The sequence below is a fragment of the Varroa jacobsoni genome, unplaced genomic scaffold, assembly GCF_002532875.2.
Source record: "Varroa jacobsoni isolate VJ856 unplaced genomic scaffold, vjacob_1.0 scaffold_1092, whole genome shotgun sequence".
Taxonomy (NCBI): Eukaryota; Metazoa; Arthropoda; class Arachnida; order Mesostigmata; family Varroidae; genus Varroa; species Varroa jacobsoni.
This window is the reverse complement of record NW_019213994.1, coordinates 523,806-595,894: the sequence shown is the minus strand read 5'-3', so window position 1 is coordinate 595,894 and position 72,089 is coordinate 523,806. Positions and strand designations below refer to the sequence as shown.

General features: G+C 45.4%; 2 long non-coding RNA genes across 3 annotated transcripts; both read left to right on the top strand.

Annotated features, from left to right (window-relative positions):
• Positions 1-25,028: 25,028 nt before the first annotated feature.
• LOC111266507 (uncharacterized) lies at positions 25,029-28,253 on the top strand. 2 transcript variants are annotated; one of them, XR_015313485.1, is made up of 4 exons: positions 25,029-26,045; positions 27,484-27,695; positions 27,806-27,937; positions 28,166-28,253. It is a non-coding gene; the product is annotated as an uncharacterized LOC111266507 (long non-coding RNA). The 2 variants fall into 2 exon arrangements; XR_002684128.1 differs by lacking the exon at positions 25,029-26,045 and having other exon boundaries at positions 26,143-27,695.
• A 34,689-nt stretch (positions 28,254-62,942) lies between these two features.
• On the top strand, positions 62,943-64,879 carry LOC147752673 (uncharacterized). Its single transcript, XR_015313487.1, has 3 exons — positions 62,943-63,269; positions 63,923-64,191; positions 64,595-64,879. It is a non-coding gene; the product is annotated as an uncharacterized LOC147752673 (long non-coding RNA).
• Positions 64,880-72,089: the final 7,210 nt, after the last annotated feature.

The window sequence follows — 72,089 nt, the reverse complement described above, 5'->3', positions numbered from 1 at the left end:
GCTACTCTGTAGCGGTTCATTCTTTCTTCACGTTAGTTACGTTAACACGAAGTCTTCAGTAATTGAATAAGAGAGAAAGCTGTATTATGATAGACAAATGACAACACCTGTAATCTAGAAACTGCAAGAAGTAAGGCACCTCTGCCGCTGAAGCCTCTATTGACGGAAGGACAGTTTTAAATTACAGGTGAGCTATGCGAGTCTGTGGTACTAATTTTTGTCGGTGAAGCTGTCGAACCGCAGTTATGGTCGCCGCCCGACTGGCATCGCCACGTATACGAGGACACGTACATACAGCTTCTTTGCGGGGTTGCATCAGCTGGTACGCATTTGCTCGAATTCTATACATTATGCCGTTGCTGGTCTAGGGGTGGGCTGACCATGCAATCGATGGTAGAGGAGCGGAAATTGGAAAAGCAGCCACTGCCGCTGCAGTACAGGTAGACAGCAAACCGGGCAGCACCGGCAAGGAACCAATAAAGTCGAATAGGGGGGAACGCACAGCAGATTGAAGCACCGACACTTCGATATGGCGTGAAGCCGCCGAAGCGAAAAAAATAAACCACCGAGTTATTCTGCACAACGGCCAGCAATGGACACGAGCAGACAACACAGATCACAGTCACTGGACCTTAGCAGGTAGATTTTTGTCTAGCTGAAATCGAGGGCGGTAGCGGAGGACCGGAAAATAGGCGAAAAGGCGTGTATCTATAGCTTTTATCACGTTAGTGCAATGTCAGCTGATAGAGGCCAGTATAAACCAGCATATGTAGAGTGTCAGACGCTGTAGTAAACTATTGCAAGGTATTTTTCCGTCATAAAAGAAAAAAAACAGGCACGAATGCTGCTGGCTGTACGATCGCGAATGAGGTGGCCGGTAACCTTGTTACGGTAGTGATACACCATGGGGCGATGCGATGAGCAACGACCATCGATAAAACTGGCTATTGCGGCTAGTGCGGAACAGCAGACTGCGAATGGGCTTTATATGGTTGAGCTTATCACAGTCATCTAGCTCGTCCTAAGCCGCCATGCCCATTCTTTCGCCAGCCTCCTTCGTTCAGCTCCTCCCTTCGTTATACTTGACACGATATTGGCATGGCGTACAAACAATCGCTCCTACCCCGGCCCGTTGGTGACACTTTGATCCATTTCAACGTTGACTGTTGCGCACACTGCGTTATCCGACGCCGGCTGGCGCTTCGTATCGATCGGTTGATGTAACATGCTGTCGAGCCATGCAAGTAGACTAAAAAGTCTTCGTTTCAATTTGGTCTTCCTGTCTGTTCGGTGCAGATTTTCCAATCAGTCCGATCACACTCGATTCTTTCCCCGAGGTCAAGCGACCACTACAGAACAAACAAGTAACCGACCGATCACCAGCTTCGATCGAGCAGCCAGTCAAAGGTCTGCCACACTGTGCCGACGAGTTTCCAATGTCAACTCACGGGCCTTATCGGACGTTGTTCCTCTCTGTTTGGGCGCAGAGATTTTTTTGCTCAGCGTCATCTTCACCCAAGGCAACGAAAGCGCCAATATGACTGTCCTTTCGGTTGGTTTGCGTCGGTGAAAATTGTTGTCATCATGTCTGGTCTTGTCTTGTCTGCCACTACTGTTGCCTAAGCGCGAATGTGTTCACGCATCGTTCTATGTACTAGCGACGGAGTATCCGATAACGGCTGCAACAGCGTCGGCAGTGAACAGAGTCCCTCCATAGATGATCTAAGAGCCGTATAGGGTTTTTGGTCTTCGAACTGGATGTAGTCATACGAGCACTGACTGGAATCGTTGGTTTTGAGAAAAAGCAGAAGATGATGACTTTACGACCATCAAATATTTGTTTTTCAGATTGGCTTTACTATAATACAATGGGGGTTTCTTCTCTTGTAAGTATTATTTGCTTGGCGAGGAAACTGTTCGCAGTTATATTGCAACGGTGCCTTCTTAAACATGATACGAGGACACTAATAGCTTCAGTATGCTGAGATGCACTACAATTTATTAACTTCCGTCCGTTGGATTCCATAGGTGTCGCGCACAGCAATAAACCGCATAGGCTGTGATAGAGAAGATCTACCGTAAAAATATCAGTCTTTGTTGGTTTTCAGGTAGGCAGTAACGTCCGACTCGGGACTGAAAACCTACTCGAATAATATGCATTGGTGCCGAGCGATTCCATTATCTAGGCCGCCAACTAATATGGTCGATGTCGACCTTCGAACGATGGGCTGAGCTTGTTTGCTCTCTAATCCCGCTTAACGATATGTTTATATGGATTCAAGCTGCGACGGCAGGCGGTTGATGAGAGCAGGCCAAGCTGGGCCCTTATATAGGTACGCATGAGGTTAGTAGGCCGAGAGAGCCTTCCAGAATTGCATGGCCCGCTCCCTAGAATACCGGTTTAATAATAGGCTGATGATGAGGATCGCTCTCTCGATGTGCAACAGCTCGAAGGGCTCTCTACTAGTCGGCTAAACCAGGTAAAACTTGGCTGTCTTGTCCTACAGTCGTAGTTATTAAACGCACATTTTTATGTACACAGTTTTTTTACACACATTGATTTTTATCACATGATCACTTCTGTGTGGACGAGTGCACGGTTCGACAACATTAGGATCTGTGTATATAAGCACATTATTTCACCAGAAGAACACTCTTGCTACAGACTGTAAATAAAATGCGCTGTAACAATGGAGAATCATTTATGTGTACGTCGCACGGTTCGTGGAGCTCACTCGCCCCTGTCTGGATGAAGGAACGCCTTCCTTGTAACCTTAATGGATAAGGCAAAGGCACTGTACGCCGTTCCACGCAATGTTTGTTCAAAAATAGTTCTCCACTATTTTTCTTCTGTTGCTTGCAATCGAACTAACTTAATAAGTTATTATCTGACCAACCGCCTCCTAGCGGTACGTATGCGTAATGCAGTCTCAAGTAACCACTCACAGCTAAGTTCCCAACGAATATACTGTTTTTCCATATGGAGTCCCATAAAAACAGATTTGCACGTCGTTTTTTCGCCGATAACCTCACTCCTGTGAAACAGACTCGTCTTTTTAATCTAGAATTGTGTTTTGACACAGACAGTTGGGGATTTTTTGGGAATGATTTTGTTAACATTAACATCTGTGGCCTTTCGTAGTAGGAAATGTTACCAAAACGGAATGTGTCCTCTTCTTTTCAATGCTCCGTCAATATACCAAGCAACTAAAGAAACCTTGATAGGATGAGTTTATTACGCATTGCAATAAATAGGTGTAGGTTCTTGTTGTTTTATGTTAGTCACGTTATATAAGACTGTCGTCTGATTTTTGGTTGATCTCGGTTTCTTCATAGGCGGCCTGAAAGCCTCTATGTTCAAGGTTCATTTGAATTCTAAAGGGGACTGGGTAGAGGTACTGCTCAAACAGTTGGCGAAGGTGGCTATTATCGCCAAACATAATGTTGCTCCATGCGATTACTGAGATGTTTGAGGTTTTAGACCAGCTGACCGTGTATGCGCCCAGTTTTCGTTCTCCATTCACATTTGCCGTACGTCTACTCGATGGCCACTACGGCAGCTTGCGCACGTGCACAAACGCTCTATTATCTCTTCCTGTCCTACGCGTTTTCCATTACAGGTGCACCTCGGCGTATCACTCTTGCGTCTATTGTGCCTTTATCTACCTTTGCTTTTCGTTTTTTCTTTGCGACATGTTAACATTTAGGTTGGTAGAGAGTGGCAGAGACTGCTTTTGCCTCACAGGCGACCGCGTCGCCGGGCCCTACATTCTATCAACTACACGAGAGCAGACAGGCATTTGATAGAGTCAAGGCTGGAAACCCTCTTGGATTTTGAGTGCTGGTACAATATTTGTATACGTACCATGTTGTATCGTATATCTGTGCAGATGCAAATGTATATAAGTGTTGCTGCGATTCCCAATCGATTACAATGACACAGAGGGTCTGTTTCGACGGTGGATTCCCGTTTTAAATCATACTCAACTAACACGGCAACATATCGGTGTCCGCGACGCCCTATGCGTAGACTCAAAAAAAGGGTAAGTTATTAATTACGGGCGCGGTCTTGTTTGAACGACAATGCAATGGAGAAATACTTCATCGGTGAACGGTGCTTAATGCAAGCACTCGATGCTTGAATTTGGAGATCAAGAGAGTCAGTAATGAAAATTGGAAATGGTTTGGGCGGCGAAAAAGATATGTCCATGAGGGAAATCGAATAAAGGTTCGAGAAACGGAACTACAAACGATCATAGATGGCTGGACGGAAGCACAAACCCATTTTTGGGATCAGCTGGGCTAAAAGAGGTGACATATACGGTACTTAGGGTGTTATAATAAACTCATCCCAGTAAACCTCAACTGAAGCATTCACGAAATGATAAATGTCAGGTAGTGAAGTACAGGAATCTATGGGGAAATATAATTATTTTCGCTGATCGTCATTCGTTGAAAGAGTCATTCTCCATTGGTCTGATCACTGACAGACAATTTTATTATATCCTGCTTGAAAATTTTTTTCATTTATTTATCCTTCCGCATATTCTGTTTTCCCTCTCACAGGCTCCATGTCACTGACATTATCAGCTCATAGAAACAGATGCACAGAAGCCAGCAAGCGATTTGTGTGGTACGTGTGAATGTTTCTTTTTAAGTGCACCGAAGGTTCTTGGTCTCAGCTTCGCTTTTTCCTTTTGCACATTTTGCCTCTTAGTCATAACTGTTTCTTTGAGAAGCTGTGAGCTACTTGTTTTATCACGCACCGGTAGAGTAGCAGCGGAAAGCTTAATCGAAATTAATCATGTCGAGGGAATAAGGTAGCCTCTACGTGAGCTCGCTGGCTCTCAATTGAGCTGTTTCATCTCCTTCACCTAATTCCGCCTTCTTCCGGCTGTTGCTTACACACGTTTCTTGGTTGTTTCTGCCTGTCTTAGTCCTATCGTGGACACAGGATGGTGCAACGGCCCTGATTGCGTTCGTATTTGTTAATGACCACTCCTCACAGTCCGACGGTCGCTAGTCGAATCGGCAGCCGGCTAGCTGATCCAGCCAGAGCATACACGCTTGCACGAAAGAAAAGAAGAACAAGGAGAAACTAAAACAGGAGCAACTTGTAAAAGGAGGATAACGGGAGCGGCAGCAGATGGACAACAACAGGAAGCTGTTCTCGCATTGCTGTTGTTGGCGTATTGACGATCTACATTTATCATTATCACCATCGCCTCTTCTGAAGAATGAACGCATCACGATTTAAAACTCCGACTTCGGCTTCACAGTTGTAGTACCAACAGTCGCGGCAATCACAACGAAAGTTCGAGTCGCTGTCGCATAATAGCAGCGACGAGCACGCACAAAGAAGAGAAGGCCTGGAGCCGAAAATTGGCACAGTCTCAATCAAGACACTCCCCGTTGCAGCGTCGTTCCTCACCACTGTAGCTGTTTCCATCCTTGGATTTCTCGCTATCTCGATCTACTTGATGCCGCATGTTGTGTCGCTTTCGTCCAGCCAAGTATCAACAGTAGAAATGGTTGGATATACGTCGACGTGCAGGGGCGACAATACAGCGATACCAAGGCGACGGGGTTGGGCTGTTTGCTTGTCAGCTTACGCGGTTCCGACATCGCCGATTCGCTCTTTTTTCCACTTTTTCGTTACCCACCTCTTTTTTGTTCTGGATAACGATGGCAGAATGAAAGATGGCGCCAACGAAGTCCACAACTACTGGCACTATTAACTACTATTGCTTGAGCCTTGCCAGTCTTCTCTGGCCAATGGCCATTCGATTGCGAGTGCATTGGTCTATCGCCACAGGAGCTGTTCCCTCGACGGCGCTAGTGCTGATCTTAAATTCTGCCGATTTTTGCCGCTGATCTCGTTGTCGTTAACAGCGAAGTGGTGGTGTACACACGAAGGCGACCGGTCCAGATCGACCGAGAAGACGCAGGGCAGAACATCGATGACGCTGCTGCTAGTGTCTTCTGATGATGATGATGTTAGTTATAGCGTAGAGGCGAATAACGGCTGTAGACGGTAACGACGACGCGACAGAATTCTGTTCGCCTTCTTACTACCGCCGCCGCTGCTGCTTCTCCCGCTAACTCTTGCAGTTGTCGGCATTTAGGCCGAAGTAGACCCGACACTGTGTTAATAAGTGAACAGAAGCAGGCAATGGCGGGTTAGACGTAAGGAAGAGGAAGGGAGGAGGGAAACAACAGTAAGCGTCGCCGTCCGGACGAACAGCAACCGACAACCGAACTTCATACAATATTCATGTCGCCATCATCACCACCCGACTATTTTCGTATTCCGACAGAAAGAAGTATAATAGTATATGACAATAATGATAATAATTATTATATTGATGTTTGACATAATTCTAAGAAATGATAATGGTTGTTTCGTGTATACGGAATAAGAGAGAGGGAGACTCAGAGAGAAAAATCGAGAGTCCACTACAGGGACAATCTCCTGTAAGTGACTAATGGAATAGAGAAAGCTGCAAGCGATTTTGACTCGTTGTAATGTCTCCATCCAGGCAGCTCAGTTGAACAGCAATATCAGTCTGATTGACATAAAGTGGTAGAACAGGAAAATCCTCTCCCAACGTATCGGCCTCTTGGATCACGATGTTACCCTCGATACCTCCGCGATCGCTTCGATCGATATGTCTTGGCCGTGGCTGTGTTTACGAGAGTCAAAGATGTATCGCGTCTGACTCTCGTACGGCTGTGATTGCATGCAAATGCTTTTGTACGTATGTGAGGGAAAAGAGTTAAGAAATGTGATTAATTATTACGGCACAGCCACAGGCGTGGCAGGAGCAGAGTAAAAAAAGCAAACATGCAGGGTAAATAGGGCAGCCGGAACAGGACGGCCCAGGCCAAGTGGGCCTGGATATGGGGTGCTACTTCGGTTTGCGAGCGGTTCTCGCCGGCTTTTATCGTTACTCTCAGGAACGTCAATCTAGCCAAAGTGCACTGTCCGTTGTGGAAGAATCGACCAAGAAGATAGGGGCTTATGTGGACTGCAATTGGGGAGAGCGAAGGGGTCACTCTCTAGGTTACAGATACATACGTTGGCTGAATAGCTAAGGGTGATTGGCTGACTGAGGTTGGGTGCTTCTGACTTCCCCTCCGCGGCCGCCTCTCTTGTCTAGCTTTGCCTTGGTATTCTGCTGAGATTGATCACCTTTTCTTTCTTTGGTTAAAAGGAGGCACTTGTGAACATCTGCGAATGTATCAGCTTCACGGCATCGCGAAATGCGCTGACAGTACCGGCAGCAAGCAGGAAAAGAAGGCTCTCTTCGATGAGCTCATTCCAGTCAGCTGCGGCCTGGCCACGTTCAACGCTTCGGGCAAACTCAGTTACTCAGAGAAGCAGCAAACCACATAGTCTTGAGCTATCGGCCAGGCCGTTTGACCTTCATCTACGCAGTAACTGTTATTTCCCGACTCGGGACTCAAACCTTTCGAATTTTTTCAGGTTACGCCTCCCTCTCATGCCATTCGGAACACCTAGCTAACTTTAGCTATCCCTTGCCGTTGTCATTCTCTCCCAACAACTTGTCGCTCGTTGTATTCGTCTTGATAATTGTTGTCACTCTTTTGCGTAGTGCATATAGTGTTTGAGTAGTAGGGTACGTGGGTAATAGATTCTTTTACAACACAACAATGATGGACACGAGGACTAGAAAACAATAGCGGAAAGAAAGAAAAAGACGTACGCAAAATCTGTTACGTCTCTTACGGTTCTCACAATGAATTATTATAGAAATAACAGAATGGGAGAAAAAGAAAGAGCGCATGCCTCGTTCAGTCGGTTGTAAGTGCATAAGGGGAACGTTGTCTGCTACAAAGAATAGGTCGGGTATACACTCATACAGACATTCTTACGATTGACGTAATTTTTACATGGTGGTTGGGCTGGCAGAGTGGCAAATTGCGGTGAAAACGGTGACAAAAAGCCAAAGTGATAACGAGATAATGACGATGATTTTAGTTGCAATAAATAGTATAGGTTAAGTGCCAATACGTCTATCTCGACCGTGCGTTTGACACATGACTTTAACGTCGCACGTTAAGGTACATTACCTTCGTGTTTTATAAGATCCACGTACGGGAACTACAATGTTAAGCACATACTGGTGACTTCCGGTAAATAAACACATACATTGTTGTAGAACTGATTCCTTAACAGACAGACGCAGCATAACCGGTTTTATACCGATACAACGCTCAGTGACCACCCCCCTCCCCGCATCCCTGAAATGATTGAAAAATTATCTGCACGAACATCGTTAGTCTCTACAAAATGCACTTAGTAACTAAAGCGCGCCCGTTCGAAACTCGGGTTTGATTGATTGATTGATTGACTGATTGTTTGATCGGTTGGTTGGCCACGCTCTTCCTGGATCAGTCGAATCCAACAAAGGAAGTCGCTGTCATTATAATAATGGGATGAAATCAAGGCTATGACGGTAGCTAACAGCTAAATGGAGACAGCAACATCGGCAAGCACATAGACAAATATGTACGCATACAATATAACGCGAACGACGTTGACTGCATATGAAAAATTATTGTTCGATTATTGGTCGCCATCAACGTCACTGTTGTCTCTATCCATCATCTTCGTGATCGGTGCAGCCAACAACGATGGGCAAGAAGCCCAAGCCCTGTAGTCGACGATGGGTCAAGTGCCGTCGGGCGTCGAGTGAACTCGCGGCTATTTATAAATCCAGTTCTGTCATATGTTCTGTTCATTGGTTAGCACGTGCGACCTGGTAATGATCATATAACGAAGATAGTGAGTGGAAAAAAACGTTTACTCATTTCGTTTGTCCTCTCCGTCCAAAATGAAAAGGAGTAAGCAAACAGACATGTTGAAGAAGGTGAAGGTTGGTGGCAAGGTGAAATAGCAAGTGTTGCATGTTTTTTGGTCCCAGAAGGCGCACCAGGCGAATACTATACATGACATAACCTGTATAGGTTCAAATTCAGGTTTTCCGAAATGAGAATGACTTCTTCTCTTACAGTTAATTGAAACGCACGTGGATGAAGCTGGATTTAGTAATTTAGAAAATGTATAGTTGAAGTAGATTTTCTTATAGAAAAGCATAGAAAAGTGACTAACAGGGTATCCATGTGAGGGGATCAGCAAATGGACGTGTACTAGTGGCTTTACTCATTAACGAGTGACCTGTTTAGTCCTTTTCGGAGACTCTAACACCGTCCATTCCTCTGCTAGCATCATTACCGTTTCATCGTGCCCCACGAATTGTATAGCTACTTGTACTCTTGACAAAACAAAACGCTTTTCTATCTCGTCCTCCGCCGGCCTGTCTCGTCCTGCAGGTTTCATCCTGCAGTACTACTTACTATTTCCTGTTCGATGTTCCTGTTCGTTGTTTGCGTTTTATCGATCTCAGACGAACTTCCCTTCACTCTTTATATTTGGCGCCTTGTTTCATCGTTGGCTCTCGAATGTCGCCGGAAAACTGAAGTGGTGGGCCAGCACCTGACCACCACCTTTGCTGACTGCTAACTCAGGGCGTAATGCAGCGCGTTTTCCTGCTCTTCGAAGGAGCAGAGAGAAATCTGGAAAATCGGTGGCTGATACAGCATTGCATCGAAACTTCGCGCCTGTAAGTCGAATCTGTAGGACCAGGACGGAAGGGTGGGTGAAAGTATAGTGGAAACAACGACGAAGTGGTGGAAACGGGGCCGTCGGCCAAATGGGGACTTACTGTATAGTCCATGTTGGATGGCTGAGCGACTTCATGAAACAGATTTCACAGTCGACGGGGTGACAGACCTACGCTTATATATCCCAAGCGCTGCCTTTCGTTCTCCATTTCCTGTCACCAGGCGGTAGTAGTAGTACCAAAACTGCTGCTGTTGCTTTTACCACTATCGCACTATTGTCCCGCTTTTATCAAGTTGTGCTGTTCTATACTCTGCTTTGCTAAGTCAGTGCGACGCCTTCGCTTTATTTTCACAATCCTCTGAACTAACTGACTCCGCGACCCACTGACGGCCTCCGTCGCTTTGAGCACGCAGTGCCTCTATACGAACGAGTGTCGTTTACAGTACACGTCTGGAGGTTAGTGCTCAGACGTGAGTAGTAGTTTCTACATCTTGTCGTACTCGTATCGCTACCTATCCTGCACTGACTGTGTAACAGTGGCAAGCGGCTAGTGGCAATGGCGAGTTGACCAAAGAGACAGAGTAAAAGGAGCGGGAAGAACAAAGCGAAAAAGGATATGATGGAAACGTGTTGAACAAATTGGCAGAGGAGTTTTGCTGCAGCAAACTCCTTGAAACAAAGTGAGACTCAAACGATAATAAGCATACGAGACGAATCAGTAAGGGATAAAGAACGAACGCTAGATGAAGGCCGGGCAAGTAGACTAAGCTAGCAGAAACAGAGGAACTCATCTGAGAGCGGAGGGGATCTGAAAAAGAAAAACACAGACAGAAAAATAACATGTGTATGTGTGTATATTTGTTCGCCGAACTGGACAAAAAACGAGCGCAGTAAGTCACCCTACTGGAAGTGTCATCTCGTCAATCTTGTCTTCGTTACATTTTGTCCGTTCCTGCGTTCTTTGGTCCGTCTCTCCTTTGTTCGTATGTCAGTCCTCCTGGGTGCCACTGACCCACACTCTTTCTCTCCGCCATGTCATTTTCTTATCCCAACAAGACACTGCAGACGGAGGCAAGTGCTTACTTACCTTCGACTGGCGGCACCGAGAACTAGCGATGCATCGTTCCCTTCGTCCTTTTCGTCGTCGTCTTGGTCCTCCGAGCTCAGTGTCATCTATATCTATATAGTTGTCGTCATTGGTCAACTTCTGCATTGACGTGTTACTCGAACATTGATGCTGTTGCTCATGCTGTCGTTTGTTTCTCCTGTGTCACCGCTACAGCTGAGAGCGGAAACTGGCTATGTCGTGTTTCTCATCAAGGAGCAGCGACGTAACCACTTTTGCATTGATGAGTGATTAGAGGCTTGGGTCGCACTGGGCGATGAAATAGCCGAACCACAATGAAGAGGAAGGGCGACATGCAACTGCAGCAGGTGACAATGACTATAGCAACGTAAAAAGCATTGCTATCAGTCAAGCCACTCACATTCCGGTCTGTCTTTTGATCTGTTCAATAAGTAAGCAGCAGAGAACGAGGCGGAAGAAAGGCAGAACAGGTTTAAGGGGAGGCGGGATGGGCTTGGGTAAAGGGGCTTTGATCGATTTTGTTAGGATGGACCTTTTATGTGGCGTTGTGTCATAGTTCGCTTTAAACGTCAGCTCGTTCGATGTTTAGTGCGCTCTCGTGGACTCCATCGATACCCTGCGCCTGCTTTGGGGCACTTCCTGATGGCGGCGGCAGCGACAACAAGCATAGCACCGACATCAGCGGCACCAGCGACACGAACCGTGCAAAAGTAACAGGGGCAAGAGTAATAGATATCTGTCAGCAAACAGATAGCAACAATGAACGATAACAGAAGCAAAAGTCAACACGCATTGTGAAACCGAGGGATATAATGAAGCGTCAGCCAACAGTTGCAGTACCATCAGCAACACATAAGCGGGTAGCATATAACGAAGAAACACGCCTATCAACCGTTTTATTCTCCCTGAAAGCCACTAAGATGACCTCTTTTGACGTAGAAACGGCTATTTTCGACAACTTGACGTTATCGATGTACTAACGTTACTAACTAATGCTGTTTACACCCTGTAACAGCAACGAATGCCAATTTTTGGCGTTTTGTTTATCGAAGATTCAATGATAATTTACTGGTAAATGATCTTGGATCCTTCGTATACTGTCCTCCTGAACAGGGCTAAATATATAGGCAAAATACATCTGTATTTATACAGTAAGATGGATGCTAGTATAACTGTTGTCCAAGAAGTACAAAGAGGTTTGGCTCGTGGAGGAGTACCATGCCGAAGTAGGGTCATCCTTCCGACGAAAGCGAGGGCAGACACGACAGTAGGGTTGTTGCTAACCGCTTCTCAGCTGGGGATGCCGCCGCTACCGCTGTTACTTGATTTCATATTCTTCTAGGTTCTATTGAAGTGCCTGTGGTTGTCTGCCTCTAGGAATGGATGGAAGCGTCTGCACCACTCACATATGTATGAACTACACAGTCAACATCAGGGCTAGAACACGAGCTAGTACAATAACTAATACTCTAGCCTTCGAAAACATACCAATTGCCTTAGCTACAGTAAAGCAACGCGAACGTTGAAAACAACGTTTCTGTCTTGCGCCGCTGTTTCTCTGTCAGATACTTCCCCAACGAAAATACAGCCACACCGTGATCGTGCCTTCGTTTTTTGCTCCTGCCCCACAGGGTTCTTTATCTACCGGCCTATTGTTTCCGTCGAGGGTGGTTGACCGTCTGGCTGGCCTAGTAATGAAGTTGCCGTTTGCCACCATTAGTGCTAGCTGGTTTGAGGCAAGTGGACCACATAGGCCATTCTCAGGTGCCTGCACCTTGAGGCACTGTCCGGAGTAAAGCAGGACGGATGCCTCACAGTCTAGATGACTCAAGTGACTAGTCCCGTTCCTAATTGGGATGCAACTTCCCCCCAGCACCAGCAGCGCCCGTAACAGTAGCGGACCCACTTTCGGCGATCACTACCGTCGCTCTGGTCTGCCTTTTCACTCACTCGGCACCCCCACATGGCACCTCCATTTTCTCTTCTGCCGTTCGGTCCCAGAGCCATCGGTGTTCCCGCCACTGTACGAGGAACGCGAACTGCAAACAAAGCCGGTTAATGGATTGCGGTGAATAATTCAGCCTGCTTAAACTCAAATCACTTGTCCCCTCAACACATCACTGCAGAGAGCCGCTACGTACGCTAACTAGGCAAAGCTTCCCGTGTGAGACTGTCGTGTAGTAGGATCTCAGCACCATATGCAAAACCAGCAAGGAACCAGTGGCATCTGAACTTCCCCGGCCGCCATATTCTGATCATCGTCTGCCGGACGACGACGACAACTAACAAGAAGAAAGACGCACGGTAAAAGAAGCTACTCGACAACCTAGAGACGCACAGATATGCGCTTCCGTTCTCAATCAGGAAGATCTGCAGTAGCACCACGCTCACAGTCATCAGCGGCTTACACTCAGTGAACTTCCTAAGAGTGCTACGCCCCCGAAAAGCCCTTCTACACTCTTAACGAAGTCTTGAACTGAAAGAGGCCGACAACATTAAGCATTGGGAAAAAAAAAAAGGTTTAATGGTCGTTTAATGTATGTTAACATAACTGATGCGCTGATAAATTGGTAGTGTAATCTTAGCACGCCATCACTGTTATCAAGATCTGATGATCAAGTCATTTGATCAGTTGAAAAAACGTCTACCTTATTAGTTTTATAATGAGTTTAGAAAAGGTTGGCAAAACAGATAAATACGTGAAATATTAATCAGTAGACTCAATATGACGGCAACATACGGTACTGAATTTATGGAATCAAACTAGATACGACCTTCCGCAAATCTGGAAAAATCTAGCAAAATGTACCAATACTTATTTGCGTATCTTGTTTACAACAAAGGCCCATTAATTCAGCATCTTTGTATAAAATGTTGTCAATATATTTCATGTAGAAATAAAATTCCATATGTAACCCTCATCTAACGCAAACTTCGATAATCCGTATAACGTTATAGGACGTCCGACGCAATAAGCACAATTGTCGTTCTTTATACTTCGGTCTTACCTCCAACGACACCTTTTAATACTAGTTCTGCCCCCTTTATTTCCCTCTCTGTCTTACCGCCTTGCACTCAGGTGCTACAATAGTACGCAATAGTGAACTAGAGTTCCGTATTAGGCAAGCAATATCACGTATTAGGCAAGCAATGGCACGCTGTGAGCAGTCGTCGCCACCGCTGCTATTGTGTTGATGCGACTCCGGCGTTACGTCATCGCTCAAATAAAAAGACACACCGATAACATCTTGTTGAGCGGCGTTTCGTCGGCGTTGTGATTTAATCTGCGATCGGATAAGGTGATACTGTAAATATTATCGTGGGGCGATGTGCTACGACGGCAGAGACGCAGCGTCATGGGTGGGCGAACTTCTGTATTTAACTCTTTGAATTTACTGGTGCCACTGGGCTGAAAGCCCTTGTCAATTCACCTCTCTGTCTGTCGCCATATCAAATAATTGTGCCATATAGTATCCTCCTGACCAGCACTGACAGATCAATTGGTCATTGCGGTCACCGCAGGTGCTCTTATCACAGGTGGTTAACATTGCGAAAATGTTATCGATTTCCTACCGATTTCCTACACGTCCACCCCCTAGATTGTGATCCGCCCAGGCTCCGTTTATCAGACACGAAAACATGACTAAAGCTGCTTGTCTGTCTTCCTCATAATATTCGGCAGTGACGTTTTGCAGTCGTCGACAGGTTTCGTTTGTTTTAGTTAGCGGGTAAATTCGCAGCAGCAGCAGCAGTACCTTGGGAACACTTCACCACTACTCATCGAGGCTGTAGTTCTTACCGCAAGCAAACATGATTAATCATCGATATGACCTACAACCTAACGTGGTAAAGAGCGACTCATTCTATGGTCTAGTTAGCATGTGACCCTACGGGGATGTAGACACTGACGGCCTGTGGTGGCCCAACTGGCCACACAGAGATCAAGTGTAGGCTCTCTCCTCGTCTATACATATCTACGTTCGAGTATTATGTTGTCCTCTGGAAAGCGGGCGCCTCGTTCGTGTCATCACCTAGTCAATCCCAGGTTATCTCTTTGCTGTTCACAGAACTCGCACAAGTGTCCCCTCTTATCATGAGCGGTCTCGTCCATGCATTAAGTGTCGTTGACCGATACATAGCCTTATTCGAGCGTTTCGCTGATACCTATATTGGGCCAGCAGTGTTAGAATCCCTCATAATTTGTCTCTGCTTAGATGTGTGTGCATTGTTCTCTTGGCCTATCACTGTTTGACATAAGAGGGATGGAGAATAGAGAGGGGGCAGAAAAGTGGGCCGTATGGCAGCATGGGCAACCCTCGGCACGGGTGAAAAGTTAGGGCTGATAAAATGAAAGACGTTCAGTCGCGCTGCACACACTCATCCACTCATCACCGTTACCATTGCCGCCTGTGTCAGCGGTTCCGGCCACTCCAAAGACACTGATGGTGACCACCACGAACTGCCTAGAGCTATAATCAGAGCTGTAACGCTAACCAGCAGTAGCTGCAGAGCAAAGTTCCCTTACTTTTGCCAAACTGCTTTGTCCAATCGCGCTGGCCATGGCCTTCACGGTCACCACTGCTGCCAGATGAGCGTTTAGGACTCGTTTGAACTACGTCCCGGCCGACGACAGGCCGCTACCAGCCTGTGGCAACCAGCAACTAACAATTGGCTAATACTAGCAGCCCCACTACTCAAAGTAAGTGGTGAAATCGGGCTAAGCAGAAGCTGGGGTTGATCTAGAAGCAGCAGATAGCCGACTAGCGCAGTGGACGCCTGCGCGATTGAAATACGAAAGGGTATGTAGCCTGCCACTTCTCAGGCGCGGCATCAAGCAGCGAGGGATCGCGTGGTTTGTGTTGGTCGCTTCGAAAAGACGTTTCCTCTTTCTTTCGCTATACGCACTACGCCGCCGTATTAGCTAGCCAGCACGCCTAATCAGCCTGCACTAGACCAAGGGCGATAGTACATATGGGGACTGACAATTTGGCTCTTTCGTTTGGGCGCTTCCCTCCCAGCTAGCGCATTTTGCTTTCCGTTCTGTTCCCCAGAGAAAACAGCACGGAAGAAATGGGGGGGCGAGTCTGCCTGTGCGAGCACGAAAGCGTGAGAAGTGGGTGGATCATAGAGGCGATGGTCGCAAGGTCTGGACAACCGGGTGCGTGGCTTTCAGACTCGCCTTAAAGATACGGAGGAACAAAGACCAAGAAACAGACAAAGGGGGGAGAGTTGAAACCAACCAGTTTGCACTGGCATGCTTATCCTCAATGCAACTCGGTTGTGTCCAGCTAAATTGATGTCGGACGAGTTATCACTGTGAAATGAGAGCAGAGTGCAGGGTCGTAGCTTGTTTCTCTCATGAAGGGGCGTGCTTTGCACGAGTTTTGTTCCTTGCCAAAAATTTTGTTCTCCTTCTACTAAGTGGCAATCAGGGGCATCATCTTACTTAATGGAACACGCTCGTTGTCTTATATCTAGCGCTGTGCTAACCCGACTTCTTTATATGCGCAAATACTCGATGATAAAAATAGCCATGTATTTCATTTTTTTCATTTTTATGCGAGTAGATGATCTTTAGAACGCGGAATAACGATTTTTTCTTAATGCTCTGAAAAATTAACAGCAATTGTTGTTTATAATCGTCGCTTTGGAGTACGCCTAAGTTGTCTTCTAGGCAACATGGTAGCTGAAAAGGCCATTATTAAACATAAACGTACACACACGTACACGTTTGGCGTAAAAGTACGGCCTCTGTACGCTCCATAGCAGGTTCTGAGTTCACCTATTTCTATTAAACTAGGTATTCTACAGTTTTTCATCTAATACATAGTACAATGCATTGGCCGATTAAGATTGATCCTTTGTCCATTCAACATTCGATCGCCACCTGCGGCAACAGCTTTTCAGAGAGCCGTAGAAGAAAAACAACAAGGAAAAAGAAGAAGTGCAAATAATAGAAGCGAGAAGAGGAGTCCTATAAAGATATCGAAAAGGAAACTGGAGAAAATTAATAGTAATGATGAAAATAAGCACGTAGTGAACGGTGGCATTTTCAGCCCTCCCCTATTGATTGTTGTATCCATTACTATCCTATTATCCTTGATCTATTAAGGATACACAAATTTCGCCAAGTTTAATTCTAGCTTGTATAAAAATAGAGCTAAAAAGGCACGTCCGATGACCATACCACGAAGCAATCGTCGACGCTAGCCGACTATTGGCAGACCCCGAACGTGATAATGCGCACGCTCTACAGGAACAGTTACAACAATAGTTGAGAGTAGGATTGACGTGCGTTCGCTGAAAGAACGTTTGAGGCAAAGGAAAATCCGCTGAAGAAAGGGAAGCTAACAGAAGCTAACAGGGAATATATCGAAGAACAGGTTGCTATGGTAGCGGTAGATACGTTCTAAAATCCGATACTGATGTGAATAAGATACACCGACCATGTTGTCGCTCGGATGAGCAGATATACCGAAAAACTGTGCATCGTCAGTGCCACTGATGAACATTTCATCCGTATTCAGTTCAGCTTGGTCAGCCGTGCAGGCAGAAAAATCCACTATTATAACGTAACGGTGAAAATCAAACAATAAATACAACGACCTTGTCCGGTGTGTCTTAGTTCTCCTGCTATAAGATCACTTCTTTTACCGGTGTTCATTACGGTTATTGTTGCGGATATCGTCATGTATCCTTTCCGTTTGCCCCATATCTGAACATTGGGGACGTTCAAGAAGGCCTAAGTGTTTACAGTAAATGGATCACATCAGGCCTGACTTGCATGTGTGCTTAGCCGACAGTCGATCATGCTGCTTCGTTGGTTTACCAAGTTATTTTTGTCTTCGTCTTCGCCATTGCGTCCATCGTTGTCGTCTTCGAACGGATCGTTCCTGAAGATTTAGCTGGGGCAAATGGCCGCGGCTAATCCCCCTTACCAAGATAGTGATAATCATTGCTTTGACGATGGAACTAGTTGGGCGCGAACTAACGAATGAGCAAGCGGCGAACTAGACGTTTTCGACGATGCCGGCCACAACGACAAGTTCCGCTCCGCGTCGTCTGTTCTCTCATAGGACCAATGATAGAACACCCAAGTGTTCTTTTTTGCTTGCTCGGCAATTTCTGTTCCTTTTACGCACAGCAGTAGTGTTCTCGATCTCGCAAACTATACGATGCAATGTCGGCGCTGTTGAGAGAAGAAGAAAGCTACTTCTTACAAATGAGAGATATGGACTGTTTCATTTCGTTGTTATGGCTGATGAAGTTTCGTCTGAACAAAATAATTATGACGACGGAAAGCGAAACAAAAGGATGACGGACGTTGAACAAACAGTATCTTCGCCCATCCGTCTATCCATTTATCCGTCCGTACAAATCAACAGGCAACGAACAACTCGTCATTTTTTTTTCTCGGCCCGCTGTAGCTGGCTACAGATGACTTTGTCACCAACGAACAGCAGCAGCAGCAGCAGCAGACCTATAACAACCACCCAACGGAGCACACGGTGACGGCAACAGGACGTCTGTATATGACAGTGATTTCAATTGAAGCACCGGGGCACAAACTAACGTTCGACGGGCTAGAAAAGCGACAAAAAAGATGATGTGACGCACTTGTGACAGAGGCCGCAACGGCGAGCTCAAAGTCTTTTATTCGGTATCCAACATCGCCACCAACAGCTGTAGTGAGACAACGCAAACGGTGTCCCTAAACTTTCCTGATACGCCGCAGCTGTAAAGGAGGTTGATAAGTTTTTCAGGAAGTTTGGAAGAGGCACGCACTGCCTCTTAATACAACATAGCAATGGCAGCAGCGGCAGCTGCAGCTGAGTAATGGTGATCAGGGACGGAAGGCAATGATGGCAAGGGTGCCGATAGCAGGTGCCGGTGGTCGTCTGCGTAATAGTTTCGGTTTGTCGTGCGGTTGCAATGCACTCATTAAAATCGCTGGATAATAGAACTCGTGCTAACAAAAATAACGACGACTACGATGGTGAAGATTGACAACTTCTGCAATGGGTATGTTTCTGTTTGCGCCGTTCCACGGTTATCATTCTGTCGGCCGTTTTCATGAGGGTTGGCTACCATCTTTATCGTTTGACAAAGCAGAAAAAACCTCCCCTTATTGAAGTCGATGACGAAAGCGCGGAGACCGAGCGAAGTTTTTTGTGGCGGCGGCGGCGGCGGCGGCGGCACTGTCGACCAATGACGCTTAGGGTTATGAAAATGAATGCTAGTTGCCACTATTAGCGACGCTGATGGCAGACGGTCGGCTTGTATCAAGCCATAGCTGCAGGAGTAGTAGTAGGTACTGGCAGCGAGAATGGTACAGAGCCAGAAAAGGAAAGAGAGATTCGTGTTGGCTCCTCCGTTTACTTCTCTCCTGCCACGTGAATGTCCATAATGCTTCTTCGATTAAAGCTATTGTCATTATATATATATTACACTGCGGAAATTACACATAACGCTGTTGAGCACCAGAGGCAGCGGCAGGAACTTGTGACAACAACTGCAAAAATAGTAATGGTGACGATAGATGTCAAATGTTAAAATCTCAAAGAAAGCACTTGGTTCGGGCGGGTGCGCGTCTGTTTAGATGTCCGTCCGTGTGATCTGATCGACTTATCCATAAGTCGATAAGATAACGCTTCCCTCAGATGCGTCCGTTGGGGAAAAGTCAAGTGGGAGATACTGACGACATCCAGCCTTTCTTCAGTGATTCAAGAATGGAAGGCGCAACGCAGGACGAGAAGTGGTAACGGAGGCGGGAAAATACGAAACGATAAAGCAAACCGAGTGACTTTCACTCGTAACACCTCAGTGTCTGGTAAACGGCAGTAGTCGTCAAGCAATTTTCGTTCCCAAAAAATCTTGGCCGTGACGTTATTTGTATTGTCATTAAACAACGAGCATTTTCCTTGTGTTGCTGGCGATCACTCCTATATGCAATTTAGGACCGATCTGACAGGACTAATTTCGCTACCGTCGAACATAGCAGATTTCACTCGTGAGTGACAGAAACAACAAAATGAAAAAAATAGGCAAATTCTCATCTTTTGGCAAATTGACGAGGTTGTCGATGACGATGATCATAACCATGGAACTAATGACAATGATGGAACTAATGGAAATGGCTTTCCCTCGTTGTTCGCAATCTCCGAAGTCTCAATTAGTAACAACAACGAACAATCCATAGATGTTTGCCCTCCACAGAAGAGGACGACCAACTTCATGATGTTGGTGGCAATTCCGACAGCGGTAAAATGAGCAACTACGAAAACGACCGCCACGATTAAAGCAGAGACAGCGAATTCAACATCGGCAGTACGGCGCGGGCATGGACTCAGCGTGCCGTTTGCGGCAATCGCATGAGCCAGATAAGACCGTTTCTACTCGTATATTACACATATAAACAGAAGCGCGCACGCAACCAGCCAATCGACGAGACCCTACTCGTCGATGGACAACGTCCACAGTGTGTACTTCTGTGTATGTGTACAGACAGCCGCATACGAATGTATGATCATGTGTGTATTTTTAATGAACGAACGGGTGGATGGATGAACGAAGTCCCCGACAAACCAACAGTATCTTCCCGTTCGGCTAATCACTTGAGGCTAACTAGCTCCGGCGGAGGATTTGAAGAAGTAGCCGAATGATGGAGGAATAGCAGAAGCAACGGTGGCCGGTCAACGGCAAGAGCACCAACGGCTACTGAGCAGGCACTCCAGCCGGCCAGTGGTTTGTCGTACGGATTATCCAGGTAGCAGTCGTGGTAGGTGTAGGTAGGTGGTGGCAAGGACAACTCACGACCTTTTTTCGGCCGACAGCTAACTACGATGACTACAGCGACGTCGAAACTCATCTCGAGCGTCGTAAGAAAGGGCACCGCACGAAGAGAAGAGGGCAGACAGACATTGGAAAAGGAGATGTTATCGTTACGATGAAGGATAATAGATGTCGTATGAAGGTTCCAGTATTAGTGCTATAGTTACCAGCAGCAAACCGGTCTACTATATATTATTTTTATTTGCAGCCCTCATCAAGAGTTGAATCACGCAATCAGATATATAGATAGTGCAGCGAATGCGAAGAAAGACAACGAAGAAAAGAGAGGTGCCAAGTTAAGTAGAAACGAGATTTCAGGCTGGATGATAGCAATGGACGTTACTGGATGATAGAAATTAGTCTTGGTACACAAGATTAGGGGTTATGTAAAGGTGATTCAAGGGTTCTGTTAGGTCTGTGTACTATGCTTGTATTTCAGAAGTAATTGAAAACGATGCTTAGTTATATTGAAGTGGTGAGCGATTTGACAATAATGACGTTCTATAATGATCCATACGTTATTTGTGTATAATCCCATCCAGTTGAAATCTACCGTCTCTAACCAAACGCTGTATCGCGAAAACCGTTACTTACGTGTTTCGCTTACATTAAATCGTTCGCTACATATTGATCAATATCCGTAATAGCCAAATCAGCTTGTTACGGTTGGATTTCGTTTTGTGTGCAACAGAAAAGGCCCATTTTCTGGCCAACGGTAATAGGGTCGTTTTATTTACAGGGCTCCAGGTGCCTTATAGATGTTGTTTGGTGAAACAAAAGTTTTACAACAGCCTGGAATGACTGGACAAGTCGAAACTGCATTGCAACCAGGGTTAGGCAGGAATTCTGGAATAATCGTTATAAACTTGGTCTGTTCGGCGGTTAAGTTCGTTGGATGGTTGATGTTGAAATACTATTTCCGTAATGCGGACGGACTATCATGGACCCACTTCTGCCCCCGACCTTCCTTTATGATCGGCCATTAGATTCCTACGTAGTATAAAGGCTAATTAGGGTATTAGCAGCAAAATCTCTTCCTGAGTGTTTCTCCTTTTTCCTGTCTAGAATCTAGCCATACACACTATGCTACTCCGTTCTGAACGTTCATTGAATTGTTTACACTCAAGAGAATAATATATGAAAACGTCGATGAAAATATCGGACGAACAAAGAAGTATCTTACCAATCAGCGTCGAAAACGGGACCACATTAAACGCAGCCGATTTCACGACGTAGCTATACGTGTATAATTGTAGAGCTATACGTCTATAATTGTAGCATTAGTAAAAAGAAAGCCTAGATGGCGCACTTCGCGAATATAGAACAAGCCCCACACCCCCACCGAGTAATTGCTATAGTGGCGATAATCGTCGAAGTTCGGGGGACGGTGCCGACAATATTCTAGCTGACGAAAGCTTAACAAGCAAACCCAAGTAAATAGCATATAATCACAGTGCTTCCTAGCAATGACATCAGTAAGCATCTGGCCACTGCAAGAATCTGCTATAACCAGGTCTGTCTGTGTAAGAAGCATTCTCATTTGATCGTTCGTTTACGTCGGAGTATCGTAAGGGGAAAGGCTGGCAAACTATGAATGCTGTGTGTCCTGCAATAGACCCAAACATGATGGATTGAGAATATAATATCGTAAGTGATTGTAATACGCTAGGTTGTGCCAAAACCTGTATAGTGGTTCCACACTTATCGAAGTCTCTCCCATTGGCTAATACCTAAGCAGGTAGGGGTTTCGGTGGTCACGCCACCACTGCCATCCGCAGATGTTGATCAAAACTTCTCTGAAACCCGACCTATGACCTTATATTTAATACAAGTCTTTTATCCTTATCTTTATAAAACCGTATGCCTTGCTATTCTCACTCTTTATTTTTATTAATAATATGATTATACTACTATTATTATCTTACTATTGTTTCTAAGACTATTGATACGTACGGGTACGTCCCGAGAATTTTGATAGTCGTCTGCTGTGATACCATACAAGCGCCGTGCTATAGCAACGTTTCCGCACCAAGCCAATGAGCACAAGCAGATCTTATTGGTGCACCTGTTGGATGGATTCGACTACCCGGTATTATCCGGTGCATCGCGCGGTGGATCTCGGTAGCGATGACAACAACAACAACAGCAACAGCAGAAATAGATAACTGGTTTGTACGTGATCGGCATTCGGGTCTACTTGTCATTGTGGCCAGAGCAATGAAGACTTTTTGACGAAATGAGAAAGAGACGCGAGGCAAGAAATCAGTAGGCTATACCAACTACGCTACTAGTAGGACCGCTAGATCAACTCCTGTCAGTGCGTCTTCTGCTAATCGTGTCCGTGTGGTCGGATAATTCCCCTTTCGCTCCGTTTTGCCGCTATCAATATCGCCACGATCGCTACCTAGGCCGCTTTCGTTCATCCCAATTGTTTCGTCGTGTTGACCAGCTGCCGTGACAACCTTCGTCGTAGCCGTCCCCTAACCGTGTCCGTCCCTTCCCGTCCGTTCGTCACGTGAAACGCCACTTAAGCTATAGCAATAAGCGGGAGACAGCGGGAACCTGACAAGCAACCAGTGTATATGCTATTCGGACAGACAGATTTGAGTTAGCGGCAGTCAACCATCGGGTTACTGTCTCGGCCTCTCGTTACCTGCTGTGCGTGCCGTGACAAATTCCTCCCGAGAAATTTGGACGGTCTTTTGGATTTCGATTGTCCGAAGAGACAGTCCTGTCGCCGTAGGTCTACTGTGCCCACACAGCCAAAGCTTGTCTAGCTACTGCCGAATAAGCGACCTGCTTCACGCACCGATCGCTGCTGCAGGATGCTCGTGCACTGTGCCAAGCTCCGGGCTATAGCATGAATCATGTCGGAGCCCCCACCACTTAGCATGCTTCGTGGCGCTCACGTGTCTCTTCGGGGTCGCTCGCTTGCGCGTTTAGCTCAGCGTCGGTTAGCCTGTAATTGGTATATTGTAACTTCGTATACTGACGAACTGCCGCTTTTTGTACCTGGCCGATAAGCGATGGATCTAGAGAAACTCACAGCAAGGTAACATGAACGAGAGAACCTAAAGACAACACCGCGTTAGCAGCAAAAAGAAAGCTGTTCGTCATGAAATAAATCTCATCGGCTGAGTAGTTAGTTTATTGGAGCCGTTTGTGCTTGAGTTTACGCTGATTTAGTCTCAGTACTGATACGAGCAACTGTAGTCGCTGATACAAACAATCGACAGAAACAGCACTAGAGAACAAGAGGTTCTGAACTGTCGCACCAGAGGGTTTTACCTTAACGAACGTTCTTCTAATATCACAGTAGTAAAAACTGTTAAGCTCTTAATGAAACGGATGGCCCGCAAGGACACTGTTTTCGATCGATGCCACCAGCAAGCCAAAATGGGCAAAGCAATAAGGTTGGTTCAATGTTAATGACAAGCAACTAGCCGTATATCCTCAAAAGGTAAGGTGTTTAGGTGTAGTATACTTTCATTTGTAAGCAAACATCGACACGTTTTGAAAAGGCTTTACCAGCATTTTTCTATGAGACCTACTCGATCTGCGGCAACACCAGTGCATTTCTCGTAGCGTTTCTACTCAACGAGTAAATGCTATCGGCCCTGTTCCACTTTGTTTTAGGTTTAAAGGAAACTCAAGGGTTTATGCCATGTTCTACGGCATAAGTAAAAATGTATCAAATAATGGTGTCGCAAACTCTGAATTCGATCCTCATATATCCTATTCAATTCTTATTTAATCCTATTTAATATCACAGTGTTACATCAGTCTATACATACATGCACTGCCTAATGCTAACCTGTTTTTACCACAGTGCCTCACCTTCGTTCAACAATGACCTAAGCCACCACCCAAAGAGGACAACATTTTAATATGACATCGTCACGCAAAAACAACGTTGCCGGCAAAGCAGCTACCAGACATCAACGATAATCAAACATTTACGACGAAACGGAGGCGTAAATTTGGTCGCAACACGGAGTTCCATTGTTCCTCAACACGCGTATATATATATATATACACGCGTGTATATAGATAAGACATACACATATGGAGTAGCAGGTAATATTAGACAATCACAAAACTGAGTCCATTTGTGCTAGTCATTGCCGTCGTACGATTCGCGCCATGTTAATCGTGTGAATTTTTTACCTATCCTCTATCGTCCTACCTTGTTATTGTCTATCGAGCCTACATCTGACTACCAAAAGGCCAGCGCCAACATTCGTTGCTACTAAATATACGTACGTAGATAAGTCGCCTTTGCGATGATTATCACAGGAACTGTTACCGCTAGCTGACTAGGGCCTGCTGCAACTACGTGTATTAGACTAGAATTGATAACACCGCTACGACCAACATCAATAGAGCCTAAATATGACGACAACGACAAGAAGGCAGCCAGCCAGTCGGCTTTCGCGCGGACGCCCGAGCCGCTGCTGCCCTAGATGCCGTAAGCAATGCGTAATCCGTCATGCCGAAAAGCATCGATCTTGAGCATGCACGGCCATTGTAACCACTCATCATTATCAGCATGGCCATCGTTTTCTTCGTAACAAAGCTACAGTCGTAGCCGTAGTAGCAAGCATAGTCAATATCCCACAAGTACTTACAGTAGCGTTTGCTCTCTTTTGTGAATGTTGAAGCGTTATTATTATAGTCGATGCAGCACAAGGAACGGGAGCAGCTACAACAGCACGACGGCTGCCAACGGCAACGGTAACAAAGATATCGAGGATAGCTGCTACTGCTGCTGCTGTTGTTGTTGTTGTTACGGCTCATAAGTTCACTGAGAAACTTTTTGAGGAATTTCTATTTGTCGTAAGTGTCCTTATCTTTTCGACTCTCATCCATTTCGTTTTGTACTACTGCACTTAATGCAATAGTTTTTGTCCCACTCCTCCCACGAACCAGTCTCCGGCCTCTCCTGCAAACGCGATCTTCATCTTCTTACGCGGTCGTTTCTTACGTTTGCGTTCAGCTCCTTTTTGAATGGTTCCGTCGCCAATGCACTCTGTACCTTCGTTTGCAGAAGCTCTCTTGCCTTGTTCCGTCGGCGAACAGCAGGAGCAAGCAAAAACTGATCACCAAACGTTGTCGAAACTGCAACAGCGTTAGCAACGAACTTATCGACTGGAAGCAGGAAACAACAAGCGAAGAGAAAATGCACAGAAAGGAATCAGACATATCAGATATATCTGCCCTTCTTTAACCGTCTCGTTCCCTTTGGAAGTCATTACAGGCAATGAAGACGCGTGCTCGCACTGCCGTCATTTTGACGACGACAATCCTTCACTAACGCTATGCACAGAACATGCAACAACACGTATCGATTTGTTGAGCAAGCGCTCAATACATGTGTACAAGCATGCAGACGCATTATCTGTCATCGGCACCTATAAGGCAATCACCTCGTGTTGCTGACCAACCTGTGAACTGAACTTGTCAATGGCTGAGTAAAAGGTAAAAGACGATAAGAGGCCAATGAAAGGAAGGTGAAGCCTTGCACTTTGCAACAACGTCAGCGTTGCTGCTAGCGCAAATAAGAAACCTCGTACGTGAACCCTGCACGAACCAATTTTAGCCGCTTGATAGTCCTGTAATATTTCAGGGTATGAAACATACCATTAGTAGTAGCAGAAATTTTAGCGGGTGCTGTTACTTTACCAATTAGTACCAATTCTTTCAATTGTACTTATTGCGATATTAGATCAGTGTCTGGTATGTCTTGTTGTCTTCGTGAAGTCTCGAGCAGTATATGTAGACGCGCGAAGGCCGGCTGATGACGGAGTCATGCGGTCACGACTTGTAACTAGACCACCATGGAGCTCGCTCTTCAAGTCAGTCGTCTTTGTGCAATTTTTAGGCAAAATTTGATAAATGACCAAAAAAAAACGGCGCGTGTTTTAATCTTATCAGATTCGGTAGTTGAGAGGAATTACGTGACACTTAATGCTGCTATACCCTTCAGCTCTACCAAGCAAGTGTTACTGCATTCACAGAAATAGACCAGATATATATATATAGTTGCTATGTTATCTATGGACGTCACAGCATTTCGCCCCCAATCGTACTGACGACATATTTAGATACGTATGCAGATAAAAATTATGCATAGCTGAACATTTCCTGTGAATTAAAATCCTCACGCGTATATATGCGACGTCCGAGATTCTCCGTTCTCAGAACGATAGGCATATCACCGTGTACTCAGTACTAACAGGTACTTGCATAGTTCATCACTGTAGTCTCGCTGCGTTACATGCAAATGTCCAAATGATGCCCCCGAGTCATTTGTGCTCTGCTTGTTTCCGTTCTGAATACGAAAAGGTTGTCCGACGAATGTTTGTTCTTGTTTGTCGTACATAGCATTACCCAACATGCGGATATACAATTAATTGTAGATAGAGAGAATTGGCCTTCTGTATTAGTGATGATGACTTGGCCTTTGCTAAGGTCGTTGTCGAAGGCAGCGGCAGTGACTCGGAAGGACGCCAGTCTTAACTCACCGTCACTCGACTGGAAGAGGGGTGAACGACGACGACAATTGACGTCTACGCCGACAACGATAACAAAAAAGCAACGACCAAATGAACGCCAGTTGCTATTGTTATTTTGTAGTATTATGTATAGTAGACATTATAGATACAAACATATATCAATGCGTACTGCAGCTTAGAAGTGGTCGCTGGTCTGCTAGCCCCCTGTTACATATTCAACCAAAGAAAGAAAAGATAAGATGAAGGAATAGGCAAGCACAGAAGCAGCGGCAGTGGTAGAGCCGTAAACGTGTAGTAATCAGATAGATAATAACTGGAGGGAACACCATTGTAGCAAGTGCTTTTGGGTCCTTACTTCTTTATTTGCCGTTTTCCACTGCCGTTTTCCACTGCGCCCACAGCTAATGGTATCGCCGCTGCCAACGTGATGCTAAGCGTAACGCTTGGCTCATTCCAAAGGATGGAAGAATATCGACAAGCCAAATCAGGCCAGGCAAAGACGATGGAAAACAACGCTGGTAAGGAAAATGAAAGCGATTACCAATAGAGACCTCTAATCAGAAAAGACGTCACTGCGCTTGTTGCTTTTCATGCTCGCCCTGTATTATATATGGTACGTATACTGTAGATTTGCTTATTGATATAATAGATAGAAACTGTTTTCACCGATCGTAGCACCGGTGGAGAGGTAGCAAAAGTTTCCTTTACCACTTTTTTTTTTAGCAATAATAAGATAAGGAAGCTGGCTGGCTAAAACTGACCGACTTCTCCTTCTGCTGCCTCGAATCCTTAACTGCACACGATACGAAGAGGAGCTCCAACTCTTTCGAAATGATTGCAGATGTATATACATGTGTACGTACAACTACATGCATACGTCTTCTTCGTTTGAATTCGCCTAAACGTTTTTTAGAATTGAGTAATGGTAATTAGGGCCACAGTCATTAGAATAACAGCGGTAATCACTAGTAATTCAGCGAATAATAACGGTCTTTTATGTGTAATGTATAACATAAAGTATGTGTTTATCTATACAACATGTTAAATGTGTGTTCTACATTTTCATGTGTTTGTCCAATCTAGGAGACCAAGTAATGGATACATTAATTGGAATATTTCTTCCGAGTATGTGTGTGAAATAAACATATAGGATCTTCTTCTTCACGAAGTACCTTCGTTGTTGGTTCGTTATTACATATCGGTGCGATCCGCGTCGCACGTTCGAAGATTCTGTTACGAAATCAATTGCTTTGTTAACGTTTAATTCTCGGGAGGATGCATGTCTTGTGCCATCGGATTCTGTAGATTTATTATATGATGTTATATAATTTGATTCGATCAGCTTATTTCATTGAAATAGTACAGTAGTTGATGTTGAATCAGACTAAAATTTGGTCCGGCGATCGCTTGGTGGCGATGTCGATCCAGAATGGGCTTCCAGGTAGGATGATGGCTATAAAAAGTAAAGCTGCATTCATAATATACTGGCCCAGAATATTAGGCCATAGACCATGAACGGCGTAACTTAGGAGTTCAGAAAATGTAGCTTCTAGCGCACGTAGAGGACCAAATCACCTCTCACAGTGGCAATACTCAGAAGTGGAACATTTCGTTACCTACGCGTTCTAACGGCTAGCTATATGTACTCCAAATATACACGCTAGAATAACTACAAAAAAAAGTCATTTTATGACAGTTTCTACACAGATACCGAGACGTTTTAACCGGCTATGAAGTTACACTTGTAGAAAACTCCGATACCATTATACTACGATAGGAATCGATATAATCTTTCAAAGCTTCAAAGAGTTCTACGCACCAAATGGAAAAACCGCTCTCGTGACGAATGCTCCCATGATTTCTTACTGCTATGCACACGTCGATCAAATCGATTTTGACCCAGAGGTTTAATCAACTGGTTCGGTCAGCAATTATTTGTGAATAGAAATAGGCTCCGGAGGTACAACGTCTGGGGCATTTCAAGAAATTTTGCTATCACTAGGAAATAATGTAGGTTGGCCTCGCATCATTGGCGATGGACTACCCGAAACCGGCGGCCCCCGTCGCTCGATCTCGGCCACGCCATCGACTAGGGTACCACATGCAGCAGAGTAATATTTACTCGAGATCGATTACAAATATTTGAAGGGAGGGCCGAACGATTTGTTTCGTCCTTTTCAAAAGGATAATACTGAAAAGAGCCTAGAAACTCCACAACGAGTTCTCTACTGTTCTGCGAATGATCTTGTATTCAATGTATTTGCCATCTACTAGTGCTATACAGATTAGGAAGACGAGCGTGGATGTCATTCCTTGGGTTTCTAGCGAATATCCGGCTGCGTGTCGTGTGTTAGGCGATCGATCGATCGATTGTGTGTAGGTAGTATGCGTTAGGAAACAACGTGAAGCCGTCAATTGGTTCGCTGTTGACTGGCACTATAAATTTACATGGAGCGTGCACATTTACGCGACTGCCGCTCGGAACGAGTTGTCGACACGCGCGCAAAATAGCATAGCCTTGACGTTTTGAACCAGGGTATAGGTACGTATATAAATAGTGTTCATAACGACTACATTGCGGTAACCTATTCTTCTACGTAAATGAATGCGCTGAACAGTCGTATGTAAGTATGTACGGGTATATGTGAACGCTCAGATGTGCTTACCATAGGAAGTTAGTGGCGAAATTTAGTTAGCTTAAGTAGACAGCATCTCTGCGCCACCGCCCCGCTTCAGCCAGTGCAGGTCTTGTCTAGATGCAAGTGGCAGTCGTCGAAGCTGCCTAACTAGGCCTACCCTATGTCACACGCCGATATAAACTCGGAAGCGGTGAAAGCAGTATGCTGCTTTTGTCTGTCTCATCACTTGCGGTTGTGTTTTGTACGGCTAGAACGAATGGAAGCGCAGTCGGTTAGCTGGGGCTTCTGCTCTTGGCGTTGTTTGCAACAATTCGTCGGCGACAATTGCCAAGCAAATCTTCGCTGTGGCTCCAGCCCCAAAAGCCGACCTGGCAAAGCCTTCGTTCTGCCACCTTTTCTTCCCCTTTTGTTATAGTGCCCAATCTCGTCTCTAGTGTTATTTCCGCTCAACGAAGAAAGAGACAAAACCCGCGCAATCATTGGTGCTACCCCTACGCCGCCGCCCCTGCCGTTGCTCTTGAGTCGTTAACAAGGTTAACATTCGGGTATTGAAGGGAAACGAATGCGAATACAAAAAACGGCAGGAAGGGGGCACGAATGATGGTGGCTTCGACGGTGCTGGTGCACTTGCTTCATTCTCAGCCCAGCCTCTGTTTCCCCTTCCTTGCTATGGCGCTTCCAACAGATAGCAAATACTGACGTTATCGCTATACTGTGGAACTTGCACGAAGCTGCAGTGGTAGGGGTCTAAAGGAATAGTTGATGGGCGCCGGTGTCGTCAAGGGAGCGTCCTCTCTCCTTTCTTTTAGAGTCTTCGTTTTCCCTGAACAACTCGAAGCAACGCACCCCCCTTCATCCCTTTCAGCAGTATGATGGGGCGGGGAGCCGAGGGGCTCTGTGAAGAGGCCTCAGGAAGGTAGTGCAAAGCCCCTAAGGATACCATACAAGGGCTTAATTGCCACGCTGCAACCGGAGCTAGAAGAGCGCATAACAACAGCACATGTCGCGCTGCCCTGAAAGGGGAGCAGGAGGACATGAAGACGCACTCGAGCCCTCCGGGCTACTCACACTTACACAGATACGCTCACATGCACTTTTACGCAGACAGACTACACGTGAACGGACAGACGGACGTACATGTACAGGGAAGAACATAGGCGCCAGCACTTCCAATGAATGACCAAGAAGTTGGTGCGTCGACCGGTAGTGGAACAGCCGTGGCCACGAAGGCAAAAGCATTTACAAGCTGAGTGCACGCCACAAGAACTGCGTGGCCGCAGTCAATGCACGAAGCAACGAGCAAAGTAGCAAGAGATGCGACCAGGAGGAAGAAATCAGCACTGAGAAAGAGCAGGTAAAGAAGCAAGAGAAAAGCAGGAAGTTGAGGTTGCTGAAACCTAGCATAATTGGAGTTGAAAGAATTTCGCTAGCCTGTACATGGGCCCCCCACGCCCACTTAGTGCGTGAGTGGGCGCGTATGTAAAAGGCAAGACAGATTTCTTTTTCGTTCATTGAAAGCAACAACGACAAAAACGATGACGACAAGCCATCCTAGACTCATTCAGGGACGATCGACAGGCTCAACGCCTGTCTTTGCAATCACTGGTGCAAGCGGCAGAACAGCAATGGCATGTCTCTAGATCGGTCGTCTACGGGTCTCCCTGCTGACTCTGTATATGAGTGTATGTGTATACATAAGTAAGATTGCCTGCCTGACAGTGCTTGCAATGCAAGCCCACGCAGCATCAACCAATCCAGCTGGCGTCAAGGTAAGCAAAGAACTGGGCAGCTGCGGCTGCTGCTACCGCTTATGATGCCGCTGTTGTTAATGTTTTCGTCGTCGTCGGTGGTAACGGCAGCAGCACTGTCTAGGAGGAATGGAAAACTGAAGGGTCTTGATAAGGAAAAAAGGTATCGGAAATTCTGAGTTAAAAGGAACTCTTTGAGGCAGAACAGAGATGTCGTTCCAGTCTACCTTAGTTTTTCCAGAAACAAGGCCGACTATGTGAGCAGGTGATAAGAAACTTAGACATCGCCGCTACTGAAGTTACTTTCTTGCCTAGAGATGCCAGCTGGTTTCATATGCGTTGTGCACCATTTACTCGGTTGCATGATCAATGCAACCGAGGGAAGTTATGGGCTGATGACGTAGTGAACCAACCAAAACCCATCCTTATGGCCAGCCCTAGCCCGGTGGTGGTTAAACAGCCAATGATGGTAATTCTAAGCTAGTAGTGGTCCTGAACGTTTGGATGCTTCACTGAATAGCTAGTGAGACATTATCTGCCTACCGGTCTGTTAGTCCCTGTACACCTTTTGTTTTTCGTTCTATCTTCTACATATACGTAGGAGCACGGACGAGGAGGGTCTTACAAGTTCCGCTGCCAGTGCGGTGCGGGCATGGGCCAACGTGCTGGAAACGTCATACGTGCGTCATCTAGAGTAAGCTGCGCGAAAGTTGTGTTTTCGAAAGGCAACTAGCCCGTAACTTGCGTACTGCTTTAACTGAAATATCAACTCTTCATGACGCTATGGCCTTCATTACCCAGCTGCATGGACGAGATGAATCTGTAAAGGTATATCAGTCCGTTCAATATGTATATTCCATACAGAAAACGCATAAATATACGGAGGCTGATCAAGATCAGTTTGTTAAAAACTAAACCATCAGTATCATTTCTTTTTTACTTTCCTGCTTCGTCAGCATTCACCGAAAACGTATATCTTGTAATGTATTCGTAACTACCCGAATGCCTGGGGTAAACAAAAACTCACATGGCAAATTTGTATCAAAAAAAAACCCCACAGGGCGTAGTTTCGTATACTGAACACGCAAGGAAAAATACTTTCATACTTACTGATGTACGCTTTCGATTCGAAACCTATTGACTTTCTTTTCCGCTAGAGAAAAGCAGTAACCTTCAGGTCGTCCGCATGTTTTTCATTTTTCAACACATATGTGTATATTACACGTTAGGCAATAGTAAAGCAAAGACCCAAGAAAAATTCAAGACAAACCGTTAAGGGATCGAAATGGTTTTCGCAAACGATGGCTATCTTTGTTAGTATTAGACTTTGTTGACTGTTAAATAGCCATAGAATCGAAGAGCATTATTGTATTGGAGTGCGTATCAAATTTTCGAGTTGTTTAGTGGTAATCAAGAGAAGCGCGCGACGCTGCCTGCCCTGACGTTACCTAGCTGCCCCAGAAGAAGCAGCGGCGCGATAAACGACGGTACTTCGAACTTGAAAACGAACCCGTCATCGAAGGTGTCTACATCTGGAAATAGATGGTTTTTATTATTACTACGGTCTTCACAAGACTCAGAAACATGTACAGGTACAGAATATTGTTGTATCGTAAAACGCAAATTGAAAAATCGATCTTGAATAGGGTTTATGTGTAATAGATATAGAATCATCAGACAGAAATATATACCTAATTTTTTTGCCACTCGTAAGAAAAAAAAATTGGGAACGAACGGCATAATGACGAATGTTGTGTGTAATGTATAATGTACAAAATGTCTACATTTCCTTTGTATGCAAAGTAATCAAAGTTTATTTAGGCTGTATTACGGGAATGTAATATTTTCTGCTCTGAAATTTTCATGTACAACTAATGACCGAGGTATGATGGAAAGCCTATCGTGATGGGAGTCATAACTCTAAAAGCAGCAAGAACTTGCATCGAATATCGACGTAACTTACGAATGTCCTCTACGCGCAGAAGGGTTACTGAAACCAAATCATAACCTCTGTCTCTGGTGTGGAAGCCATCGATGCCCACCGTCTCAAACGAGCCTTCACGGTAACCTCCGTGAACAATCGTATACAACATTAGTAACTATCAAGCTATCATTATCCATCTAGCTTAGACAGGCCAAACCTTTGTAGCCATGATCTAATGGCTCCCAGTATCAGACCATATGCGGACAACGAAACTCGGTCAGAGTTTCCATGTTTTCAAATTGTTGTTACTAACGGCATTTGCGCAAAACACATATAAGAGCACCGTTAATGGAGAGCCTAGTCAAACTACTGTCAGTATTTTTTTTAAAAAGCTGTTAATTTCCTTGTTGGCATATCTAAATGTAGACTTCAGAACATCATTAACATTGCTACACTGGCGGCGAAGACTATATGTAGCTTCTGTACCGGCCGCCGCAGCTTAAAGGTTACAGAAAAATGTTGACCGTCTACGGTCAACGGAAATCTAAAGAAACCGCTCGCACACATTACGAACACATAACACATGCAAAGATGTGTGTGTGTGTTACATACCCCCCCCCCCCCCATTGCTGCTGTTCTGGTAATAGCTAACTGTGTTTTCTAGCGGGAAGCAGTGGTAACAAGTAATGTCATTGTTGTCATTCCCGTAGACCTTTTTTTGCCACGGGCGCTAGCCACTTCGTTGGCAAGACGGTGCGTTATTGCAAAGGCAATGTCACATTCGGAAGCGGTTTTACTATTAGTATTTCAATTTACAATAATAAAAGTACAGGACTCCGTACTGCTGGTTAGGAACATCAGTAGCTGATGCAACCTAAAAAATCCACTCATTCGTATGGTTAGGTCGTTGCGGAAAAAGCGTAAGTGCATCATTAGAGGGATGCATCCCGTGGACGCTGCTGTTTGTCCATCCGTCCGTCTGTCTGTCTGGCGGGCTATCGATAACGAACGACTAACCTGCTACCTCGTTGCTAGGATATCAACGACTGGCGTTGAGAAGCAGGCGTGAATGGCAAGCAACAAAAGCTCAGTGGCAACAGCTACAGCTGCTCAATGTCCGTAGGTGTACTATTTGGCCGGCATCACTCACTTTGCAGACTGAATGAAATAGTTAGTGATCCTGTGACAATCGGCACGCACGAGGTCGACAGAAAATTTCAATGGGAGAATCAGTGAAGGGGGGAGCATGTGTGAGACTACCGCGCTACTTTGTAATGAAAACGCATGTACCGTGTGTACGCAGCTGGCTTGTCGTTTGTCTACAACGCGTGATATTTAAGCCCATAATAGGTGGACGGGCACAGTATTTGCAACGAAAACATAACTTACTAAAACTATAACGGTTAACCAACATATTTAACCGTATATGTACATATGTACAGCCTTGCTTGATGGCAACTGATGCACACTGACTGGGCATTCGCGAAAAATATTGCTTACTCATGCGTTGCAAGAGGTTTAGTTACAAAGCGAAGCTTCGCAAGAAGTTCTGAATTTATCAAAAGGAGGCCTTATTGTACATGGCCCTAGTGGATATTGGTTTAAAGTTCGACATCGCTATTGGTGATCTCAAACGTAAATTGCCATATTCATTTGACAGCGTCACAATCGCCTGCCGTACTAACATCAATAGTGTTCTGTGTGTTTCAGGTAAGGGTCCGTCTCGCCTGACAACGTAGCTGTAAGTACTGTGATAAACCGCTATATAGGTGCCCTGTCTATTGTAGACGTTTCGTAAATGAGGTAATTATTATACTACGCCACTTTCCATAGAAATCTATCCTGTGTGTCATCTTATCATTCAGTAAATAGTGTCGATTATAGTTCTGACCTGCTAAGGTTACGAAGTGGTAAGGCCAATTCGATGCTATCGTATGATTTACAAAGATCGAGCAAATAAAGTAAACGGGCGTTGAGTTCCTTATGAACGCGGAGCCTTCACGGACGGACGTTCAATAGCATTTGACGTACGTTTCGCCATACTGTCCAGTCTTTGTTGTTATTAGCAGATAGCCATATCGAAGTGATCAACGACTCTCGCTGCTATCACCTAGAGCAATGCAGGGTGGCCATTATAGTCAACTAAAATAGCGTACGACAACGAGGCCAGCATGAACATCGACAGCGTACTAAAGCTGAACAGAGCAAAATTGTACAATAACCCTTGCCGCTGCCGTCGATCCTCGTCCATTGACTGACTCGAACCCGTAAGAAAATCATCTTACGTTCGACGGCTGCGTTGAATAAACGGCCTCCTATGTGCATGGCTACTGCGCGAGGTTACAACCAACTTTCGTTGAACTTCTTTTTCAGAAAAAGCGTGCCAGAACTAAGCTGACTTTAAGCTATCGTAGAAATGAGAAAAGCTTGCTCTAATATATATATATACACGAGCTTCTTTTTCGGTGCGGCGCGGCCACCTCGATGATAGCAACGCTTATGACGCCGCCAGCAGCGTTCATGGCAATGATGATGGTACCGAGGAAGAGAATGAAATCAACGGGTGACGCCAGCAGCGAACTATGACGTCGCCGATGGCCTCGTTATATTGACTGCCTGCTAGTGTGAATGGATGCTACTTTCGAAAGATCAACTGATATTGTAATGGTAGTAGTAAAAGCAGAAGTACTAGTATAAGTGAGGTTAACAGCTGTGGCAATAGTAGTCCCCGAACTTAATCACGATACGTGTTTCTCACCAGCTCATGCCGTTGGTTAGCAACATAATTCAGTTTCTAATACATAGCCCGTCGCCATGTACAAGCTGTTACACGCGCATACATATAAGATGATAGGGATACTTTGGTGTGGCATCACAGATGCTAAATACAATACTCACAATGTCAAATTTTGCCTGAAGTAATTGTGAAGTACACCTCGGGCTACTGCAACATGTCTACATGATATACAATGGAATATTGTCCTGCGATAGTTTAGCAGAGCTTCGACTTCAACTGGCCGACGGCAGTAACAATGGCGACGCGGATCGTTCTGTGACGTTTATCCGTCGACTTGGGATACTCGGTCACCGGCCTTTATCAATTTGCGGGCACGTTGTCACTGTGCTTGTTTTGATATGGTCAAACACAACGACGAATGAACGCCCTGCAGGCACGATCGAGTCCTACCTCACTTGCTCCAGGGTCGCTGTGCCGAGATCGTTTTAGCCGGATTTTTTTAGCTAGCTTGCCGCTCCCCTCTTGTTCGTCTTTTTTTTTTTCGCGTCCGCTGTCAGCATCGGCAGAAGCAATCAGTTGCCGGCCAAGTACTGTTCCAGCGGCCACAGTGGCTGTACTGCCATCAGCTCGAGCGGCGCTGTGCGAATTCGCCGGTGAAGTCTTCGGCGTTGCCGCTGTTGTTGTTCTTGTTGTCGTCGTCGTCTTTGTTGTTTTGTATTACGCAGCTCCACTATCGGCCTGGCCTATCTGAACGTCTATTGCGCATGATTGTGGCTATGGCTCCTGTCATAGCTGTGGTGATTTCCAGGGAGGAAATAAAGCCTTACTCCAGAACAACACTTTACCTGATCTGCCAGCGCAGATATCAGCGGCTGGGCGCGCAACCGAAATCCGACAGGCGGAGTTCGACCCAGTAGAATAAATAACACAATCGACAGCGGCGACTACAGCAATCGGAGCCAAAATAGCGACAGTCGCAAGAGACCGACAACGACGTTATCGCTCCATGGCGCGGGAACGTCTCGATCGGCGCATTTCGTCGGGCTTCAAAGTAGTCAGCACCACTAGCGTCAACGCATCAGCAGCGATTGGTTCTGTTTAATCTGGAGATGCAATTCTTCGCGTAAACAAAGCGCTACCTCTAGCGCTGTCGCGGCGGCCGTTACGGCGGCAGTCACCGTTACGGTCGCCATTCGTTTGGACCTGCTCTGCTCTCCCTCGATAGTGACAGCTCGCAATTTTTCTCTCGTTTTTCTCTATCCCGAGATCTGCAGGCCCATATCTGCCGCATCTAACCGCTATTGGTATAGCAGGACATGGACACCAGCCAGAACAGAGAAGTCAAGTCGACGAAAGGGGATTGCAATGTCGTTAAATTAATGGTGGTAACGACTATTATCGTTAAACAACATGGAAGAGTGCTTGATGTTGTGCACTTGTTTGTCTATTTAATAACGACAATGTCAAACCATTCATCTTGAGGCTAAGTGGTAAGAGCGCGGTCCAGTCATGCCTATCGCTGGCGACATGTTTAATTGTGTTGACTTTTTTTGAGCCGTCGTTACTGCCGCTGACCGACTGACTGATTGATTCATTAACGGAGCATTTAGCTAAATGCTCGTTCTGACGCTGCGCTGTCCTTGCCTTATGGATACTCAGGCGGCGGCAGCAGCAGCAGCAGCAGCAACAATAGTGCTTAAACGGCGTAACAACGGCAAAGAACCCACGGCAACAGTAATGTAACAGACCTTGGAATCACGTAGCTATTCTTTGCAAAGCATCAGTTGGTTCGTCGACAAAAGAGGGCACTGCCTATTTTCTATAGCGTTGCCTGTCCTTAACCTCCGGTCCTCGGCTGCGTTCAGAGAACCCCAATGTTCATCCTATAGTATTACTATTACTATTTGCTTTCCGCACGTGCTCCAGGCTGCTGCCTATACTCGCTGGTTTTCTCCGATACTGCTGTTATTTGCCTTATTGGTTACTTTTGTCATTGCATTCGTTGCGATTGACGAGTCTCGTGCCATTCGACCGTTATTGTGTGTACTATACGTATAAGGTACCGGTTTTGCTCCAAGAGCTCAAACACTTCGCTACCGCGTATACGCGTAGAGCCAACAGTGGTGATTTGTCGGCCAAGACGGCTTCCATTACAATCGTAGAGATAAAACGGCAGCCAACCAGTTTCAGCTTATTCTTTCGTCGTATTTGTGCCAACTCTTATGTACAATATGATTGCAATCGAAGAGCCGCCGATTGCTAGGAAGTTATACGTTAAAGTGGCCTCGCCCTCAGAGACAGCCACTCCCACTTGTCGATGACTCCGCTGCGTCATCTGCTGCCTACGATCGACGGCGTTTAGCGATGAATGCTCTACTGCTACGAAAAAAAAAACAAAAATAAGCGATGCGATCCATCGTAAGAGCTCATCCGCCATCCTCAAGGGTAGTTTGAACAGCTTGGCCCACACACGAAAAAAATCTTTGCACTACAGTTTCATGATTAAATTAAAACTAAACAGAACTATGAACTTGTCTTCTAGCTAGGGCAAGCGTTCGCACGTTTCCCACGCGCAGAGACCTTACATAATTCCACTAGGTGGGTTTAACCAGTGGCCCATGTGTGTGACGAAGTTGAAGAGCAGTGAATCATGCAAGCAGCGTGCATACAAGTGTTACTAAAGAAGCTGATCAAATTATTAAGTGGAATTTTGCCTATACACTGCTAAATGTATTTTCATTTTTGGTTGTTGTCTGGGCAATCTATGGTAGTTACAAATCTCATGTCCGTTTTATATGGAAACTAACAGATGCTCAATTGTTGTCTCAACGTAGACGTCAGGAACGCACGCCTAAAATCGAGCTACGATTCTACCGTTGATGTCGTGCCACCACACTAGGCGTTTGTTTGAGTCTGATGACGACACGGATGGTAACAGCGGATAATAATAACTCAAGGTAAAGTGGTAACATCTCGTTGATTGATCACCTCGTTGATTATTCGTTCCACGATTCAGATGACAAGTAATAAAGAGAGCAATACTTTATGCTGTAATTAGCAGATTTTCGAGTTGATTGTACGCAAGGGCGTATGTCAGGACCTCCGCTTAAAGAAGTATCGCCATGTGTGGGTGGACACGGCGCCTGCAGAGCGGCACTTGAGTCGAGCCGCTTTTAGACATTAGCTGGCTTGCGTACGTTTCTATAGCTATTACCAGGGCCACACCTATACAAATCGATGCAGATCGATCAAAGATGTGGACAGTAGACGAGGATCAAAGGGACAAAAAGAAAAAGCTAAGACAAGGAGACAATGCTGTGCGATGCAAGCGAATGGGTCTATGCGCAGGTGATAAGAACAATCAAGTGCGTCTTGGCTCATCCAGCACACCGCTAGCTGGGTGCTTGCATTTTTAAGGCAGATGAACTGCGTTGAGAGGCTAGCTAGCTAGCTAGGTAAAATTTGTACTAAATATGCTAGTGCTACAATAGCCGCTCCTGATAATTGTGCAAAGGCAAATAGTACGGCGATGGCCAGCCCGATCAAGCCAGGCACTCCGTCATAATTAAACGTCTGATCAAAGTAATGCCTGCTTTGTCACCGCTACCACCGATTCCAACATCTAAAGGGCCGAAGAAATTATGACAGACTTTATAAACGATAAACTCGTTGCCAGGCGACTGTACCAGCAGAGCATGCTAGATGGATACCTTGATTTGGGTTACGTCGTTTGCTAGCTCTTATCGCTCGTTGTCGCCATTGATCGTACGTTCAGGACCCCCTACCAGTGTCGCGCTCTGCCCTCAAATGACTTGGCGTTTTAGCAATTCACCTGTTTGCCCCGTGATTTTCGTGCTCCATCCATTACATGACCTGAGACAGCACGAGCTGTATGTTCAATTCGTGTTCGTTGTTGCTATCTTCTCGTTGTGCAATCTTTTTCCTCTTCTGCAATTCTGACCCTTACCCTGATTCACTCGTTTTCGCTCTATTTATTCCTTATCGGAGATCTTCGATAGCTTTCGTTTTGTCTTCATTTAGATGTGGAGTCCTAGTAGTGGCAATCCAGATCAGTGGTGACCATGATGTTATGGCGCTGTTTGATTGTTTTTGCTTGGATAGCGCACATGCAGTGCCCAATAGTGCATAAAATTTGATGAAGACTCGTGCGATTTTTTTAGTCTGTCCAATCGTCTCGATGGGGAACAGCGTTTGTCGGAGGACACGCCGACAACAGTCGTCACATTGTCAAGATCTACTGAAAGCTAACGTCAAAGAGCCTCAGTTACCGGTTTGATCAGGTCCTGATAGCACTAGACGCCAACGACGTTGTTGCTAGCCGAGAAAAGCCGAAAAAGACGCCATGAGCCGTGGCCGAACTTGACTGCATTGAGAAATCACAACGCTGTACAAATCTTCAGGGCATTAAACATCTGTCTAGTCGAAGAGAGCGTTAAGGTGAGAATGCATGATACTGCTCTAGAACACTGGAAGAACCTACGTCAGTAGCTAATGCAATTGTAGCTGAATATGACGATCCATAATTGGGGATTTCTGCGAAATTGACACAGACGAAGAACATTGTACCGTACATTATACCCTTAGCGTTTTTATTCCCTGTCAGTTGAGTAACTGTAACAGCACGCAGTGGCCGAAGATCCAAATGAAATTTCGGTAAAGCTGATGGTATGCCTAACGGTTGATAACTGTTGCTTAGACACGAGTCGAATCTATTCCACGCTCAACAATGCGAGATATATAGACTACATCTTCTTTGGCATTGGCGGGTCCGTTTAAAATCGAATAATTTACTGTCTATTTCCAACGTGCTCCTCTCTCGTCATCTTCCATTTAGCTGTCAATGTCAACTTGCCGCTGTTTAACCGCAAACTCTCGTTAGTCCGACTGACGATCGGGAGTCGAACGACGGGAGGCCAGCTACGGTGTACCAGCGGAATAAGCCATTACGTGGCAATTTTGTAGTTTGTTTTTCGACAGACAGGGAGGTAGACAGACAACTTGAATTTTGGCTTCCTCCGTCTACGACTGTTCACAGACTACATCGCCAACAACGGGAAATCGTAGCAGCACTAGAACAGTTTTTGTTTTGACTCTTTCAAGCGATCGTGACAGGCTTACCAAACCGTTCAGTGACTGATGCTGATTCTGCTACAATTGCTACAGCTTTTCCCCTGAGCCTCACTTCACAAGCCGTCAATTTCCGTTTCGACTTACACTGCGGTTCCTTGACCGGGGTGCTACGCTAAGCGGCAAGAGGTTCGCTTGTTTTTCGTGACGCCAATGTCTATTTACCTTCAGACGTCACCATCAGATGTCCCGCATGCGTGACGATGCTGTTCTATCTATTCTGCGACCAGTTCTGTAATCATGCGGTATGATCACTGTTTCCGTCTACTAGTACTACAACAATAAGTCGTGAAAAACGCTGAAAAAAATAGAAGAAAAGCAAAGACAAAAGGCATAGGAACGAAAGCAGGCACAACAAAGGCACCCGTTACGCCGCTGCAGTACAACTGCGTACAAAAACAAATAATTCTGCCCATACTTTCCACCGTTGCGTCGAACACGTAGCTAGAGAGAACGACCGCCATCAGCATCTTCTGCTGTGTTCAAGACAGCGGAGCCTGAGCTAGCGATGTGTGCCGTATGTCAACCGAAATTGTGCTTACGCCTCTAGTATATATTTGCACTAAGTACAGTCGATCGATCAGTATTTTCAACATGGTGTTCACATAATCGCTGCGTAACATGCATTATATTCTAATGACACTCTATAGACGATAGGAAAGCACGGAAGTAAACGTGCCCGCTACCGACGACTCTTCCAGCATTACCTATATATATGATCGCAGTTGCTTCCTGGTATTAATCGCGCATGTATGTCCTCGCGTCCACTGCGGGTCTAATTAATCCAATAACAGAGCAATAGGCCACCAGGCGGGTTATGACAATCGTTGTGAAATCCATCAATGTTGGGTTTTCGTTCGGCCATCGTTCGTTAACGACGCCGTCGCCGACCGCACAATATATTACTTTGTTTTGTTTACTGCTGCTTATTCATTGTTGTCTTCGTCGTCGTGCAGCAGTAAGTCGACGGCGGAGGCAGCAGCAGGGGTAACAACAATCACGCCCAGCAACGCTGTCAATGTCTAATCTATATGTGGTATCGCATGTTCTGTCCGCCCAGTGCCTGTCAGTCTGGTAATCATGGCAGCAGTAATTTTCAGTCGACAGGGGGGTGGTTGCTGTAATGCCGGCTGATAGGTCAGCCACTTGACGGCTTGACAGCAGTATTGGCTAGTTGTCGCTATATCGGCCATGACTTTTTGAAAAAACGATACTTGTCATAGACTGGACGTTTCGTAAGCTGAAAATAGAAAATATGTGCGAGGCAGAGCGTTGGCGAATTAGAGAGAAATAGGGTGTCCGAGAGACAAGAAACGAGAGGGAAATGGAGAGAAACGGATGCTTTTTAGGCCGTCCTGCGTAACGAAAGCATTTCCAATTAACAAAAAGTACGTTTGTGGTCGATGGCTCGTTCACTTATGGCAATCTGTACGTCGTTTTCACAATGCCCGACCACTGTCCCTCTATTTTGTTTTAGGTTCGGCATTACCGTTAGATATTCTGTGAGAGGGTTGACTCCCAGCGCTAACCGAAGTATATCTATCTATGCCCGAATTCGAACCATGTCCCTAAGATTAGCAGAGTACGTGAAGTATCACGGGAACTCACTATGCGATCGGCTATTCGCTCGGTGCCTGTCATTATGAGTGTATACATCATTTCACTGTGTTGTCTGAGTCGTTGTTGACTTCGAAAACCTGCTTTTCATGAAGTCGCTAGGCTAGATTCACTTCCGTAGATGTTCCTAGTCGATACTGCACAACTAGCTTCGTCGTTAATCACCACGAGTTTAGCGTCAAGGATCTTTTCTCACTGTTTTGTTGTTATGTATATCCTATCCTTGAGACATCAGAAGAACCACAACGACTAGCGCCGAACTAACGATAGCAATTGGCTCGCGCTTCGTAGAAGAACAGACACAAACGAGCGGGTGTCGCTTCACAATACGAACGGATAAATACGCAATAAACATTCAAGCTTCACAATATATGGATAAAAAAAAGAACTCTTATTTTTAATTCTGAAAAATGGAAGAAAAGAAGATAAGGATTCGATTGACTTTGTACAGTCAGCGTGAAGACCTCCGAATCTGTCCGACTAAACTTCATTCTAGTGTTAGTCGATAGCAATATATACTTTTTTACAGCTGGCGGCTGATTACGGCTGTAGTTGGCGTTATCGATCCGTATCATCGACATCTTCAACGTAGCTGCTTCTAATCGCAGTCCCGCTCTCCTTGTTGCTGCTGCTGCTACTGCTATTGTTATTGTTTTTTTTTTTTATATTACGGCCATTGTTGTTGAAGTCCTTTGATCTTATATCAATTCATCAATAAGTGACATATATATGTCATTGAATTGACAGAAGTGTGTATATATATATATCAAATGATCAATCCATTGGCTCGTTTCGGTTGTCAATGCTACAACTGTTGAATACTATTTAATGCTGCTGCCAGAACTGGAGACGCCGGCAGATCTTCTGTTTCTCGCGTTATTCATTCCTTGTTACTGTCTATAGGGATTCGTCTTGCTTACTGTCGTTGCCCTGATTGATCTGACAGAATCGAAAAATTCGACAACGGAGAGAATGACAACGCTTATTCTGTTTCCGAAGAGTTCTACTGCCGCTTGTTATCCGCGGGGGTCATTGCAGTGATGCAGTCGGTTAGCTGAGACGGTGAACGGTGAAAAAGTCGAAGGCAGCAATTGACGGTACGATCTGAAGCGCAACCGCTGCCGCGTCTTACTGAATGACAACGTCTCGGACCCAGCTAACAGACTCTGTTGTAACAAGAGCGACAGTAACCTTAGTAACGACGCTTATCTAGTTAGAAATCACTTAGGTTACCTTTGACAGCGGGCGCTCAATAGAATCTACAAGATCATATGATGATAGAAGCAATCAAGAGCTGAGCTATTAGCGCAATACTAACGAAGGGATGAATAACTTGACGACGACCGATGTTCTGCAAAATATCAATGTACCTCAGCGACGAATCCGACGGGATTGAACAAACACTGCGACGCTAAAGAACGTCAGCAGTCGAGACTCAAGCGAACGCTTACTGTTTTTCTCCAAATATACGAAAAAAAAAAGAACGGGACATAGATGAACAACAATAGGCCGAGAGGATCGACAATATTGAACTAAGCGGTCCAGGCCTCGAACACACGCCAACGGAGAAATAAATCATTGCTATAGACGTATCGTAAGAACTGCAGTAGCAACAATATCTATTTGTGACTATTTCGTGTGATCGCGTTGCGCTTGGAGGGGCCGAGAGAAAACGCTAAAACTGAAAGACAGATATGGAAAAAGATTTCAATATGTAATTTCCTGCTATTTCATTGTCACAATCAGTAAAGACCCAGAATGACGGTGGACCTAATGATGATGAAGATGACCTGCTGTTTGCTGTTCACATAGATTTTCTGCTGCTTATCAGATGTCAATTTCCTGTTGTTTTTATTACAATAATTACTGTTGTTGTTGTTACTGGTACGTCTTTTTACATGTAATTGCTACGGCCTTGATTCTTGTTGTTGTCTATTGGCCATATGACATCAAGTTGAGCAGAGTCGAACCGACTCTGTGTTTTCTCTGTTATTTTGGGGTCATATGTTTGGTGGTTTACACCGATACGATAACGGATGTACTGTCGTAAATCATCAGAGACGCTGAAATATTCTGTCATGATGATGGTAATGATGACCGAGGGCAACCTAAGAAGTCGATCGATCGGTGGATCAGATAGGTGAGTCTGAGCGAGTCGTAGGCCGTTTCACGGATCGTGTGAGAAACTTCCGCGTCACTTGAAAGTACTTATATCAATCAGATATTATACTAAAAGTCAATTATTCTCTATCGTAGGATTTGCACTACCTCATTTTTATCGCAGGGTCATTAATGCTGCATATTTGCTCGGTGAATATTTTCGTGTACCTTCGAAAGTACACGAGCAACGAGTAGACGAGCATTAACCCTTATGTAAAAGAGGCATAATGTGTTATACTATGCTAAAAAATCTAAATTACAATTGATGCAGATGGAGTAGCTGACGCGTACGCTCGTGCGAGATCTACTCATAATAATTGAAGAAGGGATGGTTTTCTTACCTTCATAACCATAATCAACATCAGCATCGTTCGAAGACGGTATGAAATCCCTGCAGCAGAGCGTCCGAATGGGAACTGGTATATAAGCGTTAATATGAGAGAACGACCGGATAGAGGTGAAGAATGGGCGATGGTAGTGTGTAAAGAGATTCTAGAAGGCGGAGGCCGGATGCGGGATTTTCTTGGATTTTAGAGAAGTTTTAGTAGCTGCTGCCGATTGCAGCCGCGGCACAACTCGCGAATGAACGTCCACTAACCGGACCTAATCGCCTAATAGCGCGTGCTGCTGAGGTGCCGTTCTTGCTGTTACAGCAGTTCGTTGAAAAAGAGCCGCTGGAGGACGGGAAGCTCTGCGGATACAGTGCTTTTCGCCGCTGTCGGCGACTTGAGCTCCGTATCCGTCTCCCTCATCAACAAACAGCCCCGGCACCATAGCACCTGCTGCGGACGCTGTCGACAGCCATGGCCACCCGGCAGCGAGGGGAGCAGAATCCGTAAACGACGTCCTCCATCCGTGGCTCCCTCGATCGTTGCGAAGCCTGTGCTCAGTTCGTGCAAAGTTCCGCTGCCGTGATGCTGCGAGCCATTGGGGGATTGGAGAATGGAAGAGGAATAGTGCCTGCGGCACGTCAATTCGAGGAGAAACGCAATGAGACGTTGGTTCCGTGCTTCCAGCCACGTAATCAACCACTTGTCGACGAGGAAACGACTTAAGGACGGTACGACGACTACAACTAATGGAGGGCATCGATCTTCTCTACCACAGGGCGCGAGGAAACCAGCCCGAGAGAGAGAGAGAGAGAGAGAGAGAGAGAGACGGGAAGAAGATAATGGAAACGCGAAAGTTAAGTTGAAAGAGAGCATTCGAATAACACCATAACTCTGCGTAGAGGAATTAATGCTTCACCAAATAGTCAAAGGGTTTCGGGGGTTAACATATGTACCGCAGAGACATACACATATATACGTAGTTTTACGAATCAACAGTAGGCAATGACGAACGACAATAAACCGTGGGAACTCAGAGTGACTGATACGTATCCCGGTATGCGGATTCATGTTGGAATGTCCGCCCATGCGAACACTTGTGTCCGCATGGGCGAAACCAGGACGACCCGCTTCGACTATTTAATTACCGATGACTATTAATAACCGAGTAACCTACAAAATATAAATAATATCGTTTTTTTGCAGTCAATAAGATTCACCGTCTTATGCCAAGAAATGACCGGAAGGGAAAATAGCCATTCTGAATGAGGGCCAGGTAAAACGTTCGAAAGAATTTATTAACATAATTTTTAATAATTTGCTAGGATACCAATGAACGCCTTTATCGCTGAACCAAATCGAGAGGACAATCAGCATGATCCTGGCAATGGGATCGGTACGTTTGGGGCTGACAACGTAACGAACTGCCGAATCCGATTTGGCTGTTAGTGAAAGAAAAGAACACTGCATCGACCCCAATGACTGGCTGGGTTTGTTACGAGTTCCGCTATATCATCCGTTTGATTTCGTTTTCTTTCAGTCATAATTACAGCTAGTCGAGATTGCACCAGACTCCGTATAGTTTAATCTCCCCTCATTACGGACAATTGCAGATATATATTCAAGAGTTAAAAAAATGAACGAATGAGGGTCACTGTGATAAGAATGTTGTCGAGGTTACCGGTGAGAGCTCGAAATTCATTGGCACCTCAGTTGTGCGACAGACTCCTTATCTCGACGGCTCTGCCGATTTATACTCGCCAATCGAGTGGTGCTTGCTTCAACAGCACATTTTGGGGCCACCGGTTGATATATATAAATTGAGGTGGTCGTGGAGTGTAGCCGCTGACGGATGGCGACATTCACACCTTCAGACCGTAAACTAGCGATCGCTGTCGCTCGAACCACGAATAATTTCAACGATATCACAATTGCTGGCTGATGTGATGCCGGTGGCAGACCAGCTAACTGTAACTCCACTGCCTAAGCAGTTAGCCTTCCTCTGTTCTCTTTTCAACTAATACAGGTGGGTCTCTTTTTCGTTTTCTTTGCGCTACGTCCCGATAGTTTCTATTATTGTTAGCGTCGGCGCCTGCCTTCTGCGTTATGGTTATTGCATCCTTGCGTCGTTACAAACCGACTCAATAATGCTGACCCAACGGCTCCGCCAGGTTATGGTGAAAACGCTTAGTGCTTTACTAACTAGTAGCGTTACAGTATAGCAAACCCTGCGTCGCTTGCATCGGCCACTATTACCGCCGTCAGCAAGCAGGAAGGCCGTTAAGCGGCGAGGCAAATGTAAGTAGCAGTAAAAAGTAGGCTTGCTAACTCTTATGTTGCCACTGCCGTCGCTGTGACAGTCGACCCCCGGTCCCCTTTGAGGATCTTCCACACATAGAACGGCCACCATAGATGAGTCTGATGCTAAGCGCGCCCGTTCATCAACCGTAATAGTAGTAACGAAGTACGTTGTTCCCCAGCCTCGCCTACGTTCATCGCGCTGCTTTGTGCTGCCGACCGGCCTCGAAACGAACGGCGACAAACCCACGCGCAGTTCAGCTGAATCCATCTGAAGTGAGAAAGTGTGCACCCGTTGCTTTTTTCTTTTCGCTTTTCGAATTTTTGTATGGTACTAGCCCCAATATAAAAATATTTATAGTAAACTTTAAAGAAAGTTTACTTTTCATGCGCCGATCTTCAATTTAGCCATTTGTCTTCCGTGTTTAGCGCTTGGTTTGGGGCGACGGCATATGTAGTACGGCTGATAATCGAAGCGGAGCTGTGACGGTTGGCCAGCGGACCGCGCTAAATTTTCCCAGTTGGCCTGCCCATCTGACTGGTGGTCCTAGCGGCGTTGATTTATTTATTGTATTAATTAATATTAGGACCTCCTACGATCACCGTACCTACCGCTTGCTGTGTGCCGCAAGAAGGACACAGAGAAACGAGTAATCTCAACGTACTCAACAAATCGACACGGCGAACTTTGATAGGTAGAAGTGTACGTCCAGTTCCAATGATACAGTAATAACGTGTTGAAAGGTACGGGAATACGTAAGGTGATCTAGGTTTGAAAGCTGGTGTAGAAACAATTCGGTTCGTAGTTAGGCCATTCGTCCGAAACGACGCTCAACGGACGCAAGATCGAAACATTCATTTAGCTAGGACGTGTATAGAGAAACGTGAACGCATCACTAGAATGAACGAAGTAGGGTTCAGCTCGTGCGCACATGGATCCGTTCATATGAGCAGACCAACAAAAGCCTCAATGAGTGCAGTTGACGCTGCCTCTAATCCACGAACTCAAATGAAGCACTGCGGAAACGCAAGCCCTCGCAACCGCCTGGATAATCACGCTAATAGAACAAGTTGCCGCAGCAGCAGCAATAATGAATGCAAAGGGGACGGCCAGTAGGCGCGAGAATAACTGTTTCACTAGTAATAGAAGCTGTAGTAGCATCGTACCGAAATGACTAAGCGGTCGACTGGGGATTGCGAGTTGTTCCTCTTTTCTACCATCTCGAAATTGAGTTTCGAGGGCTACATGGCCAACGATCAAGTAACGGGGAAGCTTAACTTCCGAAACATTTGTAATCAGACATCAGCTGTCGAGGTTCATGAGTGTGCTGACCGTTGTGTCTGTTTACAACGAAGATTGTGTACCAGTAAGCAAAGGACCGATAAGTTATAGCAGCCCCCGAAGTCGCAGCATTAGAGGACTCTTCCGTACACGAAATGGTGGGCGCTTGACACCAGGTCCAAAACGCCGCGTCGTCGTCGACGACGACGATAGATAGTAGCCCTGTCAAGTGACACTTGTACTCTACTCCTGCGACGCGTCGCCACACGTACCTCAATTTAGAGGAATTGATCTAGGCCACCTGATAGGGACAATTAGGCAGATAAACTTTGCAGCTATCCTTTATTATTGAGAAAGCGCAAGATCTTCTTTGATTGCGCGTATCATGCCATAGGGGGGTTCGGATAAGGTCAGTATATTTCATCTGTAAAGACTTGCAGGGTACTACTACAAACAAAATCACCGAATGAGCTAGTCATCTGCAATTGAAATATGTCAAATTTCCAACATGAGTGAGTTGGCGAATTTTATACTATACTGTACTAGAACATTCTGTGCTAAATGTGCTGTATAAAATGTGCATGTGTACTAGATTAAATAAAAACTGGCCGCGATTCCAGCAAGATGTCGTGTTTATTAGACAAAAAATGTCGTGTTTATTAGACAAAAAATGACAAAGTTTGATATAGTACAATGTGTCTTGAATTTATAATTGTTTAAAAATCTGTCCTATCTAAACTGTGTTTTTTTTCATTCAACTAACGTTTTTCCTATCAACTAATGTTGATAATTAATCTGGGAGGTACGGAGACACCCACTTTGAAACAAATTAACAGCAAATTTAATTGAATCTGAAGTTCACTACAGGGCAGAGATGGTAGAATGATGTCGGCGTGCGTATCTTCCAAGTGATTCTGGGCGACACTCTGGCGTTTCGACGAGTTCAGGAAAAAAAACCAATTGACATTGAGCTAAATTTATGGCCTTTCTAAAAGTCACGAAAGGGACTGGAAAATTTTTTACTAATTAATAGATTTGGTAGTTTTCATGTCCATGCTTCGATAAAGCTTCGGAACTAAGCGTCACGCTTTTTCCGGCAGTACCGGGTACTTTTAGGCCAAATGGCGCCAACTTAATTGGACTGACGTTACAGGTAAACAGTGAAGCCTTTACAGTTTATAATAGCATCGTTAGAAAAATCTGGAACTCTATTATCCAATGCCGTAATAAAAGTTCTTTCCCGCTGATTGATGCTAAAGTTGCACATGGAAAGCTGCCCATAGAAGTAATTTAAAAACGGATTTCCAGTCATTCCTGTGAAGGTGTACCTGAACACAACGGGTGGTTCTATCAAACCAGTTTGAGGAACGAATTTTAGTTACTGGGTTATACCCTTCGTCCCGACACGTAATTCATATTTATATCGGGCCAAGGTCTATTTAATTATCGTAGTTACGATGCACTCTTGCATACATAAATGATGTAAACTTAATTTAGCAGTTGTTCCAGCTTAACACGTACGAATCAGTCTGATTGGGATTTTCAAACTATCGTGATGCTAGTTTTACGGTTCATTGACTCGGCAGTGACGTCTTTTTGACTTTGGGTCCAAAGGGGAATGTGGAAACCTCGTGTCCGGCTTATAAGTGTTTGTCCTATCAAGCGGGCGCCCAACACGTCATATTAAAGCTACTGTAACGTTGTTGCTGTATGGAGTTTTGATGCTTTCGATCGTCTCCTCACCTCACTGATGCGCCTTACGGTCTACGATGACGCGGATGCTCTTGCTACGCTCATAATAATAAAGCTAGAATAAAGCAATTTACGCATTCGTTTATATCTCATCGATCGAATAGTCAGAGAACTCGGCGGTAGCTGAACTGACACCGGAGCCATCTTGATGCATGGTCGAGACCTTCCGCGTGGTTCGGGTGCCGGGAAGTAATATAAACGAAATCGGGTTTGTTGCTGTTTCGTGGCCTGCTGATCAAGAACTTTCGAGCCAGACCGGATCAAGCCGAAAAGTCTTCGGCGGCGATCATCAGTCCGATGTCTGCGCAGTCACTTTTGTGCTAAGTTGCTTGCTTCTGTTCGCGAGTCTATTGACTACGTAGACAGTCCTGCCCTTGGTGTCTGTGATGCTCTGCGGTGCGGCCCGCACTACTGTGAATGCGCTACCTTTATCAAATCGGCCCAAACGACATCCGACCCAAGACACCCGAAGACTGTTACTTACCACCACTGTCTTCGATCTTCACCAGCAGACGAACAGGCAAACAACCAAAGTCGAGTCAATGGAGTCGACGAAAGATTGAGCCGAACCACATCCACCAGAAGGAGCCCCTGTCCGTTGACGCTGGCTGCTTTGATTACGCGAAATGCGTCAGATGAGGTGTTCAGTGCTGGATCAGTCTGTCCTCTGCAAGCTAAAAGGTACGAACGTAATCGCTATCCGGCAAACAAGCATATAGTTGCCATAGCACGACGTAGGCATGTACAGCCGAATATCATTTCATCCGTCGATCGTTGGGGCACCCAAACGATCGAGCTCTCTTCCAGTGGATAACTAAGTCGCTGGCATCGGTTCGCCCTCATAGTATCTCTTAATGCGGTTGTCAGTTAGCTAGGTGATCAAGCTTCAGGTGACTTTCGTGCTTTAACACGTTGACTCGAGCGACTGGAAACTTGCGATTAAGGCGTCCAGATTATGTTTTTCTCTGGTTTTAATTTTCGTCCTGCATCACACCTTTGTTTTGTTTGTTGGCAATTCGAAAATTTTCTACCTTATCGGTACTATCAGCGAAAAAACGAAACGAGTATTTCGTTATCCCTCGGGAAAAACAGCCAAGAAGTGTTTCTATATGCAGTATTTGTAAACCAGCAGCAGTCGATAACGTATTACTTGTCGCGAAAAGAAGACAGCGGTAATAATGAAAAACACACACGATAAATTGACAGTCGTGCAGAAAAAATGAGCGCATGCATCATTCATTTGAATAGCGTACCCGTACTGCTTATTCAATCGATGAATACCTGTTAAGTAAACTGCCGATTGAATCATCATTATTTAGTCGCTATCGCCGATGGCAGACTAGATTACTTGGCAAAAAACGGTACATATAACCTTTATCAGTGCGTTTCGTTTAGCGCCTTAGCCTGATCTTAGCTTCAGGGGCGAACGTGTGTAAACAACAAAAATAACAATGACCAGTGCGGGATGTACCATTCTAATTACACCGCAACGCCTCTCGTTAAGCCTAACGTGTCCAAAAACAATCTTTATTGAAACCCATTGACAAAAGAACACAACCATTCATATCTTCCGTTGAGTCTTTTGTGAAGCCGCCCTGTTCGTCGTATTCACATTCATCATATAATAAACGGCTCAAACGTTCATTTCGCGTGTCGCAGCGACGCGCTTGGAGACCGAAATCAGTACAGGTACACACGCTGTCGAGCAGCAGTAGCTCAAGCGGCAGCTGCAGTAAAATAGCGGTAGCGGTTACCGCGATGATGAAACTACATTCAGTAGTGAAGGCAGAGGAGTTAACAACCTCGTGGCCTGAGAGCACCGGCGCTAACAGCAGGAGAAAAGAGCTAAAAGCAGTGGGACTTCTGCGTCGCCTGCAGTGGCGGCAGCAGAAGCAAAACAAGCCATAAAAGCAATGACGATTTGATAGCAAGAACGGGATCGCTAATTTTGATTGAACCCATTTGCCCGTTAGCTAACACGCTGGCTCGCTGAAACGACCCACCGCCGTCCCTGTTCATCCCGCCAGTACTTTTGTCTTTCTCACTCTTTTCTGCTTTTTTCGTAGTACCACTCTTCACTGACTGCATCCTGTCAAACCTGAGTCTTTGTCTCCGCAATACGCTTTTTTGGCGGGAACTATATAGAGCATTACAATGGCGTTTCTACGATGTTGTCGCCTGAAAGCCCCTGGTTCACGAGACCAGACAGAACTGGCGGCGGCATCGCCGGTCCAGAAAATTACATCAGGACAATACTTGTTCGCCAGCGCACGTCCGATGCGTCGTCCGAAAGCGAAGGCGATAGCGGCGGCGAGTACAACGGCAACGACAGACGCAGCGTGTCGCGCTTTTTACGATGCGACGAAAAACAGTCACCCGGCAAAAGAGCGAAGAAGGACCTGCCTCTTGCAATTGACGCGTTGCGTTATGAACGAAGCAATTTTCTCGCTAGAGTATGTTGCTTCGAGGCTGGTTAGCGCTTCCCAGAACCGCTGGCAACAACAACGGTAACCGCGGCAGCTGCCTTGCTCTCTGATTCGCATTGTCTCGTAGGCATGTAGGCCTAGGTATATCATCTCGTGACGCGACAGACATAAGCTCACACACAAACACACAGACGACGTACATACGCACGCACCCCAGACTCAAGAATGCTTTCACCCTCCATAATCGACGCGCCGACTCATGCCTTCTTCCCTGTAGTGTTATGTTTTTCTCAACGTTATACGGTAGACGTATTATACGCTACTTTACATAGAAAAAAGGAGCAAGGGATAAGTGGGCTCCAGTCAATCGAATTCAGAACGTCTTTGCTTCTCTAAGAACAGGATCGTTGATGTACATTACATATATCACGTTGTCACTGTTGTTGTTGACATTTTCGTCCATGACGATTTTTGGCATCTGATGGATCCGATATGAAAGAGGGTACTAGTTCTGCCATACTATCGCGGTACGACCGGTAGCGGCCTTAACATGATCAGGCTTATTTATAAGCAAATATAACTTTATTGCTCGCCGCACGCCGTTTCACGTCCCGCACGTATCCAATGCTATAGCGGTGTGGAAGCGCAGGACCTTTCTTATTTTCACTGCTGATGCGCACTTTTTTCTTTTCATGTTTTGTTTACTTTACTGTTACTCACATAACGGACACCGACATGACGATAGACGGGCATAGAGAGCCGGCGTAACGCGCGGCCTGGTGCGGCCACGTGTTTGTACAACAGTCTCTTTCGGCGCCTCAAAATAAACTACATCAGAAAACCGAACGTCACACGCTTAGTAGAAGGAGCTACCGGAAAATCACAATTGTCGCTAGGCCGTACTTTTCTGTATCTTATAATAATCTTGCATTTGACCCGAGCCAGATATAATGGATTTGTTGCTCATGTTAATTATTCGGAAGCTTGCTTATTCTTTGATGGCTAGTTTTTATCCGGGGCCGCGCATTGTCACAAAGCACAAAGACTAATTCCACGATAACACTTTAAAATTATTCGACCAACGCCTTCTGATAGTTTTGCCGCTTGTTTGAAGTTCATTACTTTCGCTCCCAATATCTAACTTCATAAATAAAACTTGCACTTCCGTCTAAGTTCGAGTTTTTCTATCGTTTCACAGAGACTGGTGTTTCACCTGGCGGTACGTAAACGACTGCACATGCGCACAAATACATGACTCGGCAGACCGCATTTATCACGCACTTATCCCTACCCTTTAGCAAGCGATTGAATCATTCACGAAGTCATATGACGACGGGAGGCAGCTACCGGTCGATTTTTCGTAGTGCAACGGTACGAAGCTCCTGTATCTCCTTCCTCTCCCTTCGCTTCTCTTATCTGTCTTAACGTTAACAAGCAGCCCGCACTGGGCCGCGATGCAGCGTCGAGTAGTTCGTAGATGAACAACAAACCACGGAGTTAACAGCATTGAAGACTAAAAGCGCATTTGGCGAGGACTCTGCTGCCACTCATTAACGCCTCGTGGTATTTTCTTCTGGCACTTATTTGAACCTCCCCTCTTGTTGCGTCATATTTATGGCTATGAAATGTTTTTATGGGAAATTATCCTTTTCGCCAAAAAATTGACTATAAAAGTATTAAGAAAAAAAGAGTGTGCTTATGTACGAGTCTGATTCACGGGAATGAGCGGCGGACAAGAATTGTCGTCTAAGATGTCGTAAGCCTCATCGGCCAGGATGTGTCGGCATTAAGTCTAGAATTTTCATGCTAAGGATTTCAACAATTGAAGCTCTAATAATAGAGGTCAAAGCAATGCTCATCGTGAGGACGGCTCATGCTGATGTTACTACCGGGTGATGATACAGACGATTATTGAGTTGAAGGGTGAAAAATTCAGACATTTGTCAATAGCTGCGGTCGTCTGTGCTACCCGTGCTGTTCAACGGGTGCCGCCGGTAACCATTACTACCATCAGCGCTACCTGATTGAGTTTCGTCAGACGACAGTGACGGCATATTTCCCTTTACGTTGTTCTGTTCACTAGCACAGCCACCACTGTTAAATTTAGGGCAAAGACCTCTCAGGCTTGCCCTTTTTTGCACCAAACACAGAAGTTCATGAGGAATCATGAGGGAGGAGACGTGTACGTCAAGCACACGGTAGGAACGTTACAAGAGCCGAATTGGACTAAATTGTTCTGTTGGGTGAGTCAGAACCGTCTGCATGGATCAGGAACGAACAGACCATGCTTCGTCGAGGAAATTAGGGGGCACCTCAATCTCGTGAGCGGTCTCTTGCCATTGCTACCGGCACTGCCGACAAGGAAACCAAAGCTACCAACTAATAATCGTTAGTTACCTACCAGCTTCTAAATCTTCAAACACGATCGCAGTCTACCTTGTAATCCTGAAAGCCGTTACGAGCACGGCAACCTCAACAAAAGCAGAAATAACTCCAACAGAAGCAATTGTTGCTTGTAGCCACTAATACACCAGATGCGTTTTCTTTTATCATCTCGTCTCTTGACTTTGCTAGCAGCTTTGGACAGTAACAGCGGCACGTAGGTCCGGACCTGAAGTGAGTACTGCTACAAATTGATGACGATGATGACAGCTTCTTCGTGTAGGTTGCTATTGATTCGACGACTGTTCCTCTGACCGCTGCGATGGAAATTATTTTTCTGCAAATGAAACCAACCCTGTAATGAGTGATATTCAGTCTGTCCTGTGAAGTACTTAATACTAACTAAGGAACGAACGCTGATAAAATCAAATCGCGTCGATAAACTGTTATTTAGGTGAAGTACATAGTCGAATACTGCTGCTGATGATGCTACGTGGGGCGCCTCTTGTGTCTATATAACTCAACGTACTTATGTAAAATACATGCGGCCCCGAGTTACTGTCGGGTGCTACACCAGCAGTGTTGTGTAGGCCGTTTAACAATCGTTGAGGGTGGCTCGTTCGATCTTAGAAAAGTTTCGGCTATTCTGTCCGTACATGCGATCAGTTACTATACGTACATTTATAATGGCTGTCGCTGTTTTGAAAGTTAAACTTAATCGAATAGACAATAAATGTTATGTTTTAGCTGCAAAACTCGTATATAAAAGCAGGTATATCACTATATTTAATTAATATAGCACTACCTTACCTATAATATCGGAATCAAGTGGATCTTCAATATAAATCTAGTTATTTGCCGAGCATAACAGGTGCATTTACTAACATAAACGCAAAATGTATCACACAGATAATCCTTAAAGCCGTTTTCGAAATTATCAGCGCATCTATTCAGACGCATATATAGAATGTGTATATACAATTTCGAATCCGTTCCAAAGCGCACTGTACAGGTGGAAGGTACCCGTACATGAAATGATTACATTTAAACACTCTGGAGAAGAACAACAAGCATGCATTGTTAGTCTGATATAGTTACCTAATTAATTGTCTACGAGTAGGATTTGAGATATGTCTATGTATAGGCAAAAGAAGCGTCTGCTTCACTTGTGTTCTCCTGCGTGTTTGCGCGACCTGCTTTTTGCGAGAAGCCCTTATATTAAGCACGCTGCCTTATCTAATTACTGAACATTACTGGCATGGAGGAGCAGCAACAGCGTATGGGGCAATATAGAACGCGAAAAACAGCGGGCAGAGCTCCAGCCAGCCACGGCAGATGCACATATTTCCACCTTAAGCATAATAGAGGGATAGGCCTCCTCAAAGAGAAAACAGAATAGAGAGGTCGACATAGCGCCCGTAGCGGTGGAACTTAGGGCTGAGAGTCCCGCTCCTAGAGGCTGCGTACACAGTGGTTGCCTCGGCAGAATAAAATTGCGAGGAGGGCATGAAGGAGAGAAAAAGAAGGGAATAAAAGAACAGGATTGCACGCAAAGTGAAGATTGCTGCTGCTGCACGCCAAACATCTATGTTTACCTTATTTTGGCTTTCTCGCGTCGTCTTGACTTCTTCTTGCCTACCTCCGTCTCTCTATGACATCCTGTTTTGGCCAGACCCAGAGCCCCTCATTACAAGCGGCAGATCGATCGCGCCAACCGCGAATATGTGGGCACTGTTTCGACGACGTCCCCACTACCCGTGTTTTGGGAGCAGGCTTCTGTAACGTAAGAATATCATCCTGCCTACGCTTCTTCTGCCCGTTATTATCACACACCCGCGGAGCAGCCACAAGCATATCTACTCATTGGTCACACTATAGGCGACGCAGGGCATTCGACGGCATCCGCCGCAGCCTCGCTGCACTCCCCTTAAAGCGTTCGCTGGCGTGGCTTTTGCTGCCGGCACTTTTGCTGCCTGTCTATTATAGCCTATGTATGCTGACATCGTACTGCTGCTAGTTGCGTTGAGTGTCGACGAGCGCTTCTGCTTAATTCGTACGCTTGCGCTGGTGATGGCAATAGTACTCGTTCGGGTCGTAAGAATCGTGATTACCGTAGACGGGGGTGGTGTTCCACTAAAGAAATTATGCGGGCGTCCTGGTTGACTTCCCATCTCCCATCGACTATTGCAGAGGGTTCGAGAGGGGTTTGGGGGAGCTTAGAGGAGATAGACGGTGACTACGGACGCTAGAAGGCAGGTAAACTTGTAATGCAAGTCCGGGTTAGAAGCTGGCATGCCACCTGTTTGGGCTGGAGCGAGAAAATATTGCAAGCTGCACAAGTAGTGATCGTACGCCGTCACCCCGGGCACCGCATGCTTAGTAAAATCGCCGGAGGATATTTGCTGGAGAAGCAATTCGAGAGATAAGAGCTTAGCAAAGTTGAAAGGACGAGCGATGCTACCGTCCAGGCCGAGCCAACGAAGGAGGATGGCAAAGCATCATGCAACAGCAGCACCAAATAAAGGTGCGACATTAATTGAAAATCGATTGAGGAAGATAGGTCATTTGAGCACCAACGAGGAGCGAAGAGAGAATGCCTCAAGCAACACTTACGAGAATGATGCAGGGACGAACAAAATATTGAAGCATCTGTGGGCAGAGATCTACTTCTAAGATGATGATGATAAACACCGAATCTAAAGTGATGTTTCTATGGTGGTCCAGCGTGCGGTTCTCACATTCTCACAATGCTAAACGCCGCTTACTACATCATCGTGCCCTGCCGCATTATTTAGTAGACGAATGATGCAGCTAAACAGCGTTTTTTAATTCAATTTTTTAAACTGTTTTTTTTTAAATATTTTAAAGGAAGTGGCTGAAATCTGTTGGCACTTTAGCAGTAGCGCAGAATAGCAGTAGCGTATAAATTTACGTTGTGGCATTTTCGTATATTGCTATCGGATTAGGCAAAGATGGCTATACACAAATAATATTAGTTCCTTCTCCTTTGTGATGCACGTTCTTTCATGCCTATCGAGCGGCTAAATGGATAGAAAGTGACGAATTACACAGAAATAGTGGGTTAACGTTGCCAACACGGTATAATATGTATTATTCTCACATATTGAATAGCACTTGGGTTAAACTCGTGTCTTTCCTTGATACCTACCCCCCTTGCCGTATACGGCTCGTGTTCAATAACCTGGGCCGTGCAACAACTGACATACGTTCTTATGTCCTCTTTGTCAAGGGATGCTTGCATAGTTGTCGCTGTGAGTCTAGCAAATCACCGCAATTAGCATGAGATCGGAAACCCGACGCGGCTTCGGGAAAACGGCTGAGGGCTGGATAGAGTTAGCGACTCACACGAATCGCCCCGTCTTCAGATTCATTTTCCTGCCTCTACCTTTTTACATTCGCCCGTCTTTTGGTTGCGTCACGTGTTTCCTGACATAGACGACTGTGCATCATTTATGAGCTCAACGATGGTCGTATCTGCTGGAGACGCGATAGTGGACAGTAATGGGGTAGAGAGCGCTGGTACTCTTCATCGTCCCCGAAATCAACAGCACTAATGGCCGCTGCTCATAGATTAGCGGTTGTCATTACCGCGTCGCATTCGCAGGTGACCAGGCGACTGATATAACGTTACAGAATAGTACTCATCTACAATACCTATGACAGTTAGTTCTCGTCTTCAGGTACCTTGCTTCTCCTTCCGTTTTCAGTGATGTTTGTTCGACTAAACACTATTAGCCTAGTCCAAGTCTAACGGGTAAACATACTGTATGAGGTCGCACTTGTATTGATGCTTTTGGCAAAGGCCGCGTTTTCAAAATCAGTTCTCACGCTTCTATGCGTACGTGTATATATGTAACTGTCGGCGGCTTACAAGCATGGCTCTCTCTCGCCACGCGTACCGCATGTATACGTATAGAAAAACATTAAAGTTAACCTTTTGAAAATGTCCATGCGAAGTTCTTGTGTCCTGTTTGCTCTACCATGCAAAAGCGACAGCAGGTAACTCTCGTGTTTAGCTACCTGCAGCACAGTGGTCCTAGGTGGCACTAAGCTAATAGAAGGAACAATGTATTTGCTATAGTCAGCATGTTATATAGCCTGGTACACCTAAATATCAGAACTGGTGCATAATATATTGAATATACATTGGGCAGAAATTACACTCGATAGTGTAATGGCGGAGATCAATTAAGCTACAATATTAAAACATTAACAGGATTTTACAGGACATAAACACAAGGAAAAATGTTAACAATAATAACGAAAACTATATACCAAATGGACACACGTTCAACTTCCCGTATATGCATCGATATATTCTATGTATTATAGATGAACACGTAATTGGTCCCAGAGAGCTTCGGAAGCCGCAGACCATCAACAATAAGCGTGGTGGCCACCAATGCTGATGATGGTCAACCCGGGGCGTCTGGTGCTTTGGCGTTCATATCCGTCTGCCCGCTGGCTGAACTGATTGACTGGTTTGCTCTTTACCCAGCCAGCCCACTTATCTAAACAAACGTGCGTCTTCGCATTTGCAAACGCATCAATATCAGCCCACGTAAACATGCGGTGGAAGCTGCAGCGTGCCCAAAAAACGGTGCGCGACCGACCACCACAGCAGCGGCAGTAATAATAGTTACGATATGTGATATACAAGGTTGTTTGTGCATGCCGATGCCCACATCGTGCACTAACGAAATAAACATACCACCGCCGTCGTATTCGGCAGTTCGATAACAAGCGGATGGCTTCGTGTTGTTGTTGTTGTTGTTGTTGTTGTAACAATTGCTCTTGGCTACTGTTGCTGCTGCCGTACCAGTTATTACAAGGAGTTGGAATTATTAGGGAATTATTGGTGCACGTACGGGCCATACGGACGGTCGGAGACATGCATATACGATTGTATGTATGTATACTTTAGGAGTAACGAGCTGCTGGCGTGGTGGCTGCCGCCGCCGCCGCTTCAGGAGCCATTGTGCGCTGTGATTGCTACATGAGACGCTGGAAGTTGGTAGTGTGCATTGGTAGCGTCATCTTAGAAGCGGCGTGATTTCTGAAATGACGCTAACCGTTAAAGTTCCATTCACTCAAATGGCAGCCACCATTAGCAGCGCCATCTATTGTTTAGGAAAGAATCCCTCTTCCTCCTGTCATGATCGCCATTATTATGATATTATTATTGCCGCTATTGAAGCATCCTATGATTGTGCTGCATTCCAATCAATTGTGTCTCTCGTTTGGCCCTCGTATCTTCGGTTTATCGGTTGGTCGTTCGTTCGGTCAGTCTATCTATCCAGCTACTCGCCTGTATATTCTTTCGGCCCTGGTTCTGTGTTTTAAGCAATAAACGGCGCAGGCTCGTTACACACCTTATTAGAGTTAATACGAAAAAATTATCTGAAATGCGCTCGTTTAGTGGCATAATCTAGTTAACATCGACATTTTGTGTAACAACATTACATGTACCACACATATGGTTCATCGATGGTCCAGCAGACGACTCAAGGTATGTTTTCTTAACCAGCAAGCATCGTTCAACAAACGAATAACGACAAATAGATGACAACAGATATGTGTGTAAGTTTGTGTGTATATAGAAAGATGTACGCTCTGTCAACATGTATGGACATCACAGCGTTTTGCTATTATGTACATACCCAATGTACATATACTTCTAAGGTTGTCTACGCAGACAAAACATTATACATCTGTGTATGCACTTCCCTATAACAGGCGACCGTACCTGTCTATCCATGTGTAATTTTGAGCACGAAACAAAAAAAACTTGAGGCCAATTCTACCAAGACAGCAAATATACGCTTAGACAATGGACAAACAGCCTTATCATCAACTATATTCAGCATTTGTTTACATAATGTATTGAAACTTGTTTAGGATAACCCATGAGATTGGGTTACAACTTCAAACCAAGCCATTAGTAGAAAGGCATGTAGGAAATTTATTTTAGTTAACTCTTTTAGTATTGAATTAGAATAGCTCTCCTGGGTATTCCTCTGCTGCCGCCTGTACGTGAGCAGCTGTCTACGCATAGGGCATTCCTACTGATTCCAGACCCTTTTGTCCCAGCTATGCAATGCTATGAAACTTGACCTCAAAGCAGACTTAGTGCCGAAGCATGGAATCGCAGGTCTGCAAAATTGACTCCCGAAATGGCCTAAACATACCTCGTACTACACATGATAACAGCGAAGAGGTATGCGTTAAGGGTAACCTGGTAGTAGGCAGAGCGTAGGACCAGGTTTTTTAACGCCTATCTACCTTCACGAAGTTCATATGATTAAACCAGGCCCGGTCAGCGTCCATAAGAGAGGAAAGACTCTCTCTGTCTCTCCCTGTGCCCGTCTGCTTTATTTTGACGTTCCCTCGCTCCGCCTCTCCTAATGTCTGGTCCATTTCCGCTTTTCTGGTCCAAAGTTTTAGAGCTTAACTCCTCGCTTTGCGTTGAGTTGCTATTCTGACTAGGATAACATACGGTGTTGTACATAATCATAGTATAGGAATTTCGGATAGGTTGTGATTTTTTTCCGTCGGAATCAGGTTAGCTTGCCGGTTCGTGATTGTATGTATGTATGTATGTTGTGGACGTACATAATGCCGCACGACAGCAGATAGTATCTTCCCTTGCGTATCGGTAGCTTTGTTCCGATTCAATTCGGAGTGTTTAGTGGCTCTCTTCCAAACTACACACAATATACGTGTTTATTGCGTGGTGATATTTGATTATACATAGGTAGTTGTATAAACACGCACTTGTACGGTTGATCAGTGATTAGCCGGTTGGCGTCGCATATATTCAGATCCAAAAAGAGCAAAAGGTACGTTCGGGGTTCATACATTACACTGCTTAATTTTTTTTTATCCTGCTCCTATCTAAATACAGATAAATACTAGATAAAAAAAAAAAGGTAGCATTAAGCCATATTGCTCATATCATGCCTCATTTAGCAATCATCAAAATCCAAATACAAAGAAGCGCTAAAAACTATTCTATTGGAGCAGTCGGATAGAATTAACGAAATGGCCAAAGCGGTTTTACATAGCATTTCGCAGCTATTATCGATTCTTTTCGAAATTAAACTGTTTGTCGCCTTCCTCGGGCTGGTAACAATCTTACTGCGTAACCATATGTTTTACAAATGATAACAGCAATAGAAGGCGAACCAACAGCTTCGATTAGAATTCTATTCCCCGTCTATAAAAGGACATTTGGCTCCTTTTGGTCGGGTAAGTTTTTGCATCCAAAAATTGCCAGAAAAAACTGTTCACACACTGTATTCTATTCTATAAACTTGATATAAACTAGATGCTGTTTAAACATGAACCTTACCTTAATAGTCGTGAATCTGTTGTTGCTTTCTGCTTCATCAGGCCAATCTAAAACAGACACCTCAAGCAATGAAAAAAGGCACAGCATACAACATTGTCGCAGGACTCTATGTCGGTCCTTCATTCGTCTTCGCATGGCCGGCTCTTTGATGTAAGCCAAAGTTGGGCTTCAAAGTGGCTTTTGTTGCTGTAAAAGTATTGTACGTGAATTTTTCTATGGCCTACGTTACTTTGGTCGGGAAGGACGGCCTCCGCGGGCGCTTGCTTTCTGACTGCATGCGTGCGCGGATCTGCGGTGTTTTCCCCCTAAGGCCTATTAGCATTACCTCTGTTGAGCCACGCCATACCTCTCAAGCGGGCCGCTCTGTTTACAGGTACGTTCTTTGCTGCTTTCCTTTTCTGCTTATACTTTCAGCTGTAGGGTCATAACTGGAAGATAACACAAGCGCAACCAATTTTTGGTAAAGCGCTCGATCGATTGTGATCCCCATTTGATATCAATGTAACCAGTTATTTTAACGCTCGTTTGCAAGTCACTGTACATGCCCTTCCTGTACTCCCTTAAGCCTCAAAGGACGTCCTCGAGGCTCTTCTAAAATCCCCCAATCTGTTCATTTGGACAATAGGCCTAAACTGGCGACAAGTTCCAACGGCGCTTACAGGGGCAATTGTCGAACGTTAACGTATACTGTTTGGCTAACGCGAAAATGGGTGGCAATGTCTGTTAATGTGCAGGACGTATGAATACTGACTCTTAGTGCCCTCAGTGGGAGCTGCAGCTGCACTGATCATAGTAAGTTTCCGACGGCTTCTTAGCACACTGAGTAACAAACGGGTGTACAACGAAATGAGTTAAAGATGGCCGGATTGAGTTACAGGAACTTTATCCACTGCATGCGTACTTATGTAGATCTATCGAAACATGTACTCATGAGCCCGACCGTTACATATTTGATTTAAGACGTTTTTTTTTTAATATTTTATCGAAAGCACCCTCCTAGCCAAATGGGTACATCTCATTTTCCAGGTAAATGGGGCCTACGCGTTTGAGTGCTTCTAGATCATCGGTGCGCTGCACCTGCTTAGCCGTCTCTGCTTTGCTTAGCGACAACTTAGGGTCGTGTACTTCGTTGTTGTCTTTGTTCTGCTCTTCACGCTTGTCAACCCCCCATGAAAAAGAAATTTGGCGGAGGTCAGGCAGAACCATGTACGTTTGGATATAGCCTTCGAGAGGCTAATGATAAGAGTAGTGGCATTCGTGGAAGCTCACAACGCAGGCAATGACAGGGGCGGTAGGTGCGTTATCGTTTCGAGGTTGTCCTAAATTCGCTAGGCCACCTTGTATATTTGCATGTACCTTTTTCTATTTTCGGCCATGGCCAGCATCGTCAGCATGTTCGCATTTCCGCATTCCGTGAAGCTCCGACATTGTTCTCTATCTTTCAAGGTGCTTCAAGTAAGTCATCAGTCTAGCCTAGATTAGGCCGACTTAAACACCCGCTCATGACGGTGCCCTGGAAGCATCCTGTATCTCCCTACCTACCGACCGGCTTTTTCAGCTCAAGCAGTGTATTTACCTTTTTTTTTTTCAGCCTTGCCATCATTGCTAGTCGCTCACTTTGCTTACTCTCTCATTGTTTAGCAAAATTTGAGAGGTGACTGCTTTTAACAATGAATACTTGTACTTCTTCGACAACAGATGAAAGAGGAATGAATGAAGAAGCCAACGGTGCTGTTGCAGTAAGCAGGCGGACAAAAGAACCATCTCTAAGAAGCCAACTTGCTGCTAGAGCCTTTTCCGCTAGGGCCTTGCGAGCCCTAGCGGGTAAGGGAGCAAAGCGATGTGGGGCAAACAACCAGAGTAGGAAAAGTGAGGCAGCGACAAGCCAACGTAAACTGCCGCCGCGGCATCCACAGCTCTTACGGTAGCGGCAGGGGCTAGCAGATGACGGATGACAGAAATGGAATAAAAATTGAAAAGAAATTAGGTTCAAATTCTTTTACGTTCTTGGCAACCTTCTGAGGATGGGAAAAGAAGCGAGCCAGCCAGGCCGACCAGGCCAGGCTTTCAAAGATCTGCTCTTATGTCTTTCCGGATGTTCGCTTGACTTCAGTCGCTGCCGCTGTCACCAACAGCTTTTTCATTGAGAATTCACACAGTCGAAAAGGACGTAAAGTAGCATGCGACCTCCTTCGTATTTCTTTGCGTTCCGAAGTGCTGCCGTGGCTCGGTGGGGCTAACTCAACCGCTTTTTGGACCGTCGTAGGCGTCTCTTTCAGCGTTCGCTTGCTGCTGGCCTAATTTTTCGTCGAGTCATCGAGCTAGTGTTTGCCCGGCTGCTGGTCCACTGCTACTGCTGTGGTGGACGCTCTGAGAAGGCTTTGGTTAACTAGAGAAAAAAAGGCTGCCCGACACTGGTGCTTTCGTATCGCTTAGAACAGAACGACATTTGTTTAAGAACCATCAAACGGCTCCGTTAGATGATAGACACTAGCAGTCGTATCCGCCGATCGAGTTATTGCTGTTATCGGTTAGCTTAAGAGTTATCAGTGCTCTAGAACGATGATCGTGCTGTCATCCCCTTTGCTGATGCTGGCTGAAGGACGTCAAGGAAAAAAGATCTAAAGAAGTGAGAGAAAGGAAGTGGATTACGGGACCATATCCCGAACACCACGACAACGAACTACAGCGTCTGAAGTCCAAGCAAAATACAAATCAGACTTCTTCGCCAGCCAGCCCTCATCTGCCGTACGGCGCAGTCCCCCGTAGAGTTAGCGTGGGTTAACCTCACTAATGCTAACCTCTAGTACCGGAACGCAGCTTACCCAAACAGAGCGAATGATATGATTTTGTCGCACTTTTAAATGTAATATGTGCGTATTCACTGAAGTGCCTTTTGACACCTCAGACCCATTTTCTCGGTTCTTTTACTTTTCCGTTGTTTTTTCGCTAGTTCATTATCTATACCTCTATTACGATTTCTACTCATGAAGATGACACGCGCCTCATGCTCTTTCCTTCCAGTTTTCTCTGCTCTCTTGTGTTAAATGAAATGCGGCCAAATTTGAGGAGCACATATTAAATGCAAACGTTGACGTTCTTTTAGCAGAAAAAGGCGTACTATGTACGCTACAACTAGGCAAGCTTCCATTAGCTTTTATATCATTCCCTATTGCTGCCCCAATGGCTAATCGAGGGGGCATATTGTCATGGGTATATGTTTTCGGGTCAGGCTGTTTGTACTGAAGGAATGTGGAACAGGAAAAAAGAGACATAAGAACACTAAAGCTTAAGATAGCGTTACAGACAAGACGCTAAGTACAGACAAGCAAAAAAAAAGTCAACGGAAGTAAGAATAGAGTGCACATAATACAGGGTTGTCAAAATCAACGACGAACACAGTGTTTTTCCTTTTGGTCGATTTCCTTGCCACGAAAACGGTGACTGGCGTAAACTGAAAATAGGTACTAAACTTGCTTATTTTATGGTTATCGCCGCTAATATGAACATCGTTATTATTATCTTAAAGAGATGTTCCTTATATAAGTTCTTTCTGCTATTTATGGGTATACGTGCTCTGCCAATTGTAAAGACAAACCGAATAATGAACTAATCTTTATGGACGCTTCTTAGAAAGCGAAAAAACAAGTTCCAAAAAAACATCGGCTGGAGCACAAATCTACTGAGCACAAACAGTTGCGCAAGATACTCTTGTACGTTGCCTGAATTGCTTAACTGTCGTACACAGTCCGAGTGCTCTCTCGCGGAGACATGGAGCCCGTTATGACTTTGTGGCTGACTTACGTAAGGCGCGTTTATCACACGTGCCGATCATATCAACTTCGGCGCCTCTTCTCAGCGGTGCAATAAACCATCATGGAGAAAGAAAGAAACCTTGATTCGCGAGTTCTTCATACCCTAGCGCCGTCTGTGCAAAAGAAGGACGAAAACATAACGAAATCCCGTGCAGCAAGACACTAATTTGAAAAGGTCTCCGCTACAGAAATGTCATTTATATTGCTTGATGCTTATAGCTGAACGTTAGACACGCTGCTAATGACTGCTGTTATGACCATATCGATAGATACAACCGATCTTACAACCAGATTGCCGAGGCAATTTCAAACGACACTTGCGCCTGAACTTCGTTCTTCCTTGACCTAGAGTTGGCAAAGCCTCACACCTAGAGATAGCACAGATTCTTAATAGCTTACCACGAATCATCGCTGTTGTTATTGCAGAAGTGTATAACAGTACGTGTGTCATCTGGCGTAATACGGTTCGTTTCCATCGAGGAACAAATGACCCAAAGCTGGCCATATAATTTTCACGGTCGAGCATGCGAAACTATGCATTAAACACACAGTTATCGATATTCGGTGCGCTTCGAGGATTACTGCATCGATATTCAATGACACATTACGATGTGTTGGACACTATAAATACCTGCAGGCTTCAGCGCTCGAGGCACTAGCCAAATTAATATGGCACACGAATCGGGATTTAGGGAAGGAGTTTATATGCACTACGTAAGTTACGTGGCAATTGTGTGAGATGATTCCCTTTACTGGCTTTTTTTACGCTTACAGACAACTCACAACGATGTGATTACTATTACTCGTATCGGTTGTAGCGTATGTCATATAGACGTACGTACGTCGCCGCTATTACGTGCGTAAAAGTGCAGCATTACAAGCGTACTATGGTAATAATATTTTTCCAATATAAATTCCTCAGGTGACCTTCTGTTCTTCATTTGGCGTCAAGCTAAGATACATGCTGGCTATATGATATATGTCTGCCGGCGCAGTTAGCACGGTAGGTCTCTGCCACGGTGCCCGCCATCAGTTGACATGCTAGCCCTCGGTAGCTTGCCAAACCTCCATTGCCTTATCGCTCACTGCCTTCATTCTAACCGCTCTGCCTTTGGCTGCTCTCCCGGAAACGCCGGCGAAAATTTGAAGAACGGCTATAACACACACACCGGAGCATACGCGTTATAAACATGTCGCCTATAGCATGTCTCTATCATTTCTAATCATCTGTCTAACCGAAACCTCTCGTCAGCGGTAATAATTTTTCAACCATTGGTAGACGTAGGATGGCGATCATTTGCCGCCTCCTTTAGCCGCTTTATTTCAGGTTCTACCGTCGCAAGAAGGCTACTTTAGCACAATGGTTTTATTTTCAACACAACAGCAGCCCGAGCGGCCGGCGCGCGAAATCAGCCTTTAGACAGACCTGAACATGGACACGTCTTAAAATATCGTTTAGTGAACGTATTGTGTAATGTAAGTGTGATGGTACCTGTGTTGTCGTATGAGATTCTTGTTGCTATGTAAATATTTTTGTATTATTAGCGTTATTATAATTATTACATTATGAAATATCGGCCTGGCAGCAGCCATCGCAGTCTTAGCAACGACAACAGCATATTTTACGAGCATCAGTAACAGTCGACGCGCACCACGTAAGCGACAGACAGACAGACAGACATCGGATCGTTGAGTCGAGTCAGGTCGACCGACCAACCAACGTAAGGTAAGTCGTCGTGTCTTCGTCGTCGCGCTACTGGTGAAGGCTGCACCCGATATTTATCAGGGCACACCGGTTTAAGCGAGTATGCTATGCGACAGGATGGCGGGACAGGACTTTCACACGCTCCAGTGTTAAGCGAACTGACCGAGCTACGGATGGAATGACCGTCGCCCCGTCCGAAGAACTAACGGACGGACGGACGAGCCTGTCACCGGACAAAGTTAGCATCGTGCTGTTAACAAACACCGTGCTGGCCTAGGGTCGAAACAAGACGGCTGAAGCGATGGGCCCTATGTGCAGAAAGGACGATGCGAAACAACAACGGATGGCAAACAGCCAGGTGAAGAGTTGCCTGCCATTGTACAAACTAACGTTTAACGTTATCGCCTTTGCTTGTGTGTTGGTCGTCGATGGGTCGGTCGGTCGGTCAGTCGGTCGGTCGACGGATATTGTCATCTAAACCGAACAACACGTTGGTCTCGCAGAAAATGTCGATCAGTAGTACAGTTAGAATCGCGCCGTGAAGATGTATGCAGGAAAAACTGTTTCAGTAGCCACCTATGGGATGCCCTACAACTGTGGCGACGAGTATTGTTGGTGTCACAACTACGACGCCGGAGGCTAAATCGTCGAATCAACCGTTTTCGTTTTTTCACACAATGCCCCGATCTTTCTCGCTCTCGCTTACTCTATTTTGCTTTCTTGTGCTGACTGCAGAAGTTACCACCGGAAAAAAGGAAGAAGGACCGTTTTTAGCCGCTTCTCTCGCAGAACGTTTTAAATGATGTCGTTGTTAGGTATATTTACACTGGTATCAATTGCAGATTAGGATTCATAATGGCTAAGCCCAAAACCTATTGGCTGATGGCGAGGTTTCCCCGTAGATATCTTTACTGGTCAGCCCTCAGACTTAGATGGTCCCTACTTTACGCACTGGCCTCCTCTACTGTAAATATAGAGGCGTAAATTATTTACTGATGTGGAAGTATTTATGGTGGCAGTACACGAGCTGGCTACGATTAACACAACATCCTTAGAAAAAACCTTGGGGATACCTGAAAGGGTTAAGCGTATACAAGCACAGTAACATATGTATTTTAAGCAAAGCGCACGGTAAAAAAGCTCCCTTAGAGCGAAGTAAACGGCCTTTCTTTCATCGGGTACGAGAATATCACCTATATCAGTTTACCTACAAACGCTAATACGAATTGACCTATTAATATTTTAATTAATTATTAGGATGTTTGCATTGAATTGTTTACGTTGTACATACGTGGAGAAACGGTCACATAGGCAAACATTACTGCCAACAGGTTATATTGCATTTACGACGCCAGACTTGACGTGAACAAGATTCAAATCTACCAATATAGAATGAGGGAGAAATATAGAGAATGAGAGTTTATATTTTCTGAGGCATTAAACTTTTAACACGAAATCTATTAAATAGCCTCTTCGATCATGCCGCATCGACCACTGCAGGTCAATTCCGTCGTACGCATAGACATATGTCTTCGGGTTTATAAATGCAGATTTTTGTATATTGTCCCAATTTTGCGTCTGCCTGCTGCGATATGAAAAGTTGCGGGTATAGGAGCACATTTGCATTTTTTTAACAGTTACTTCCTCCTGAAGTTGTAATTTAAACCCATTCGTTCCGAAGTTCCCGTTATGGCTTAGACAACTCCTATTGGGCGGGTCTCAAAGAAATGGGGGCTCATCTTGCTGGTTTCCTGTCAACCGAACTGTCGGCTGAGTGCATCGGTGGATTTGAACTTGATCCCAGAGACCGATTGATAGCACACTGAGTCGAAATTAGTGCGCACAACAAGTCCTTTCGGCCTGCTTTAACGTTGTCTGCTGCGGATCCAGCCTCTCTACCGGCTGCATTTGGTTCAGTCCGCCCCTTCCAGAGTTCGTAACGGCCGTCTATTTGCTTGCTTGCTCACTCTCAGCAGCGGAAGCCAATAAACACTCCGGTGTTCCTATTTTGCAGTGGCCAGGATTCCGCGAGTCCACGACCGAGTGAGCAGGCAACGCATAGCACTTCGAAAGGCAAACGTGGGGAAGTGCTGAATCAATGGAATCTCTTTGGAGCGCATTCCCGTTGCGACAATCTTTCCATGGTCCTCCATTTCCTAAGACATGAGCCGGTTCATGGCCGCTGCTCCCCCAAGCGACCTGGGTCTTCGTGCTCATCTTGCTTACCAGTTTCGCGGCGTACACACTCATTGCGCTGCCCCACTAGAATTGGATGTGGTAAATGAACGAATAAACGATGGACGCACGATATACATCTTTCGAGTTTCCCCGTTCTCGGCATAGCGTAGCAATTTCTCTTCGAAGGGACAAAGCATAGCTTGTCTTTCGTCTCTATACGTCCAATTCCTCATCTTATATGCTTACGGTGCGCTCCAATTTTACCGCGCACTTGTTCACTCGGCAACTCGACCTACTTGATCAATTTACGTTTGTCCACTGTCTTAGTTTTATACGTCTATTTGTCGGCTTGTCCAGACATTCATTCATTCATATAGCTGTCTGCCTGACTATCCGAAGCTCTGGTTTAGTCCAATTTCCGGAGTGCTCCGCATTTAGCCTTCGGGTTCTAAATCTCTGTGTGTTATTCTTTCTTTTTCTTTACCCTGCGTGGCGGCTCCTCCAGTATCTGTCTGCTGTAGCAGTCTGCAGGTACTGCAGTTTCCAACGTATTGGTTTGATGCTCTTTGCTTGTTGCTGGTGCTAACATTTGCTTCGACGGTATCCTTAGCTCTGTTTTGCGCTGCCCTGCTCCTATCGCCTCACTGCTATAGTGAAATTGTTTGCAGATCCCGAGCGACAGGCTCCTAGCGGCAGGCCCTGAGTGGCTCGGCTATAAAGGAAGAGCACTGCTAAAGAGACGGTAGTCAGTCGGCCCCTGCCTTAACCCCACCGACCTGAAGCGATGAGTCAAGCGTCCGGCGGTTCGTTTGCTGCCACTGTCACCGCTTGCAGTCGATGGCTGACAACAGAGCTTTTACGGGTGCCACTGCTAGGACAAAGCAGATCTTGAGGGGTTTCTTGGGACGGCGGGGAAATAGGAAAAGCAGAAGCTGCAAGGGCAGTTTGCCACCTCAGTCCTACCCATTTTTCCCAGTTCCTTTGGCTCCTGCTTTTCCGTTTTTGTTGTCCACGTTTGCCTCTTCCCGGTCTCTTTCGAGCTGGCTGGATAGCCAGCTGACCAGTGACTGACTGATTAGTCGGTCGGTTATCTCAGTGTACGTTAGATATAACCGCCCTTTAATCGTTCTTGGCTTTCCACCGGGCCAAGTTAACGGCTGGACAGATTTGCCAGCTCAGCCTAACTTGGCTGATTTCTGATGGAGGAGCTCTGCTCCTTTTCTTAGCAGCTTGGTGCGCACAGAAGCAAAGGAAAAAGACATAGAAGCTAGCCAGGAGCGTAACGGTCTGTGATCCATACGTCTGTGTATCTGGCTGTTCCATGTACCTCCAAGTTCTGGCACCACTGTTGCCACAGTTGTAACTATAGCCATTTCCAATACTGTTAAGCGATCAGTGAACATAGCGAAAAATGGCCGAGGTATCTAGCCGAGGTAGCCGTACCGAAAGATACAGCGCGAGCCACCTTATACAATACGTCGCAGTCAGCGCTGAT